Raw genomic sequence first — 72,089 nt, 5'->3', positions numbered from 1 at the left:
CCTGCAGGCATAGATGCATGTTTTAAAAGAAACAAAATCTCCTGCCACCACTGAACTGACATTACAGCTCATATGTTGCATGAGAGCCGGTATGTAATGGGCTGGTTTTTGTAAGTGGCACAAGAAGAAATACTTCCAGTAAGGACAGGTTTTATTAAAATACTAAGAATGATCATACATGAAAAATTGTTGCCATCCACATTCCCTACCATAGTGCTGCTGCTAAAATAACTTTTCTGTAGCTCTGAAGTTTTACCAACATTTGGTGGATGTTAGTACGTGGTTATCCCAGCGCCAGTCCACGAGAGGGTGCTGAGAATCCACTCCTAATATTTCAGTGCATTTTCAGTTCATGCATGTTTACTTCTATTAGGGGAAGGTGCACAGACTTACAATGCAGCTGTCTCATCTGTGCAAATAAAATGTTTGTGATGCTATAAGATACACCATACATACACGCACTGAAATAGAAAAGGAGTACTAAAGCTGACAACTGCTGTTACGACTGATACGGACTTGTACTACAATGAGCAGGCAGATGAAGTGTCCCATTTTAAATACATCACATGAATAATAGAACAGTGAAGTTGTCAGTCCTGATGAAGCAAAGTCTTGCATTTTATTTAAAAGATGTTTTCTAAGTCATGGCAGCTGCAAGTTCTGTTTCTGTGTTGCAGAACTACTGCCTTTTGTCTGAAGGCCGGGCGACCCAAGGCTGGGATCCAGGAGCTTGCTTTTCTCCTTCATTAGCCCTTCAAAACTGCTCTGTGAAGGCTTCCTGCATTTAACGAGATAGAGGATGCAGTTCAGGACTAATTCATTTAGGCACTCATCTTTTGTATTCTATTTGTAGTTACAGCTGGTTGTTAGGAGAGAAGGAGACTTGCAGCTTCTTCACAGTAGATTTTTCTAGTGACGGTGGTGAGCTGAATACAAGAGGTGCTTGCGTCGTCGTTTTACCTTATTGACCCTGCTGGCATTGCAGACTGTTAATGTGGTTTGGTACTTAATGGCCTTCAAGCTCCATGTTTCCAGGCATTTAATGTGGATTAATGATTCGGATGCTTCTTCTCAGAGAGAGGTAGCATTATCAGCCCTGTTTTTCAGATGAGGAAAAACCAGGAGTGGTTTGTGTGGGCGTTGAAGTATTTCATCTGCCCCAAGATCACTGTAAGATTAGGGCCTCGCAGCTAAAAATGACTTGCTCAGGGCTGTGCAGCATCTACTAATCCCCTGGCTCCCTTGCTCTGCTTTAATCATTTGTTTGCTTAGTGCAGTGTGATTTCAAGTGCAGCCTTAGGAGGTTTGACCGAGATACGGCAGATAAAGGCTCGGAGGCAGCAAATCCTTGGATACTTCGTAATTAAAGCCATGGTTTAAAAATATATATAGAAGGCCATAGGGCTTTGTTGTTGTTTTGAAGGCTGTCACAAAGTTGACCCACTTTTTTTTTCCTCAGCAGGGTTCTTATCTAGAATTTGAGCGCCCTGAAGATGCCTCTTCTGTGGACATGGGCACTGATCAGAGAACGAGAGCTGCCCTGTGTGAAGAGAAAGCCCTTTGACTGAGGGCCGATGGCTGGCTGTGGGCACGGCCCCAGCCTGTGTTGGCTCTGCCACTGCTCGCAGGACCTTCTCCTCTTCCTCAGGGCTGTGCTGAAGGGCAGCTGCAGAACACAAACAGCGAGCACTGGTTTATTGTAGTCTGCTCGGTAAGGCTGACGGGTCCTGCTCCAATAAAGTGACTGCATGCCTCACGTTAAGAGTATCTGAGAAACCAATTATTCACAACCCTAAGAATCAGCAAATAAATCAGGCTGCTGCGATGAATGGCATTGAGAGGGAGAGAGGCAAACAGCCCTCGTTGCAGCACTTGAAGATGACAGCTGAGAGGAAACACAACATATTTCTAGGAACCTTGGAGGTGACTGTGCTGCAGGTCTGCATGCACAATCTTACACTCCCCCCCAGGCAACAGCAAGGGCATTTACAAGGGATCGGCGCCCAAATCGCTGTCCCTGGATTGCTGTGGGTGTCTGCGCTGGGGAAGGTCAGGGCAGCTCCTGTGAGGAGGGCTGTGCTGCAGCCCCTCGGCCGCTCCCGCCTGTTTTCCCCTCCGCGCGGCGGCGCCCGCTCCTGACTGGCCGAGCCCACTCCTCAGGGCGGTGGGCGCCATTTTGGCCGCCCGCAGCCTCGGCACTGGGCGCACGTGTTCTCCTCGCTCCGCCCGCTTTCCTTGACGAGGGAGCGGCCGCTGGGGGCAGCACTTCGCCTGAGCGCCGCGGGACGCAGCCGTGAGGTGTTACGGTGAGGAAGGGCTGGGCTGGGCTGGCAGAGCTGGAGCGGATGGCCCTGGGGTGTGAAGGCCGGGCGGGGGCCGCCGCCGTGGGCCCTGGGCAGTGCTCGTCTCGTCGCGGTGGCTCTGCCCGGCGGCCTGCGGTTTTACCCTGCTGCTCGGCCTGGGCTCCGGTGGTGTTTTCTGTGTGAAATATGCAGTGCCAGCTGTTTTCCAGGCTACAGGTTTGCACGAGGGAGCAAACTTTGCCTGGGTTGGAGGTCTGCTGTGTGCCAGGAGTCACAGTGGAACTTCTGAAATAAAACCTGTGGTATTGAGTCTGTCTGTGTGACTGTCAGACCAAAGAAACTGTGCACAACTGTGGGTGTGGAAAAATGCTGTGCAGTTTTGTTTGCTCCTTTGTGCGTAGCTTGACATACCAGTCTTGTTCCGATCGAGCAAAAGCCAGTACAGCCATTTTAGTACTGCATGTGCACACCTCTGGTGTGCTAAAAGGTGTCACTTTTGTATTCTATCGCTGAAATTTTGTTGCTTTCAGATCTAATTTGCAGGATAACTTTCGTTTTCCTTGCAGAACTATCTTTACAAATAAGAAAATAACTCGTGCTGTCAGACAGAAAAGCGGAATGTGGTGTGGGGGGTCTGTTTGTTTTGTGGTTTCTGAGTGGCATTTATATCCTACTTTTCCTTCATCAAGAGAAAAGAGGAGGAAGGGTAACAAATGAATGCATATTTATTGTACCTCCTGTGTGATGTGAGCCAGCTGAGACAGGCTGACCTAGCTGTATGCCTACAGCAGTCTGTCATTCTGTCTCTCAGGTAGAGTGCTTCCATCCAAGTGATTGAAATGGCTTCTGAACTTCAGTCTGGTGGTTTTATTCTGCTCACAGAAGTAATGTGGTGGTCCCTGAGATGAACTTGGTGTCACATCTCCTTGAGCTATGGCCTTGCCCAAATCAACGGCCATCTCTTCCATTCCTCCCACCTCTATGTGAGGACTGAGCTGTCCAGCCATGCAGAGTTTCAAGAAGCTCACAGAAAAGCAAGCCAGAGGCCTCCCAGAATTAACATGATCAGAATTAGTAGAGTTTCTCTTAAGCAAAAGGTGTTTCTGCCATTCAGCTAAAGCTCATGTTTCTGGAACTGCACTGTGGAAAGAAAGCCACAAAACTTTTATGTGAAGGAACCGACAAGGCATGTGGAAAATGTGGTAAGATGACAATGAAGTCAGTCTCATTTGGACTGTGTGGCATTAGAGAGCACTGTTCCTAGGCATAGCGTGCAGAAGGATGGAGGTCTTGTGGAGGCATGTTAATGTTTTATGGTCTTGTGTAGAAAACTGGGCTAATGTATTATGTTGCGATGGGTCTTAGCAGCTCTTTTCTCAAGAGGACATCAGAAGTTTGTGGTTTTGGGTTTAACTGCATGTGTCTGGATGTTTGTAGTTAGTAGGTTGTCTTCTGTTAAGTTTTTTCATTTCATTATTTATGTCCTTGACTCAATTTTAGCTTCACAGAGATACTTCTTTCATGGTAGTTCAGGGCTGTGATTCTAACTGTAGTATGATGGGTTGTAGTCTTTGCCACTTCTTTTACAGGTCATTTCTTGTTATGTTTCTGTTTTGTATGAATCTGGCAGGGAAAATGCAACTCTTCTACTTACCTATCCCCACCTTTCTCTGTGCATAATACACAACAGCCAGCATTCAGCAAAATCTAGCAGTGCCCTCTATGTCAAGCAGCAGAATAAATAGTACAGTATATAGTATAGTATATAAAAGTAAGGTCAACTTTGATGTTAAATGTATATTTTCACCCTCTGGTATTATCTTGGTGCATACATTGCAAGATGTGTCAAAGAAGTCTCCAAAAGAGAAGGCAGGGAGAAATCTAGGAGGGACTACATCTTTGTCTTTCAATACAAAACAGTACTTCTGTCTATTTTAGCAGGGTACTCACCTCCACAGGTTTCACAGGTATATATTGACAATACGTTCAGTTTCCTTGTGATTTCCTTTGTGTTTGTCAAAGAGAGGAATCTCTTCAAGATCGGTCTCCTGTTGTTTTCGTATGCACTGCCCTTATTGTTGGGCTGTGACATTTATGTGAGGTCTGTAGATTATATGAGCAAAGCTGGAGGGGGGAGAGGAGGAGAAGTAGCGTTTCATCTTCCACAGCACCTTGACTCATCAAAGCAGGTCATCCCAAAATGAGTTAGGGCCAAGGTTGTGGGAAGCTGAACTCCTAATTTTCCTCTGTAGGTATGCTAATGTACAGATGTGCTGGCAGCAGGTTCCTTGTTCCACAGTGGAAGTCATCAGGTTGTCAACGGGGGTTTTGTGATTAGGTTACGAAGTGATGCTTCTGAGTGCTGGCTAGTCTTTTCTTCTTTTCTTTTTGCTTTAAGCCTTGCTCAACAGGAGAACATCCCATTTAGAATGCTGCCATGTTTGTATTTGTCATGGTGCCAGTCAGCCAAGCCATGTAGTCTGCCTCAATAAATAAAAGTATTCTCTCACAGGAGATCTTCTGTTTGGATCAATGCAGTGCCTTATATCCACTGCCAGCTTCCTGCTGCTTTCTTGGAGGCTGCTGCCTACATCCCTTTGCTGAAGGGAAAAATATTCCACTTGTGTCAGCCTCTGGCTGAAAACGAGGTACACTGCTCTGTTCTTTGCCTCTCCAAAAAGCTGAGAGCTTTTGACTCTCATTTTGAGGCAGTGTGTATTTGCATTCCCTGGGTTGTCTGGGCAACAGCTTATCAAAGAATTCTATTTAAAATAAGATTTTGTCAAAGCATCCGTAAAACTAAAAGGAATATCAGTACAATCATGCTTCTCAGAAATAGAGCTAGCCAGAACTGTACATTCTGGTGAATGGCTGCAAAATAATGAAGGACCATTTAATATTTTTTAATGTTCTTAACTTTATTTCTTTTTTTCCTTTGTATCTTTATAACACACCTGCAGACCCAGGATCTCCTTTCCTCTTCCCTCTGCCTCCCCTGCTCTGGATGGAAGCTCCAAGTATACAAACAAGCTCCTTGCCCAGAGCAGTGACAGGGAGCCATTTGTATTAGAGTGTCTGCTAGCAAAAGCCAGTTCTGCCCATGTTTAAAACATGAATAGAAGTATATTTTCTTCTCTCTCTTTTTTTTAAGGAGCAAGCAGGGTCCCAAACAGATCATTATGCATGCACTTGTAAATAATCACTACTTAAAGTAAAAGAAATTCTGTATTTTTCTCCTGACCTCAAACCAAAAGCAGAGCTGAATGGAACCTTCTGATTTGCTCTGTTTGGTCCCTTCCTGTGGTAAGCCTTAAACATAACATCTTTCTTCTCTTTTCAAATACAACAAACCACTGAAGGACAAAAACAGTTAGGTTTTTTCTTTTTGCATTCCACTGTGGTTTGTTGGAAGCTGCATTTGAACTTGGCAGGACTTGTGGTCGGAAACCTCCTTCTAATTGTCAGCCCTGGGAGCTCAGTCCAAGACCAGGGCTTTCTGTACTGGGTGGGGAGTCACTGCCCAGCACTTAACCAGGCTCAGCATTTGTTTCTGTCGGTGTACAATAAATGCTGCATTTACAACATGCGATTTGCTCTAGCATTGGGACAGACAGCTGCAGATTGGCGAGGCCAAGGATTTGCAGGGAGGTGGAAGCACGCACAGGGTCAGCTGTGGGCAGCAGGGATCTCAGCAGGGTAAGCGCCGATAGCCCGTGTGTGCCTCAGTTCTGAGAACAGGGGTCAATTAGTGAAGTAGCTGCAGCATGAAGTCCTTCTTATGTGCTTATTGTGAGTTACAAGACGTGTTCTGTTAAAAGTCTGAGTTTGAGGCAGCTATAAATAAGGAAAAGTGGCAGAGGGAAATTATAGAGTTTAAATACCTGTTTCATAACACTTCTAATTTAGGGCTGAGATAATGGACCAGGCTGCATACTGAGAATCAGTTTGTCTTGTGTGATACACCTTTCATTAGAAATATATTTAGCATAGTGCTTGGCACCATACTAGGCCTGGGATTTATTTATTTTTCTTCAATTGGTGTCTTGTAGACCTTGTGACAGCCTGTTCCCAGATGGCCCAGAGGTCTTAGCTGAGCTTTCCAGTAGCTGACAGTATTGCTGTTGACTTCAGGAGAATTTTTTAGTTGTAGAGAAAGATGAAGCTGGATTTTGCTGGGATTCAAATCTCTGGATTTGCATTTGGAAAGCATTTAGGAATCTGCTACATCCAAGCACAACCATTTTATAATATTATACCTTTATAATTTATATAATAGATTAGAAAAACTAATGAGGATATTAACTCTGGACCTGCTGTCGCAGGCCAGAGCATTTAAGCTAATTGAGAAGCTCTTAACTAGGGTACCTTATTGCCTTTGATGTGGAAAGCTTTCTTCTTCCCCCCTTCATGCCCTTCTCTTCCCACTCATTGCAGCAGGATCCATTCAGAGTACACTGCCGTTGGGTGATGTCAGGTTGCACGCTGCCGTGTTCTGGTGTTCCCTGCAGGGTGCCCATGCGGACCCTGCGGCTGCCTGCTCTGCCATGCGGTGCTGTGGCAGCAGTGGAAGTCGGTGCCTTTGTTTTTACTGCAGCTTTCAGAATCTTAACATTACAAGAGTCTTACTGTGGAATGGGGCAGCTCTTGCTATAGCTGCATCATGACCTCTGCTGTGTGAGTCATACTAGGCATTTGTGAGAATCACAGCTCACAGGCTAGATGTGAAGGTCTGCCTTTTCCCTCCCTCCATTTAAGAGGCTGTTGCCATTCTTTCTATGTGCAGATCTGTTTCTCTGGCATAACTCTGCAATGACTTACTAATTGTCTTCCATTTTGTATCGTTAAGGTGGAAGGATTTATATCAATTACTTGCTATTATGGTGTTCCATGTGTGTCTCTGTGAGGCTGATTCCATTTTGGCTGGTTTGAGAGTGGTCAGAGATATCAATATTCAGTACACTAATGATCGTGTGGCATTCAGGGAACACATTAAGGTCTGCACTGAGCTCATCAGATTGACGCATCTCGTTGCTGTGATTTGGAAGAGTAAAACATTTGCAGATAGGAGTGGGACATAAAAGGCTTCAGGCTGCTTTTGACACATTCTGTTGACTTGAGGAGTTTCAGCAGAGCTTTGCAAAACTGATGCAATCTAAGTGATGGTCATGAGAAGCTTTTACCAGATAGGTTTGATGTGGCTCAGTGTCCTTGTTGTAGAAGCTGGAGGTTTTCTGTTTGAGTTGTTCTGGGCTTGCTTTCAGCTAGCTGGATTTCTGTTGTGGTGTGTGGGTTCTGTGGGCGAGTTGGGTTCCTCTGAATCTGTAGATTTCTGCCAGGTTTCTGATGCAACAAATGGCCTGGGGAGTCCAGGTCATTTTTAACCTGGAAGGTGGCCTTTGAAGCCTGATGTGTGTAAGCTGCTACTGGCTGCTGAGTAGGAAGCCCTGTGTTGTTTTGCTCAAGGATGCACAGCAATGACTTCTTTATTTTTTCATCTTTCCCACTGCATGTGTTATGAAGGGACCTTGGGAATTCCTCTGAAATTATTAGAACAAGACTTTAATGCATGGTCTGAAACTTGATGTGAATGAGACGACTGGACCTCTGCCATGAAGCTAATGTGAAGATACATTCTAGAGCTGGTTTTTGATACCTTTCATGCTAACAGCTCTGGAGTACTTCCAAAATAAAAATCGCTGCCTGGAACTTATTATGGGTTTAGAATAAAGAAATGAATGAAAATAGCAATGAAGCATGCAACCACCGCTCCAGCCTTAGATTGATAGGGATTACAAGTTTCTCTTCCTTACTGCAAATTGCTTTGCCTGTTTGGGATCTTGAAAGTGGGTTGTGTAATCTAAATTTGAAATTCCTGTTCTTGAAGTACTGCCCAACCTGTCTGTGCACTTTCGCATGCTTATGTTGAGTAGGGAACTTCTGCTTTGGCCGTGTGAATAGATCACTTTAAAAGCACATGTAGGAAAAGGAAAAAAAAAAAAAAAAAAAAAAAAAAAAAGAATTTGAACAGCAGTGAATTTTTTTCAGGTTATTATTGTTCTGGAGACTTAGTAACAGCCCAGCCATGTATAGTTGTATTCAAGTACTAGAACTGCTACCTTTTGGAACTGCAGCAGGTGTCTTGTGTGAATTCCCAAATAAAGGCAGCAAAAATAAAAAAATCAGTTTCAGTTTTCTGTATTGTGACATTGTGCCCAATATGATGCTGAGGTCTGTTCAAAGCGATGCAAGTCTGTGACAGGGATACTCAACCAGTGCATTTGTAACAAAAAAGTGAATGAAGTTCACTTGAACCTTACTGATTTGCACAAAGTTTGGGGGACTTGACGTTGTTTAAAATGTTTTGAAAAAGATGAGGTGCTCTGAAACATGACACACAGCAGTGGAAATCACTTGATCTGTGAAGCTGTAGGCTTTTATTGCAGTGTTTAAAGATAAGGGGCGTTCTGAAACACGTGTTTCCTGGCACTTCAGGGGGTTTTGGAGTCGTTCTTCCAGACACCAATGGTTCACATGAGAAGGGAAAGGGAGACCTTGCAGAGCTGGAAACTGCAGGCGGTGTTGGAGATGGCGTTCTGTGTGGGAGCTGGGGAAGGTGGAGAGTCAGCACGGGAACATTTCCAGAGCAACAGAGCAAAGGTGCTGTTCTCTAGGAATTGTGCAATTTACAGATGAATATTGACAGACAGAATGCTGAAAACTGGTATGTTAATAGGGAGGTATAGGGAAATGTCCAGTTATGTGATGTTTTCCATTATCATATTATAATTTAAAGCACACGGGAAGGCTGGAGCACTTCTGTTAATCTCATCTTTTGAGATTACTTGTTATTTTGTTGATGGCTCTCAGTCCGGAGGAACCATTTTATGTGACCACATAGTGCTGGGAACTGTAAAAGGGCAGCGATGTGCTCTTCTGACCCAGAGACTGCGGGAGACGGAAAGAGGAGGGTGCAGGATGGGACTCGGCTGCCTTCATCCATTTGTTGGCTTCGAAGGCGGGGAAGGCATCCGGCATTGTGAGAGGTGATGGCATTGGTGGGCACTGAGATGTGTAGGCTGAGGACAGCTTGAAATGTTCTGCAGTCATAGATGTTCCTCAGACTTTTGTGGAAGGAAAGAAAGGGGATGAATGTAACGCTTAGATTCAACGTTACAGATTCTGCGATCCATCTGCCTTCAAATTCTTTTTCTTCTATCTCAGTTGCCAGTAATGCATGTTTCTTCCCATGCACATCTGGTGGCTGTGAGGAGCAGTTGTTAAATCTCCCATTAGGTGAAGTAGGAGAATTGGGGTGGTTGTTTTCCTAAAGCAAGCCTTGTTTACTGATTTCACGGATGGCCACATGGAGCCTATCCTAAATGTCAGGGGAAAAAAGTATGGGGGAAAAAGTATGAAGGGCTTAAAAACCTAGGAGGTGGTAAATAGGAAATATGGATTAGTCATAAACAACAGTAGAAGGTAACAGCATGTGTTTTGAAAGGCCATGAAAATGTACATGAGCAACTTGAATTTGCATCAACAGAGGAGGAGAATTAGTACAGCAAAGTATTAAATCTCCAAAGAAAAGGACTTGAAGAATACCGGTTCAGCAGAATTCTGAGCAGAAATTTCACTGGGTCGGGAGGCTTGTGTTTTAATGGATGCTTTGCCAAGAGAATCTGTATGATAGCCAAAGAGGCAGATGGCATTTTAGTTCTAGGGCTGGCTAAGAGGCAGCTGTGGGCAGCAGGTCGTAAGAACTACATTAAACTCATGGGGCAGGGAGAACAGGAAGAAGGACCCACGCTTTTCTGTTCTTGTTCTTTGCAAAGGGTCTAGAAAATATTATGAACTCTCAGGAATGATTGTTTTTTACCTTATGGTTCTGCAGTATCTAACACAAGGGAACCCACTCTTGAGGGGCTGACACTATAGTTCAGACTCAGACAGTGGAAAGACAAATCAGGTATTGCAGAAGAGCCACATACTATGCATCCACCGCTGGAAACTGTCCAGGTGGAATGGTGGTAGCAACAGCATGCAGTCAGCTCTACAACAGTGGAGGAAGCAGCAGAGATGTGTCCAACATCCTATCTCCCAGAGGGAGTGGTTCTTTCCTTAGCTGATAGCAGGAGATGTGTGCGTTGTGCTCTTCCTTAACTGCTAACATTTCACTAATTTTTTTTCCTCCTTTCTACTTGTGGAGAAAATAAATTCTTCATGGTGGGTTTCACTATCATCTTTTGTAAAAGACTGGGGACTATTCAAAAAGGCTGAATCACCGAAATGGATCATCTTCCCTTGACGTTCTTCTGTGAAATCTATGGACGTATGTGTGTTGTGTTCTTCTTCTTCTGTTTTTAAAGTAGTTTTGACTGTACAGTATACAGATCAAACCTGCTTTCAGTTCAGGGACTGGGAAACTGTTGAGATACCAAGGTGCTGCCCAGAGAGGCTGTGATGCCCCGTCCATCCCTGGAGGTGTGCAAGGCCGGGTTGGATGGGGCCCTGGGCAGCCTGGGCTGCTATGAAATGTGGAGGTTGGTGGCCCTGCCTGTGGCAAGTTGGAGCTTCATGATCCTCGAGGTCCCTTCCAACCCTGGCCGTTCTGTGATGCACAGCTGCATAATAAACTGTTGTTGCGTTCATCTATTAAATGCTAGCAGAGTGCAATGCAGTATGAATATCCCAAACTGAAGGTGTGGACTTGGGATGAGGCGCAGAGTTCTGCAGCCTGCAGCAGGTGAAGTGCATGCTTGTGTGAACGCTGCAGGCCTTGAAACTGAGCAGGGTTTCTGTGCAGGGAGGTGTGTAAGCAGTAGAAGCCAGGCTGTTGAATTCAAAGCACTCGGATCTCTCAGCCTTTATTGTCTGCAGACTCACTAAAATGGGCACAACGCAATGGGGCTGCACTTGATCGTCCAATGAGACAGCAGGCAAGTGTTTAATTAAGGAGCTACATCTTAAGAGTGAAACTTTTGTTAGTGATATCAGACCCTGCACCACAAAACCAGAAGAAGGGGACTGCAAAGAAACATTTGAGCCTTGAAATTTTATTATCTTGTCTGCATCAACCAGTAATTCCTTTCAGCACCAATAAAAGACAAAAAAAACCTCTCCCTGTTGTTCAAAATACCTTGTTCTTACCAGGTCAAAGGTTGTGGTTTTCTTACAGGCAAAGAAACCAATGAAAATATTTAATTTTTTATTTTTTAATACATTTATAACAAAATGTCAGAAGGTGTGTGCTTACCATATAAAAACGTTAGGTCCCAGAAGGATACAATACCGAAAAAATTATTGAAATAAAAAAAGGTTGTTATTCTTACAGGATTCTAAACCTCAGCAATAATACAAGATTTTAAAATCATCGAGATTGTATTTAAAACAAGATGGCATGGAAAAACGAGACCTTCAGTAAGAATTTGAACCTCATAATAATGAATGGTAAAATTGGGAGTTTTTCAAAGTGCTCAAAATTGTAGGTATTTCTGTTCTCATCCTGCGGTGCCAGGAGGAGGTGAAAATGCTTCATTTCTGAGCTGATGATATGTGCTGACACCGATGTGATCTGAGGGTAGCTCAGAGACCAAACTGGAGACAGTCAGATCTGCTTCATCTGGACCACCAAACAAAGGCTATTTAAAAAATAAAATTAAAAATAATGGATTTGTAAGTTCCTTAAACCCTACTGTCTTATCCAGCAAGCAGGACTGAGCTCTAGCCTGACTAGCTGAGAGTGCTTCTGGGACAAAGCCTTGTAATGATTCTTGCACAAGACAAGTCCACTCCTTAGACAAGATGGCTTCCTCCAGAGTTTCTCCAAGCTGGCCATACCTCAGAAGGCTGCAGGCTCCCCTCGGAGCCATTGTGTCACAGTTTGTTAAGCTGCTTTGGACTGCTTCAATTAAGCATCCAGTTGGCAATGACAATAGAGCTAGCTGGCCACTACTGTAATTATTTGGTAAACACTTTCTCACGTAGCATGAAGCATTACGACCCTCGCCTCAGTGGCTGAGCTGTGGTGGAAAGCAGGTGGCTCATGTGTCCCTTTCAGGCCGCCAAGCAGTGCACAAAGGAACTGGCTCTGAACGTGCCTGAGAAGCTACATACTGTTCTCTGTAGGTTGTGTTCCTAAAGTGATCTAAAGGTACTGACTTTATAAGGACCTGACATCCTTGAATCTTCTGGAAGTTCATAGTTTTCAGCTGTCCTCATTTGTGTCTTTTGTTCACTTGTTCTAGAACTGCTATTGTGAAATGCAAATTGAACATGAGAAACAGAAGATGTTATCTAGCTTTTATAAAAACAGATGACACATCATCTACAGTAGCCATGTTGAGTGGCAGTTATTAAACCAAGAATAGCATTATCACCCACTTCTTGATGATATCTGAAACTCCTGTACAAAGTGGGGTAAGCAACAGTAGATTAAGCTTAACTCAAATTTCTTATTAATAACATCCTACTAATAAATTGTCGTGCCGTCCTTCAGCAAAGTAGGATTGACATCTAAAAAAGCTATCCAGGGTTCAATTTCCTGGGAATGCTCTGCCCTTTTTTATTTTTTATGTGAATATGCTGTTACGTAATAACAAGGCTTGTCTAAGGCTTGTCATGATTGATATCCTGCCAGGACTGACATTGTCGGAACGGTTCTTTGTGAGACAGGGTATGGAAGAGTAGTAGTAGTGTAGCTGAACTGTTTTCTACCCAGGATGTTGCTCTTCTGGAAAAGAAAGTTTCTGTACAGTTTACCGGTACATATGCTCTCTGACTTCTGCAAGATTATCAAGGCATCAGAAGGCACAGGATCAATGCAAAAAAAGCAAGGAGCATCTGTACAGTGGTGCCACACAGCTGTACCTCCCAGCATCAGTCTCTTGCAAAGGTAGATCCTTAAGACAGTAAATTAGTTAAGAACTACTTAGACTGGTTAAATGTGTGTGCACTGTTTAAAGAGAATGCTTTACATCTATCCATGTACTGATCACTGAAAAGCTAAGAACATCAAAATCTAAAACAGTTTACTTTGAATTTGAAAAAATATTTCTCAACATATTTCAAAAAGTTGACAAAAGTGCCTCATTTTTGGTCAGCACAAAGCTGTTGAACTAATTTTGAAGTAATTTAGACAAAGTTGGTTTTACTGTAAATAATGAAAGATTGTTTGGCAGTAGTTTATGACTATGTCCCACACAGTGTCAAATTCAGCTCCTGCGACTGACACTTAGCGAAATGGATATCAAATTGTAATTTACATTGTTAGGAAAGCTATTAAAAATACCATACCTTATATTTAATCTCACTACTGAGAAATAGCTGCTGGACAGCACACAAATTGCTACTGATACTGTTTGTATTTTTTTTTTCTTTTTTAAAAAGGTTCATAAAATACAAGCAAGGTAGAAAATAGGATTAAAAGCATTATTTCAGGTACAAGTCTTTCTGAATTGGATGGAAAGATAAGAAACCAGAAAAACACATTGCACTTACGTGCACCCTCTGTATAAAGAGAAACGTACAAAGTGGGAAACTGGTGGTGCACTGGGACAGTACACTAAAGTCTCTGATGCTGTAAACTTGAATTCCTAATTTTATCAAAAGGGGGAATTGAGTCTGGATCCATTTTTTGAGTCCCCATGGGTTACTTTGCATGGTTTGGCACAGTACACTTGCAAGAGGCAGTCTCTGCTGAAGGGAGGCCAGGACTGGGAATGAGGCGTAGGACACGTCAATAGTAGAGGGGCCCTGGGAGAGCGTGAGCAGGGGCCTACAGCCTCCTGGGAATGAGCCAATGCTGTCTGAGCAGTACTTCCGTGACTACGAAGAGTCTGCAACTTGCAAAATCAGGCTGATCTAAATATAAGTTCAGTTGTTTACTGTAGTTAATTAAGCCAGTACAAAAGGCTCTGCAGACTAGGATTTCTAATTTAAGTCTAATTTCTTTTGATTTAGCTCAAGCTGATTCCTAGCAGGTATAAACTAAACCATAACAAGATCATCAGGAGTTTGTGGCCAGCATAACTGAAAGAAGAGTTTATTTAATGGAGTTAGTATTAGACTAATTCTCCTCAACATGGGGAACTTGCAATATAGAAGTAAGACCTCAAATATTGGAGAGGAATTAAGCAGAAGAAACTAAGTATTGGCTAAAACACAAGGGGTTTCATTTTTCTATCAACACAAACCCTTTTGAATTGAAATCTCTATGGACCTGACTCTCTCAGCTTTTTTTTTTTTTGCTTTTTTTTTTTTTTTTTTTTAATTAAATTAAAGTTATAGAGTCTGAGTAGGTCAGGTCATTGGAATAAGATGGCAAACTGGGGGCAGCCCCACATTTAAGGAGCTGCAGTGGGAAGAATATATGAATTTTACTGTAAAACCCCTACTGGAAGTCTGCGAGTGTGTAACAAATGGGCTGTGTCTCACAGACTGCTTCTAGGCTCAGCTCAAAGGCAGTCATTGCTGAATGCTGAGTCACAGTTCAGTTCTCTAGCTACTCTGTAGCTACCTGTGCTGTGCTTTCCCTTCAAGTGTACTGATTCCTTTGGAGAATGAAGTCAATCCTGCCTTATTGGTTAAACACTGTTCTATACTTTCCCCCAGAACGTCATTTACGTTAACTCTATATCTAACATGCATTTTACAAGCTATTTCCCATTTACTCTTCCTAGCTAAGGCAGAATGTTGGCTCTGGTGTTCCCAATGGTACTGCAGGAATCTATTCACTCTACTGTAATACATACATCATCCCAAACCATAATTCAGAACTGCCCCACGTGGATAAGAGAAAAAAAACATTACAGGGGAACCGTATTTCTTCTTAAGGGAATGACTTGCGGTTAGAAAAGCAAAGGCCCAATTCTGGAGTCATTATTCAGACAAAACGCTTAACAGTTCCAGTGGCAACGCAGCTGGAAGAAGGGTGATAAAATGTCTTAATGTCTTAATTCTACTTTTCGTTACAAATATCCTTAAAAGAGAGAGGATAATATTGGTTTTCAAATAGAACAGAGTTTTCCTTTGTTTGCTTTAATATCTTTCTGTAATAATGGAAGGGTTTGCTAGTCCCAGAATGCCTTGTTTTGGCTGGTATCTGATTTTTGAGTTAACTTCCATTCTGATATTCCCCATGGTATCTTACTATTTTATCTCAGAGTGGCATGCAGTGCGGGCGCATGCTACTGATGCAAGCACGCTACTACAACTTCAACAGGCTAAAGAAAAGAAAAAAAGCTTTAGCTTCTTAGTTATACAAAGAAATTAAGCAAAAAACCATTGAGCAGCACTAACCCACAGACTAATTACAAACTAAATTGTGCTATATATTAGTATAAAAACATGTTTTAGTAAGAATGGCACTGGTTCAGAAGGAGTTAGGACTTCCATCTTAGTTCCATTCGGTCCACAGTGAAAACATTGTAGTACAGGCCTGCCCTGTTGCCTGAGCAACTTGTGACAGTGGCTTTTGGCCACAGCCTTCAATTTCTTCCCTTTTTTTATACTCCATTGTTGGTACGTTCTGGGGAGTAGCCTGGGTCAGGTCTGGTCATTTTTCCTAACGTGGCACCAGAATAGTTCATTCCAATCTTGTGATATTTTCTTAATATCATTAACATTTCCTTCTTCTAATCTCTCCAAGCTGGTAAGTTTTAAGGGTCATCTTCTCCTGTAGACACCATGAGACGCATTGCTACTGGTAGGTGATCTGTCAAGCCTGCTAGCTGGGTAATAAAGCTGAACTCTTCTACTTCCTGCAGGTGGAAATAAAAGTAAGAAAGGAAATTTGAAAATTTATCTGCTATATCGTGCACTAAGATGCATCTTTTAGCCACTCTTTGGCTTACTTTTGGCTGCTTTACGGTATTAGTAGATGTATGGGACTAGTCTGGCATTGGCTGGAACTGATGGTAAATCAGTGCTCTGTCGCACACGGCACGTCAGTGATGCAGTTAACCAGGAGCACCGCTTAGGCTACAGCTGTACCCTTTTCTTTCTGCTTATAGTAAACCACTGTTATTCCCAATAGGCTTATCTATAATGCTGTGGTAGGTAATCCTTACCTGCAAGGAAATGTCTCTTGGAAGGGCAGGTTGTACTGCCGTGGGCATGGCGTACAGCTGAAAGGCTGACTTTGTTAGGCTGAGATTCTAAGCTTCATGCGAACATGAGGTGGTCAGGACCCTGCTCCTTGTGTATCAGTTCCAGCCTTTGTCCTAGCAAAGTGTTGTACAATCAAATTAAATTTCTGTATGAAAGACTGCTTGCTTCCCAGCTTCTGAAAGCTGAATATTAACAATCTTAATGTTCTCTTAACCCAATTCAGCTGTCCCCTCCTGTAGGCTAGCTACTAACTTCGCCAGTACTCTGAAATGGCTTGCAGAAAGCAGAGAGATGCAGCTCTGCAGGAGCTTTTTGGCCAGCGTAAACTAGCATGTCCTAAGGGGAAGCAGCCCGTAGCCTCTTCATGGCCACGTATTTCTTTATGCGGTCAGCATGAATCTTATCAGAGGCATAATCTGGGTCAAATCCATTCAAATGTTGGCTTGACACGCTGATTGTGTGAATGGAAGATGGGTTTATCATACAGATGCACTGTGGGCATTTTTGCATTTGAAATGGAAAGCCTTAAAAAAAGTTAGCTGCTCAGCAGCCGTGCCTGTGGAGTGTGCAGATGGATGGAGTTATCATCTGCTGAGCTATGCTGAATTGCTTGATTACCTGCTCTTCTGGTAATTGTGATGGGTTATACAGAATAAGTGTGAACAAGTTTGTCATTTTCATCCTGGAGTTCTGTTTAAGGCAAGGTCCCCTGTGAGGGAGCAGACAGTGCACTGCAGGTTCTCATTCTAGTTACTCCACGTCAGCTCCTGCATTTGTATCACAGACTTGTAAATTTTCATAAGCATAATAAAAGCACATCCAGACACTTTAAAAGATTAAAGAATATTCAGATTGTTGGTAGGGGAAGCATCAGCCAGAACATTTTGTCTGGCAAAAGTTTACGGAATGGAAACAAGGTTTACTGTTCATTTTGGAGGGCAGCATATGGTCAAGTGTTCCTACAGCTCCATCTAAAATGTATCTAGTAGGCTTACAAACTCAGTACTTGCATTAATGTAGAAGATACCAAAGCACTGTGTTTTTCTGGGAATGTAAGCTGGGACTCAGGCTGAAGGGGCTGCAGCGCCATCCAGACAAGTCTGTTGTGTGAGCTGTGGCTCTTCTTTGTTAACTGTGAAACTCACCACTTTCCATTCCAGGTAGAGACCTTCTTCTGTATAAAGCATGTAGTCAATCCTCCTGCCGTTTCCTTTCAATGATGCCTTCCTCCCCTTCTGACTGGAACCATGGTTCTTGCTGGTGGGATAGACTAAGTATCCTTTCCTTCCGTCTTCACTTTCCAGCACCCTGTTTCATTGGAAAAAATAAAATTACATTCAATGTTGGCTCATCCTGTGCCTTTGTGCATTACGCTGGATTCTCTCCAACTCCCCAGTAAGGGCAATGCTTGTCCAAAAGAACTGTTAAACGTGCAGCATGAAGAACAATTTCTTCCAGAATTTTTCAATGTGAGGTTGCACCACTGCTAACGGTGCTCTTACAGCCTTGTTTGGCAGCACTGATGCTGTGCGCTGGTCCTGCAGACCTACTCTTGTAGCCAGGAGAACAAAAAGCGTAGAGGAAAACCTTGCTGACCTGCTCTCTGTAGTGCAATGCAACCCACAGTTGATTTCCAGCACTGCTGAATCCAGCAGAAAGGAGATGATTTGCAGATAACCTTACAGCACAGCTAAGGACTTTTGATACTCTCAATTCTGTGTTCCTCTGTTTGAAGGAAGACAGCCACGTTTACACATGGATGAGCGGCATGGTTTTCAGGAGCTGGCATTTGGGCATGCAGTAGTTGGTTTTGAGCAATCCTCTGCATCAAGTTAATGTGTCTTGAACCCTGAGCTTACTTTACTACCAAGTAATAGGTGTTTGATTCCTGAATGTGACACTATTTTCATTTCCCTCATCTTGCACAGAGATTACACAGCCCCAGGCCATGCATTAAACAGTCAAAATGAAGAATTACTTCTCCAGGTACAAGTCTTGTATTTGGGCAGATAAGTTGCACATTTCCCATTAAAAAATTTAGTTTGGGTTCTTAAACCTTAACAGTGTATTTTATACAGAAGGTTATTAAGGCCCTGAGTAACTTGATTTGACTTTGAAGTCAGCCCTGCTTTGAATGTGTTTTTTGGGCTAGATAGCCCACAAAGGTTCCCGTTACTCTTCTACAACAATTCTGTGTTGCTAAGCTATTATGTATTGTTTTACTGCAAACTTGCTTTACAATCTTGTGTTCTATTTAGAAGATCTACCACGGTGCCTCTACAGACAACAGGTGATTGTGCATGTCAATGCAGGAGCTGCAGTTGCAGGATAGCACTCAGTTAATGTAACAAGTACAGTGCTAGCTGTTTTGCATGGTTACTGCATGCAGAGAGGGACAGACTAGGTGGCGTTTTTTTCTGTCTGGCTCAAAATACAGAAGCAAATGTTTTTCAGTCACCTCCCTGAAAATCGTTTTCCTTTACTACTTACCTGCCAAAATCTTAGCATGAGGCTCTGTGGTTTCCATTGTAGAATCACAGAATTGCTCAGGTTGGAAAAGACATCAATGATCACCGAATTCAGCCACAACCTAACCAGAACTCTAACAGTCCTCCACTAAGCCACGTCCCTAAGCACCACCTCCAGACGGTTTTTAAGCACATCCGGGATGGTGACTCATCCACCTCCCTGGGCAGCCCGCTGCAGTGCTTAACAACCCTTAATGTAGAGAAGCTTTTCCTGATATCTAAACCTCCCCTGGTGCAACTTGAGGCCATTTCCTCTCATCACCTGTGACCAATAAGAAGAGACCAGCCCTGCTCTGCTGTAAGCACCTTGCAGGTATTGGAAGAGAGCAGTAAGTCTCCCCTCAGCCTCCTTTTCCCCAGACTGAACAGCCCCAGTTCCTTCAGTTGCTCCTTGTAGGGCACATTCTCCAAGCCCTTCAAAAGCCCTGTTGCCCTTCTTTGTATCTGCTCCAGAGCCGATTGCACCATTAAGCTACATCAAAGTGCTGCAAGAGAAACACTGCGCCTGAGCTTGGGTTCTGGCAGGTACAAAGCCTTTAATTTCACCTTGGAAGAACATAAAGTGCTTTTGATCACCCAGTTTAGAATACTCGACTTTGGATAATTTTTATGGGTTTGGGAGATTTTTTATGTGAATATACAGAATGAAAAAAAAAAAAACCCAAGAGACAATGACTAGATCTTCACAACATGTTTCTGTGTTTGAGATTTAAATGGTTTCTCTGTCAAATTGTCTCTTTCAAGTCTCTGGCTGGTCAGAGAGGGGACAAAGTACTTGGTACAGTTGATTAGGTCTCATTAATGTTACAGTCAGTAAGACTGGGTCAGTTGAGATCTGCAAGTACTTCATGTGCGTCCAGAAGATAAAAGTGGCAAAGCTACAGTCATATAGTTAGCTACTTAGTCAGACATTTTCTAACTCCCTTTGGACTTAGCGAAGCATTGGAGATTCCTTCAGTTTACAGTAACCAGTTTACATAAAAGTAAGCTTCCTTTTATGTACTGTGCAAGTTTAGACTGTCATCTAATAACTGGTATGAAATTAGCTTACTCTCTGCAACCCATTTGCAAGCTGATTTTAGAGAACTACTGCAAATGATTGAATACCTGAAAGCAATCTCTTTGATGAAACTGACCTCTTCCAAAAATTGTATTTATATTTGGCAAAGCCAATTAAGAAACAAAGTAGAAGAAACTGCTGATTAGTGCTGCAGTATCATCCACAAAAACTTGCATGCATTAATTTAAAAGATGGATTTGTTTTAGTGTCAGTTCTGTCTTTGTGAGTGTGAACACAGGGCAACTGGGCAAGGAGGAGAAATATTATTTTTCAGATACCTGCAGAGAACAAATTGCAAGAGGGGGTGCTTCTACTTTTGATTAAAACTTCTGTCACTTTATTCGTAAGGGTTTGCTGTCTCTCCCTACAAGAAACAGGGACAAGTACCAAAGATCAGGTTATGAGATTCTAACAGGTAAGGTGAACAGAACTAATGACTGCTGCAAAACTAAATCTGATTTATTTATTTTCAGAATAGTTGCCTTAATTTTTAGGCAAGATAACAAGTAATTGGGCCTTTTTTTCCTTTAAACATCTCCTATCCCAATTAATCCATAAGTGTGAAAGTTCTGTCAGGCATTGCTGTGTTGCTAGTTTGTAGTACTGCCTGCAGCTGCTTTGAGCAGAGGAGCATGAGGAGCAGCAGAGGTAAGGCAGCCGTAAGCTTACTCCTCAAGGGACCACCTCCCATTCAGCTGAGAAGCCACTGAAACTTTTTCTGGTGTTCCTGCCAGTAGGCTGGAGCCACTGGTGGCAGCGGAGTCAAGAAAAATTTCCTTTTAAATCACTGTTTGTTTTTTTTTTTAAGCTGTGTTGTGCTCTTCTGTTCTGGACTGTGTTTAGGGTTTCAGAGGTTAAAATGGCCTCGTTCCAGTCCTAGCTTTAATGCCAATGTTGCGATAGAAGATCAGCTGTTTGCGTTTCATGAAGCCTCTGAGCAGAAGCTTGTGCAGCTTCTAGCACTGCAGTAGGGCCTCAGATCATTACGCCCAGCTTATTAGTTGTTCTATAATTATAAATGCCTTACTCATTATTTGTACCAAGTAGGTTCTCCAGTTCCAGTGTTCCACGTATGCTGCACTTAACGTTAAGTAGAGACTTAAGAACTAGGTTGTTCTGCTTTCATTGTCTAATTAGCTTGCTAACGCAAACTACTTAATTTTATTTATAAACTACAACAGACTGCTGACGTAGAAATAATTCTCTGCATAGCTTACGTTGCCAATTGAAATGTCTGTTTTAAATATCTGTAAAGCTTGATCAAAGTTTATTACTGAAAAATTGTAAGAATGGTTCAGTTTCAGGCCATAACCTGTTTTGCTGAGTATCTGAATGCTATCCGTTAGCTGGAAGGGGCTCCACAGCTTCAGTGCTGGCAATAACACTCCATAGTCTCTAAGTAATTCATTTAAATGTTTGGAAAGACACTTTAAAAATGCTTCCAACGTTTTTAAGGCTGGCTTTCATTAATGACTTTGAATTTAGCTGCATTTATTGGTAATTTCTACAACTGCAATTACCAGTACCTCGCAGGGATGAGAGGACAGGCTGTCTTGGCCTCTTGCAGAAGCAACTGTTTCTCTAATATCAAAGCACATCTACATAATTTACACATTCAGATCCTCATTATCCTGCAGATGTGCATAAGAAGCTACTGCTTTTCTCATAGGTTTAAAAGAATTATCATATATTGAAGAAAACTGAATGCCACTTTTAGTAGTCAGAAAGTCTTAACGTATGTTCTGTTACCAGAATTCAAGAATGTTTTCCAGTTATCTCATGCTGAAGTCTGTATACACACTTAGGTAGTACAAGTAACGTTCTCAATCTCTGTGGGTCATCTAATGGCTATTTGTCTATCATTTGGATACGTCAGTGGAATTTAATTACAAGTAACTTTTAAGGGAATAAAGCAAAATATCCCCAAATTAATTTGGTGACAGATTGGCTCAAAAGGCTGCTTGAAAACACAGATTTTATTTTTTATTTTTTAAAGAGCTCCAAGCCTGCTTTTGGAACCATAAAATAGAATGTTACTCCCACATACAGATTTGCATTTGCAAACTTGATTGTAGAGGCCAAATTACCTTTTACTTACCCAAAATCCTGTACTAAATTCATGTTTTTTAACATGTAAATAGAAATGTCCAGAAATTTTGCAGGTTTTTGAATGTGTAAAATAGGACTGAGTGTAAGGAATCCTTATCTTTTGAATATAAATGAAACCAAGACCTTAGAAAGGCAATAACAATATACAATAGATGTACGTTCAAAACTGATAAGAGGAAAACTTGGGGTGGCCTTCACCTGAGCGTCCATCGATACCATGCACTGCACTTCTGAATAAAAGCACCGAGGTAAATTGTGCCTGTGGGCTGCACCATTTCCTCTGCATGCACTAATTGAAGAATCTGCACACTTATTCATTCAGATATCTTAACTTCAGTATATTCTCATATCAAAATGCTAGGACATCTTCTGTAGTTAGTCATGGTGATAATACACTTTGTCCATGACACTGGCTATGAAGGCAGAGAAGGTGCACAAAGGCTGAGCACATCATTAACTGCGGCTCTAAAGTGTACAAAGCTAATTAATTTCTTTCCACTGGCATATTACTCAGCATAGGTAATTCATATTCATAATATTAATGCATAGGTAATCAAAAAGTTCAGCTTAGGGCTCTTACAAATTAAGAGGGTTTCTGTATGTGGTGGAACTCCTCTAACACAAAACAAGTACTGTACTCTTCCAAAGCAGTGCTGTACTAGCATTTCTGAAAGACAGTCAGTTACATTCCTAGTTATGTCTGATGTTTTTGTTTTTAATAGATTCCTCTCTCTATGTTTGTGAGCTTGCTGAGTGAGCTTACTGAGATTTGCAAGCTTTCTAGTTAATGGGTTGTTTCAAACCTTACAATATTTTTTTTTCTTTTTAAATTTATTTGAGGAAAATTACATTTCACTTTTGTTTCTGTCCTTTACAGTGCCACTGCCATGGAACTGACTGCCTGTAGAGAGATCTTCAGACAAGCTGCCTGCATGCCCTTTTCGGCAGTGCTCAGAGTTCCTCCTCCTAGGGACCTGTTCAGGTAGGACTAACTCTAGAAACAAAACACACTGACAGCAGTTGCTCTCATCTTTTCACCCACTGAAGCCAATTCAATCTGGCTTTGAGAAGGAGCTGTTTTCCTTCCCTTTCTTCCCTCTACCCCAAGACTTCCATAGTTAAAAATATATATATATATATATATATATGTATTTTACGGTCCAAAAACACCACAATTTATGAAATGTTAAATAGCAAGCAATGAACTGGCTTTGTAAAGAATTGTTTAGAATATGTGGGAGAACCAGGAGTTACGTACTTCTGTAGGTTGTCTGGAGTGAACACTTCTTCATCATATAATCCTTCAGGATCCAGCAAGGTACCTGTGGACAGAAAGGGAAATGTGACTGTCCCAGCACGTGCCCTGGTACTTGCCTCTCAAAAAGCATCTGAGGACAGTGTATGTGGCAGGGATGGGGGACAACTCTGTTCTGATTTGAAAACGCTGTTTATATTCACTTCTGTGTTACACAAGTAGTATCCATAGCAGTTATTACAGAGGCTGCATCTCACGCCAGACTAAATGATGCTTTCAGTCTGAGAGATTATTTTTAGAACAGACGTAATAATACACTTTGTAACAGTGAGGATGACAATACTTAGTACTTTCTCTTTTGCTGTCTCCCTCCATACGTTATTCTTTCCACTTTACCTACAGCACAGTGCTTAGCTAAGTCTCTTCTGTTTTCCCGGTAGGCCTTCCAATCAAAACTTGAACTTTACTCTTACCTGTTGCTGTCTCCTGTTCCTTACTAATTTTTGCCTTAATTTTTTTTCTTGTATCCTATTTTCAAACCAGATGCACAAGAAATTAGCAAAAGATAATTGGTTCTAATGACGAGGAACTGGCCTGTTCGTTACTTACACTCTAGATGAGCCTTTGCTTAGTCTTTAAAAGCAACTTCTCTCTCTAAACCTTTCAAAATATTGTCTGCGCCTTTCGAGTTTAAAGGGCAGAGAAACTTCTTTTCTGTTACAACAGAGTAAAACCACATCAATAAGTAGTCCCAAATTCTTATATTTAGCATCTTCACAGTTGTAATTGCTCCTATAGGAAAAGAAGCTGTTTGTTCACTGAAAACTGTACTGAGCTCATCTGAGTTTCAGCATGCTTGAGTATCTGAGTTCTGTGAAATCTTATATAAGGTGAACCCTACAAGTTCCTAACATTGCTGAATTACTAGTACATCCTCACAATGTTTCTGTAACACCAGACTGAACTCTAATCAAAAGGTGCACCTTTTCACTGCATACAGAAAACACAGGAACAATAATTTGGCTCTCTTTGCAAAGTGATCTAGATATTATTTAAAAAGTAGAGTAAGGGTAGGAAGGCATTCAAGTGGCTTGATGCATAAGCTCTAGATTGGACTCGTTTGACATGTCTATTTCCTTCTAAATTAAAATTCAACAAAACATTGTTAAGATTTACAGAATACATGCTGCTGCCTTTGAGATAAATTCCTTGCAAATATTTGGTCTTAGTCAAACAGTTACTGCCAGTTAGCTGTACTGCCTGCTGCTGATAGGTGTTCTGTGAGTGACAGACAAGAGCTGATACACTGATGGCGAGAGAATATCTTACCTATTGCCCATGGTTTATCCTCCCCTGGACCAATTCGACATGGGTCTTTGTAGTGTGTAAACAGAGAATGCTGTTGCTCCAGCTTGTCCTCTGCAGGGAAAGAAGCACAAGAAAAGGGACATCAGCTGTGTATTGTAAGCCTGTGGACAATTGTTTATATGTTCTACTGCAAAATAAAAGGTAAGCCTTCCTTCCTATTCAGATTACGTGCATTTTCTAGAGAACTGGTTGAACTAGTTTGGCAGTTTTACTGCACAGCAATATCCTGTCTTAACCAGAAATTCCAACAAATGCTGCTAATTAATGTCTGTTTTCCTACCAAGTCTATCTACAAAAGATAGTATTTATTAGTTTCTAAACTGAAGGTTTCCTGACACATTGCCTTACTCTGCTGTTCATGTTTGCACTGTATATGCTTATACTCATAGAAGACTTTTGTTGAGATCAGATGATGCAGAGATTTGGACTGACTTCATAATGGCGCTGTAGGTGGCTGCTGGGGATTTATATATACACCTCAGTAAATCTGGAGATGAAAGTTAGTGCTGTGCTTGCTTCAGAAGAATTGACTGAATGTGTTTCAAGCTGTAATAGATAAGACAAAGGACAGACAATTGATAATTCACTTGAGATATCATCTGAAGCATTAAAGACGTTCTAAATATAATCATCACAATTTCTCAGCTTTCAAATTAATCTCTTGTTAATTGCTACTCTGTTTCTTGCGTTTAAAGCCCAAGAGTGCATCAAGCTCCTAGGATCACTAAATTTAACAGTAGCCCTAGAAAAATACATACATTACAATTTCAGAAGCTCAGTATAAATATAAGTGAGTTGTAGTTCTGTGCGCCCTATCACTATAACATAGTGATCATTGTACATAGGAGCAAGTACAATCAGAACTTGAAAATACCAGCTGCTGCAATTCCAGTTTTGTCAAATAGCAAAGAAACTGGCAGTAGGTCCCAATTACTTCCTTTCTCGAAGCATTTCCACCTTTTACAAGCTTAAAATCCTTCTCTGGAGATGTTCAAGACCTGCCTGGATGCCTAACTGTGCGACCTGGTGTAGGGAGCTGCTTTGGCAGGGGCATTGGACTCGATGAGCTCTGGAGGTCCCTTCCAACCCCTACAATTCTGTGATTCTGTGTAAAATTTCTAAGCAACACAGAGTCTTCTCTTGGGATTGGTGGAATATTCACCTGCATTTGGAGCTGCTGCTGCTACCACTGACTATTGGCAAGACTACAGAGTATGAAAGTAGGCATGAGAATGGACCCCTAAAGTCAGAAAATTTTTAATTGTGAGCTGTGCATATTTAGAGACAAGGCAGCTTACACACCATAGGAATCAAATTGGTTCTCCATTTGCAAAATAGTGTTCTTGCCTGATATAGGAGCTGTTAACCTCTCCCTGTTAAGGAGGAAGCACAACACCGGAGGCGGTGTGGAGTACAGTAATACTGAGTGTCCACAGCACTTTCTCATTTTGACATTAAGAGTGATTAACACAGCTGATGGTCTTTCAGCGAATGCATCCACCCCAGCTGATGAGCCTCACTACATGATTCCAGCTTTTTCCCCAACATCTAATCAGCTCTCTACATTCAAAATTACTTCACAGTTGCAAGGAGACTGTGAAAGGATATCTTGGAGCCTGGGCAGAGGATTGAAGGACTGACCTCCTAAAAACTTGTCAGGTGTGCAATGCAGCAAATTGTTCTTTCAGTCTGAACAGCCAATTGGCTTGTTGGTTTCTTTCATTTTTCTGGAAGAGTCTAGAATGTAGTCTGTGCAATTGCTTATTTCCTTGGGCTTTCCCTTGTGATATCAAATGGCTGCAAACTTCAAAAATAAGACAGGCTAAAATTTTGCCTGGATCAGTTTGCCACTGTGGCACTGATAGAAGTCAGAGCTGATGAGACAAACTTGGACTCATCTGACTGGAATGGTTTTTTATGATAAACTAAAAGGTTAAAAACAATCAAACTGTACACTGGTGAGACAAACCTGACAGGAAGGTGTTTCAAGTAAGTGAGAATTCTCTATTTGTGATATCGTTCCCCATAGCTAGGAGGGAGAACTTAGTTTCAGAATATTTGTCAAAAGAATAAGGTTATTTGTGAACCCGGAGGTCTATGAAAACTGTGCTGTAAATACATCTAAGAATAGAAGCTTGATATTCACTGCAACAACGTTAATTATTTGCTGTATCAATCTGTGGCGTGGGAAAGAACACCAAAAACAACCCATACCCAGAATTACAGAAAGCTGATTATAGAAGGCAGAAAAACCCAGCAGTTCAGTTGCTGCAATCCTAATGAATGTCCTTAAAACAATGAGTAATGTAAAATGGACAAGAATACATGCCAACTTTAAAACACTGCATTAATCTTGCTTAGTGCATAAGGAAGCGAAGCAATCTACAAATAACAAATAGCCAGCTTAATTTCACTTCCCAGACCAAGTGAATTTTAAAGGAGAACAGAGTATGAATAAGTTACAGATAACAAAAACATTCTTATAAGCTATGTTTTAATTGTGTCTTTATTATTAGTTGCAACATTTACAACTGTATTTGCAAAAACAAATAGTTGTGTTTTCTTTTGCCTTAAAAAGACAAGTCACAAAGGCACTAATTTTGCTTTGTACTTCAAGGTATTGGTTAGAGTACCAGAACTTCTCAGTCAGAGGATGCTGAGCACACACATTACCTCACAGCTTCACCCACGTCTTTCTCTTCATGCTATATGGCCCCACATGCAGACTATCACAGTCTGACTGGGCAGGATCCCCTTTGGTATGCAGAAGATAGTTTATTTCCTTGAAGGATGTATTTGCCTTCAGCCGTTGCATCCATCCAAGAATACTGCAGCTGGAACTGCAGTCAAACAGAAGTAGCTGTGCCTATTTGTATCCCCCAGCTCCTGTCTCCCTTCACTGGGACTGCTCCAGTTACCTCTGCAGCCTTCTCTTGAAGCAGTGTGCCTAGCTGAAGACTGTTACTGACTGAATTTCCTCCTTTTTTCCCAACTCCTGCTACCTTCGTATTGTCCTGAAAAATTTGGTTTCACTGCAGCATTCTGTTTACTTTCTGCTTACTGTTCGTTTCCACTACCCATAATGGATTCGGAGTTGGAACACCTCCTCCGGCCGTTCTGAGTTTATTTCAGATCAGATAGTTGTGATTAAATTACTTTTTGTACCGATGAGCTAGAAATGAACAGTAAGGCTGTTTTGGGTTGGTGGTCTCTTCTCAATTAATTGTTTCTCTGACTTTGCTAAAATCTTCCATTACAAGTATCTGATACAAGCCATGAGATGAGAGAATGGTACCTATTTTTATGATCTGACAATGCCTATTTTGCTTTATTTTGTTGTAAATTATTGGAGTAGTTGTTCCTCTCTGTCCCAATTACCTAGGCTTTTTATGAAGACTACAGAATTCACATGTGATGATGATCACATATTCACCTGCTAATCTACAAACTCAATAGTCTGAAGAGGTTGTTCAGATATGTTGTTGATGCCCCATTGCTGGAGCCACCCAAGGTCAGACTGGATGGGGCTCTGAGCACATGATCGAGCCGTATTTCAAAGAATCATAGAATGGCCTGGGTTGAAAAGGACCACAGTGATTATCCAGTTTCAACCCCCCTCCTACGTGCAGGGCTGCCAACCACCAGACCAAGCTGCCCAGAGCCACATCCAGCCTGGATGTGTATATGTCTTTTTTCACTGCAGGGAGCTGGACCAGAGGGCCTGTAGGAGTCCCTTCCTTCTCACACAATTTTATTTTTCTAATTGCTGAATCCCCAATTGAAAGCTGAAGCTTGAGCTTACCTGTACTCTGCACCCTGTAACACAGTGCACAGATGAAATCTCTATGACTGAACACCCCTTCACCTACCTGGCTTATGCTCTTATCTCAGTACTTCAGTTCTGGCCCAGTCATGCAGCTGGCCTTGCAGCCGTCAGCTCTGCTGATCCACATGCCGGCTGCAAACCAGTAGTTCATTGCCACTGCATAAAGCAAGGAACTCTGCTGGATGCATGAACTGTACCAAGAGGGAAGCAGAGATGATATAGCACCACTCTGTTGGCTGTATAACTGTTAACAGTATACTATCTATGTTTGAAAAGGCTGCTGTCTGTAAATTCACCAGCCATTAATTACGGTTCTCTGGTGTTCGTTTTTCCAGTGCCCCCTGCTTCCAAATATAGAAGAAAACATTTAAAATTCTTTGTTTTTCAACTCGCAATAAAAACAATTTCAACTCAAATAAAAGCCATGGAAGGTACACAGCCATCCATTAATTTTTTCCAAGATCGATTTAGTGATGTTGAGTTCTCTATGGGGCATTAATCTCTTGCATCTGTGTACATGCACAATCAAAAGGCTATTAATTGCAAGATTTTTTGTAGCACGCACCCCTTTTATTAATAACTGAAATTATATGATGTGTTTTAGCACATTTACCTCACACAAGTAACATCAAACAACTAGATTCTTCTCACTGTTGCTACTGCAACAAGTTGCAAATTGCTGCCCTTTGTGCCTTAAAAACCATCATGTTTAATAACTTGGCAGAATTTGCGTGAGCTGCTGTTCTTGGCTCATGACAAGACTTACCTTAAGATGTTTCTTAAGCCTTCCCTTGCACACGCCAGTCACTAATTAGTACACTGCTGTAACCCACAAAATGAATGTATCAAGAACTCTGCTATCCCATGTTGGATTAGGCACACGCAAGGAAAAGGCAAAGCTTATCTTACCAGAGGAGCAGTTATCGAAGTTGAGATCTCCGCAAATTACATCAAAAGCCACCAGCTCCTCTGGATTGGCTGTGCTGGAGGAGGAGGTAGATTTTCTGAATTCAGACAGCCAATCTTGAAGCATATCCAGTTGCTCACATCGAACAGTAGTGTCTCCTGCAAAGGAAAAAAGAAATGTCAAGAAATAAGGCCTTTCTTTTAGCGTGACATTCAGAACATTGCATGCCTGTGGTGCATCCAGCAAAATCACTAGGGCCATTGCTATGGCCCAGCAGACAGAGCAGAGCATGGTCAGAATCTTACCTGTTTCACTTAGAGGATATTGAGATTAAAGCAAACTAGGAAGAGAAAAATGACGTACAGCAATTCCGATCTCATTTTCTCTACTATCCATCAAACATAATCCCTTCAGCAGGGCAGACAGAGGCAACAAAATTAAAGGAGCGCCTTCTCTTTAAAATAAGGAAAGAACCCCACCAAACTTAGCACGTGCATCACTGAGCCTAGACAAGGCCATTTTAAGCCTCAGATTTATGAGAGGTGTAAGTGGTATGCTAGCCTTGCAGGGCCTTGTCTGCAATAAAAGGAATTTCACCTATACAATTAGGTGTATTCAAAATTCTTACATAGAATAACAACAGATGAAAATCCAGCCTTCGGTTATGAAACACTGCACATATGAATTTGTGTAGGGAAATGTCTTAGTTACGTGGTTTCAACCAGCTTTTTCTGTAGGATACCTGATACAGTATGAGCAGACAGAAGTCACAAGAATCTTTACAAACACTTCAGTAGAAGTCAAATTTCTGAAATAGTACTAACGGGTGAACAACTTCTGTAGTTGTTTAAGCGTGGACACATTTTTGTAATTAATAATATGGTGATATTATTTGCTATGCTATTGTTAGACATCTTGAGAAAAAAAGGTGTGAAATTAAAAAATGGCATGGATAATAGCATACTCATTACATAAGGCTTAGCCCAGAATGGAGTTCGTTAGGAACCGTGACTTGATGATGTAAATATCTTCTTCTGGAATCATAATAGGCACTCCTGAAGAAACAGGAAGACAGGACACCTGTGCTGCAGGAAACTGACCAACAATCATGTTCCTGGCCACAAGTGGAAGATGATATGATACGCTAAATTAATGATTGGGAATTCAGAATAAATATCACCCTTTGGCCAAGTCTGGGCAGCATGATCTTTCTCTGCTTTCTAAATTTAAAAAATGAAAAATTTAACTTTCAAATGTTACTAGGATTTATACGTCAACATTCAATTTACTCATACAGTAGTAATCCATCCAAGGAAGGGTTCTGTTTATGTTCAAGTAAGAATTACTAAGCTGAAAGTATTTTTTCATATTTCTAAAAGTCTATGTAGAACATGTGTACCTCAGGTAGGCTGTACTTCAGAAATGAATAGTCAGATCCTTTTCACTGGCTGCAGGGAAGTTATCTTATGACTACGAGTGCTGAAGTTGTGCCCCTGTGTTTATAAGCGACATGGATGATTGGTTGCCAAATGCTCTTTGTTTGTGAAACTGACACAAACCAGCTCTTTTAATTATGGCAACTACCTACCCTTAATTTCAAGCACATTAGGTGACAAAGTCTAAGAAAGAATTAATCACTGTAACCATTTTAAGAGAATCAGTGAAAGCTTTATAGGGGGAAAGAAGTAGGAAGAGACACATTCTAGGAATAATTGTTTACTATATTACCTTTCCTTTCCTTTTGTTTTCACTGTATGTGTCATGAAGTTACAACTTTGCTTGTTTCAGATATGAAATGATGTCGATTCAGGACATCTCTTCAAATAGATTTGTTTTCAAATTCCACAATCATAAGCAAAAACAGTGAGCCCAAAGTCACTTGTTCTTATTAGAATTTTCTTTTAACCTACAGACCATTAACCAAAATGATTCTACTTTGCTAGCCTGTGATGGCTGTTAAAATGTTGTAGTCACAATTAGGAACATCAGTTATGTATGTCCAGAGCCACTTTTAATGGTGATTCACTGTGGAGATCGTGAGTATTTAAGTCTGCATCCTCACAGCTTGTTAATCAGTCATCTGAGCTTGCCACCTGCACTTTACAGGCTTTTAAAATGTGAACTCTGCAACATGCTGTAACTGCATTAGCACACAGATTTCAGTCACCAGACCTTCATTCTCCTAACACAGTTAACCTGGGAGTGGTTGAACTTTCCAGAATACTGGGGGCAGGCTCTGTTAAAGTGATAGTTAAATGCAAACAGAATCAAAAACTTTCCACCAAGTGTGGTTTGATACAATCCTGAATAAATACATGAAATATTGAAAAGAACATGACCAGGAAAAGAGACCTTCAAGTAGGTTCTGACAGTGACTCATCTCTTCAGGCTGTTAATTCAAACAACAAATAATCTTGATTTTTTTTCCTTCTAATCTTCAGGTATTCCCAACAAATCTGTAGCAGATGGGCTGTAATACACAAGCTCATACAAGAGCTTTTTGGAACTATTCCCTGACCTACAGTTTCTAGTACTTGTACATAACGTTCAGATAATACCCTAATCACACTGCTTGACACAAATCCAGTCCACTGAATTCTTGGAAAACCCCCTTGCTACCACAGTGCACATTCAGTGCAGAAGTGCACTTGACATATTTGCTGATCGTACATACCAGTATACTACAGAGCATAAGAAAACCCAACAGTTAAGATGTATTTAGACAAAAGCACAAGAAGTAGGTCACATGGAACAAATACAGCCCACAGCAGGTGATAGCGACTAACTACAAACAGAGCGCGTGACTAACGTTTGCATTCTGCTTAACTAAAGATGCAGCTTCAGGGAAAGGAAGAAGTTGCAAGGGCCTTTTGGTAACCATCTAGTCCATGGGCTCTGCCCAAGCATGCTCATATATAGGCCCCTCACAACTGTCCAGCTGGGCTTGCAGTGTCTCTGTGGATGGAGACTCCCCAGCCTCTGGGCAGCTTGCTCCAGTGCTCAGTCACCTTCACTATAAAGGAGTTTTGCTTTGTTTAAATGCTCTTTCTTGCATTCGAGTTTGTGCTCATTGCCTCTTGTTCTGTTACTAGGTACGACCAAGGAGAGCCTGCCTTTGTCTTCCTTACACCTCACATCAGCCATTCATGCACATTAATTAAAGATCCCTCCAGAGCCATCTCTCTCATAGAGAAGCTTATTCACACTCACAGACCCTCCTTTTGCATCACCTGCATCTTTCTATCCTAGCTTATCTCTAAGGAGAGAGAGATAACCTCTTCTGGCCTGCCTTGCAACTACTAGCTTGGTGTGTAATGACAAGACTACAGTAACTTATCTTGTTCTACACAAAGTCCTGATTTTATATTACTTGGCTGTCTAAGCGCTGTCTAATTGATCCCTGAATTGTCAGAATCCTGTTTGCATTTTCTGGAAGTATTTATCTGGCATATTTTTACTTAGGATGAGTGATCAGATAATACAGCCACTACCAATGAGGGCATAAAACTATGACAACAACCTGAAACAGAACACAGCAAAGTCACTTACTAAACATAAAACCCACTTAATAGACACAAAGAGGCAAAATTCTCCAAAACAGGAAACTATTGAGAAAAACATAGAAGAAAAACATGCAAAAACATTTCAGGAAGACGTTGTGAAAGACAACAGGCAGCATGCACCATCATTACTAAAAAAGCGTTAGCTGCACAGTGACGTACATCTCCCTTGTTAACAACCACGAGCCTCGGAGCAGCACCGTACGCCGGAAAACCACAGAAGAAAGCACTGCAGCTCTAGAAATAGAGCAAGTTCAGAACCTGTGACAGTCTGCTATCTCCGTTTCTCCCCTCTCTGACATCTCTGGTTCTCCCCACTAGAGGTCATGGAAGCAATTGCACTTAAGCACATGAAGTGAAGTGTGTGCAATGAAGTGAGCTACAGCTCTGTTACCAACAAAAAAATCCCCTAAACGCAACTTGAATATAACTGTTTTCTGAGATTAGCATTAAACTTGTTGTCTGCCTTCCTGTAGCTACACAGCAGGTGCTGTTCATATCTGGGTGCAAAACTTCCTAGTGAGACTGAGTCTTAACAGCTCCCAGTGATCTGTAGCATTGGAGATGAAGGTAACTGACCTGGTTGGACACCGAAGTAGAGGAGAAGCCAAGCCTGAGTCCAGAACAGTCATTGAAAAAAAACAACACTTCAGAGCCTGCCTGCTGCTGCACTGAAACAGCATTGGTTAATATTAACAGAAGGCACTAGGAAATATCTCCCCAGTATGACATTCCACTTTCCTTCTTCCAGCCTTCCCCTGTAATTAAACGTTCAGATAGAATCACTGATCTGATTGACTGCCACCAGTGATTAACCAGAGAATACAGATTTGTGCTAATTGCTCTGCACCCTTTTCCTCAGTAACTGGGCTGGAAAACTGCAAGTATTCGTGTGGTGAGTGGTTCCTGCAGTCAGCATTTCCCAGTTCTTTGCTAGTTCCCTTCAGCTTCAGATTTCATGGAAGGATGAAAGGGTATTATGAGAAATCACAGCTAGCATAAACAAATACTTCACCTTCGTTCGTTGTAGGATAATCATAGCTGCCCATTTCATTCACGTCTGAAATGATTATGTGAAATCTGGCTTTAGTTTGAACTGCAAAAGGAGGTGCCAAAGGAGGACTGCTTTGTCCTCCTCAGAAAGCTGTAAGGAGCACTAGGGAGAATTAACAAAGCAGCTGATAGCCCAGCCAGGGACTGGAAATGGGAAGATTGCAAGTGCAAGCTTTTAAAAACAGTTCTCAGCAGTGATCAGTGCTGGAAAAGATGAGCAAAAAAAGAAAATGTAAGATGTGAAGTGTAATCAAAGGGAGTATGGATTCCAAGTTACAACCAAAGGACCCACCCAGTTTAGCCATGAGACAGGCTATGCCATGCCTGGCTGTGAGATGAACTAAGCTGCCCTGCGTAATCTATCCAAGCCAGACGGAGCTGGGGAAAGCAAACACAACAACAACAAAAAAACACCAAAACAGCAACAGCAACGAAAGAACCTTGTTGTTCTGCTCATTTAGACTGCAGTTAGGTAAGGTCCCCAGTCAAGTACAGCGCAGCCTGTAACAGCTGATAGTGTAAATGAGAGGAAAGGCAAGGGTACACTGACATGGTATGCATAAACTAGCTTTGCTGCTTCGGAAATGTATATAGAATCACTGCCTAAGGATGCTTAACACCAGAGACATTGTTGATCGCAAGCCATGATTTCAAACACTGAGAGATCTCTCACGCTCGAGTTGAGTTCTGCTTAAGCTACATATGGATTGGTAAAGCCAGTTCTGGAAAGGTCTGAGTTGCCAGCACATGCCAAAGACTGGATTTGCAATAAATGCAAAAAAGAAGCATGTCTGAGTTTATGAGAGAGCATCCAGCGCATATTATCTGCACCTGGGCTGCAATAGCTTGAGGCTCCCTCCGTTCAGTCTCTTGGTAGGACGTCTGAAAGGCATGACTCAAAGGGACTTGGGAAGTAGGTAGATTCTAGGCAGCAAAATCTTCCCAGAACATTAAACACTAACTGAAAAACATAGAAAAACCATGTAAAGTTAACAGCCCCCTGGAAAATAACATTCTAGACTCGTTAAGGACCCCCTCAATTGTCACTGAAATGCAGCTATTTCCAGAGCAGAAATGGAAAAGCTCCTTTGTAACAACATTCAGGAATAGGTACGGAATTGAGAGGTTAGATTAATCTACATCTAATTCTAAAGCTTTAGTGAAAAAGGTGAAAGTCAGCTCTGAACAAATTGTAATTGCTTGGAACAGGGTTTAGCTAGCACATCTCTTAGGAAAAAAAAAACATTAGTTCTTCTCTGACCATGAACAGTTGCATCCCTTCATTTTATACTCATGTAAGTACCACAACTGTCAAGCACAAGTTTGTGTATCCTAGAGGGGAAGCTAAATTGCACCCAGTCGTGTGACAAGATGATTTAAATGGTTAACCTTTTAAGCAGTACTTCTTGTTACAGATAACACATCTTTACACAGTTGAACCTGAGGGTTTTTTTGACATTTTTTTTAAATGTGTGAAATGTCTTGAATCAGATGATACATGTTGAAGTGCAGCTCTGCCAAACTGTTATGAACTTTAGTTTTCTATTTCATTACATAAACTAATATGATTTATCAAAGGACATTTAGACTCTTAGATCCTTGTCTGTTCTATCTGAACGTTGCTTGAGCCAGATAAGCATAAAAATACAAAGCAAGAACATAAATAGGAAAATGTAAAATTACTTTTTTTTTTTTTTTTTTTTTGATTTAGAGAAGCTTTAGACTGACTTAGTAAAAAAGAATGTTAACTTCCCAATACATACATATTTTTTTCTCTCCCATTCCTATTTAGTATTTTAGTGATGTCATAATGTGGTTATAGCTAAGAAAACATGCAAAAAGAAACTGGACTAAAACCAGAGGCTTATAACATAAACAATAGCAGCAACAATCCTCAGCTCTACAACAGCAATCTCACCATGCATTACCATAATTCCAGAGTTAGAAATAGAAAATTGAACAACAGTACACTGTTAAAACGTGTTTGAAAAATTCATGAATCTTCTTTAAAACTCTCCGTCTCTCTAACGCACTGGGAATGGTGGCTGTCTGTCTGGCTAACCTGGACATACCGTAGAGCACAGATTCAAAGTTCTGCTGTTCACGTTGCATTTCTGCCTTGTCTCAACCTGCAGCATACATTCTGTCTTCAGCTAGTCCAGGAGGGCTGCCTGGTGCTCTGCAGCACTCACTCAGGAGCCCAAGAATCACATTGAGTAAAACTAAGTGTTTGCATTCCTCCCTTTGCACAAAGCAAAGGCTTTTAGATTTGACTGTTACTTCATTACTACACCTGTTGTAAAGTCTGGAACTAATAGTTTTGATGCTAAGATCGGAGAGAGACGTGGAATATTTTCCATAGACATTTAATTAACAAGTGTTCAGACCAACAGCTAAAATGGAGAAACTTCACTTCAAAACATATGTGTAAGAACAGTAAAAACGAAATGGAACTACCAGAAGTTACTAACTTTTCCTGCTCTCTCTTCCTGGAGTTGGTTTGTAAAATGGAGATAAGGTCACTGTCTAGTTCTGCCTACTGACAGGAGGAGAGCCAAGTGTTGAGTGCTATCATCAGAAAGGTTTGCGATGGTTAAGGAGGAAACAAGCCCAGCCACAACCTGATGACCTACATGAAATTCCAGGCTGCTTATTATGAGCAGTGGAACCCACATATCTCACAGTCAGACATATGATATTAAAGAACATCTCGTTCTTTTTTGTTAATTCAGTGAGGATTCTTAACAAATCCTTCCAAACCCCACTTAAGTGTTGTGGCATCTTATCCTTATGAATCTTAGAAAATGCTGTTTCACAGAATGAAGGAGACATAATGTGCTGGTTCATGCTGTAACGAATATAACAGTGGGATTCCTTCTGAAACACATCTAAGAAAAATTTTCAACAATAGTGTTAACTTGCTAGCTGTTTATGTTTGAAATTGGCAGGTAAAAACAGGGAATTTAGGCTTCTTTCAACCTCTGATTTCTGCTTGCATAACTTTCGTTTGTACACTGGTAGCCACCATATGGGTTCATAAATGCAACTAATGGTGACAGTAATGCATTTGCTGAAATAATGGTATTTGGTCAAGAGAGCAAAGGGAAGAAGAGTTCTCAAGGGATTTTTTACAGTGCTTATCTTATCTAAGTAATACTTAATTACTCCAAGAAAGAAATGCAAAGATTTTGTGAAGTATTTGTCTACTTTCCTTTCTTCGCTCTTTCACCATTGTCCTCAATGCACACTGCTCTTTGTGGAAAACACTGGATGAGCAATGCTGGCAGCTTTTGCACAGTGCCACCGCTAGCATAGAAAAGAGACAAATTGTGAGAAGCAAATTAGGACAGTACCTGCAATAGCTTGCAAGTGAGTGCAGGAAATGTATCCCACAATTCTTTGGTCCTGAGGTGTACTTCCCACTTGCACCTGAAAGGAAAGGAAGAGACAAAAGGTCATCCATGGAGGAGCTCATACAGCTCCACTACCAACTGCAGTGGTGCAGTGCTCATACATGACACCGGCCTTTTTCTCCATTTTTTCCACCTAGTTTGCTTTGGGAACACACAAACCCCTCGGGAACACCTGATCGTCACACTTGGCATTACTGAGGTCCCATTTTGCATCTAACACACACACTCCTTCTTCATCACTGCTTAAAAAAAAAAAAAAAAAAAAGCCACCATCACACACAGTTTTGTCAGTTTACTCACACAGTTTTGTCAGTTTACTCGGACAGCTGAAAAAACAAGAAAACTAAGAACCATCTGATAATTGTATAACTGGAAAGCTGGCTTTGAAGCAAGTGAATTTAGAAGTCATTTGTACTTACCAATGCCTTGGTAACTTTCAGTGTTTGGCTCAGCTAGAAAAGCATGCAATAAACATCTTGCATTATTCTGTCCTCAAGTCTGTTTCATCCTCATTTAGACAGGATGAATATTGATGGTGCTCCTAGTGCTGTTTCCACAGTTAACCTCCTTCACAGAGGCTGAAGGCAGAGGAAGATGAGGAAGTACATCAGCGTTGGATTTACCTCTAAGCCAGAGGATTCTGTTAAACTCACAAGAAAGTAGCAAGATCTCAAGGAATGCAGAGATCCGCTGGTGGCTGTCACTGAGTACTGCAGGAGTTTGGCTGCAGAACTCTTCCTCCAGCAGGCTGCCTTGGTCTGAACCTGTCACAGTGTCAGAGGTGAATTAGAAGGAGGATCATTCCAATTTCTTGCACTGTGTATATGGTTTCAAGAAAACACTGGGAAACAACTGTGTAAGTCTTCCACTATTCAGGGCAGGCAGGTGTATGGATACTGCTTTCCAAACTTAGTAACTCAGAATCAGATTTTGATGTCAGCATCAAAAACTGTCATAAAGTCTACTGGTTTGCAATTTTGCAATGACTCCTGCAGCAAAGAATTGTGCATGATACATCTTCCATTGTTACCTAACATAACCACACTGAAAACACTGCATGTAAAGTTTGTCTCAGAGCAAGAATGTGCTTTTTAGGATCCTCTCAGTGCATAACGCAGATGGAATTGTTTTCCAGAAAAGCATAAAAGATTTAAGTCTAAAAGCTGAATGTGCAAATAGAAGTTCTAGTCATTTGAGAAAGTCAACTCAAATTGGCTTTAGAATTTCCTGTGCAGCCTTAATGGAGTGCTTCATAAGACCTTGTACTCTTAAACGAATTTATATGTAGCACCACACAGCCATTAATCAGAAATGAGGAATGCAGTGTCCCTGTACATGCGTATCTAAACTGAAACGGACTTGGGATCTGTAGCTCTCCAAGAATGACAAGAAATGGCCCAGACTGACTGCAGCTACCTGCAGGTGAGTGGGCACAGCACACCCTGCCAGGGGACAGCACCGCTTGGCTGTGCACGTGGTAGGAACAGAACGCACCTCTGGGGGAGATGGGAGAGGTGCTCTCATGAGCACTGTTCTAATTCAAGAACCAAACAAGAACAAAAAAATGAGCAGACATCAGCGTAATTCATTAACAGAATTAGAATTTCTTTGGAAAGTGCCAGAATGGAAGTATATCCAAAGCCACTCATCTCGCAGATTTCCCATTTCCCCAACTTCTTTGACTTGTGGGTTTTATTTTAAGTGGCAGCATTGATGTAAACAGCCAAGCAGAGTTGTTTTGAGTATAATCATAATGGAGGAAAATATAAATATGACAACTACTAAGAGAGAGAAAATAAATATTCTTGCAGCCTCTTAGTCAGTCCCCAGCTACAGGAAAAACATTAATACATTAAATATGGTTTGAAATAAAATAGTAATAAAAATCTGATTATTCAGTCTAGTTTGGTATTTCACAGATGAAAAAGGACAGTGAGGAAAACGACTTGACCTCCCAAATACTACAAGCCCTGTAATTTTGGGCAGAAACATTCCTTTGTGTGGCCAAGTGCTGTAGCTACATTTAGAATACTGCATTTTCAAGGCTATTTTATATTGCGGTGACTCTGCCCAACCACCTTCGTGGCAGCCCTGCAGGAAGAGAACACCCACTGCTCACTTCAGCCTGCAACGTGGATCCTGGCAGAAAGGTTCCACTTCCACCAAGCCAGGTCAGCGCTTGACAAGTAAAACGTACTTCTTCCTTCTTAGTGCAGAAGGCACTTCTAAATTCATATTTACATAGAAAATATGTGCAAGTGAATAAGCCAGAGTAGTTCATTCCTCATAAGCCTAAACATAGGTTGACTTCAATTGGTCTACATTAGTAGATCAGCGTCAGTAACAAATTCATTGATACACTTTTTTTTATAGGGAAGTATTCAGATATTGCATTTTTTAAGTCTTAGATGTCTTGTGCACCACTTTGCTACTTATACAGAAATTTATTGTAAAATATTACCTAAATCTAAGTTCCCAGCTTTCTAAAATAGGTCAGCCATTACAAGAGGGAAAAGCCATATGTGCTATACTGTTAAACTCTCAGTTATCTTGAGGTTTAGTAGCATCTCCTGCGTAATTTCTGAGTCGACAAAACCTTTTCAATATTATTACACTGAAATATGCAAAATTCTTAATTCTAATTCTTACTACATTTGCAAAGGCTAAGTAATCAAACTACTCAAACTTCTGGAAAAGTAAAAGCTCGAGGTGCATTCTGACCTATTCTCTTCGCTGCTGGTGCGGGAAGAAGCTCTCTGCAGATGAGGAGGAGGCATTTTTCCCTTAAAAAAAACCTACTAACTCTGCTGTGGTTGTATTTGTGCCTGGAAATCAAAATGCCAGTTTCCACTGTAACATATTTACATTAATTCCCTGCCCGTGAATTAAATAAGTAAGTGCAAAAACCGACAGCTCTAGATTTTTCTTGTTAGTCACAGGAGACTGACATCAAGTACTTCTCATTAAAAGATTCCTTACCACTTTATGCCACAGAGCTTTAGTAGAATACACTGGAGGAACCATGCTGACACTGTCATGTACAGTGCAAAGTTGTGTAAATTCCTATTGCTGTGTATTGAAAGCTTCTCCAACACAAAGTACTACTGTGTCCTCCAAGTGGATGGGGAGCAGGTAACAAATAGTGTTTGTGAAAGAAATCACGTTAGCAAGGCTGCACTGGAAGGATTCTTGTTGACAAATTTCTCAAGTAGCAACAGTTGAAATTTTACAACTAGAGTGAATGAAATAAAAGAATGTTTACTTCCAGGTATTTGATGGTTTGCTAACACAGCAATGGCAGATCTGAAGCTATTTGTTAAGCTGGTACTGAAATGCCCCCACTGTTTAGGTAGCATTTCCCTGTTCCTTTGTTTGCATATCTATTGAGACTCAGATAGGATTGAGCTGTTTTGCACTACTGGGACAGATGTGTATAAATGTAAACTGTTCAAGACCATACTTGTCGTGTTTACAGCTTTGTATACTTCTTATACTGATATGATAAACATATACTGAATGATAAACATGAAATGTGCAAGATTTTCCAGGTAGCTCAGTAATCCCCATGACAGCAAGTAATGTTATTTCATTCACTCTAGTTCATTCTTTTATGCTTAAAAATTGAAGCTGTAGTATTCAGGAAAAAATCACACTCAATTAAAGATTCAAACAAGATTCTTAAACACTGTCCAGTAATGTGTAGACAAAAACAGTTTGTTAAGAGGGAAGCAACCTTTTGTGACATTTTGTATAAGCTTCACATCACCTAGAGGTACATAGCCATTCTAAGACAAGTAGGCAATTTCTCAACTGCTGTGTGTACCCTTTAATACAAAGGGTTTACATACATACATGTTTAAAGAATATGCCATTGCTTTTTCTGTCACGGGAAGGAAAACCAGGCGTGCAAACCAGAAAAGAACTAAGATTTTGGCAAACTGGAGAAAGAGCTGGAGAGCTCAGCAGCCCACAGTCAGCATGCAGCCAAAAAACCCAAAGGTAACTTCTCAGGGAGATGGGCTGTTACACAGAGCAGCTGTAGCTTTCGCCATTACGATTCAATTACATCTTGGTCTGTAGATGAATCACACCATTCATTTTATCTGAGAATTTGACAATTAAATTGTCACTTTTGTTACTAGAATAAATGTGAATTGTAGTACTGATTGCTTCTCTATCTTGTGAAGAAGGCATGCCTCCAAAGTGTACAGTTCTATGGCAGACAAGTCTGTGGTCATGACACGAACCAAGTAACAATGTTCTTATTAGGAGCTAAAACTAGTCAGGCTGAAAGCACACCTGCATGTTCCATAGGAAAAAAACCTCTCCTTTGAAGCAAACTCACGAGGAGCATCTTCTGTGCAGGGGCCAGAAGTTAGTTCATCAGAACACCACAGACAATAGGACCAGGGGACACAAACAGACTTTACAGCAGATGTGACAGTGACATGCTCCCACAGAAACACTATTCTTGCCATACTAGCCAATATTAGTAGCATTAAAAATACGTGAGAAGTTTAACGAATTACTGCAGATAAAGCAACTGTGTGCACACAGGAGCAGTGTCTCTGCACGCTCCTGGTTCAGGCCTGGTTTGATGCTCTGAGACAGCCGGGTAGCAGCACACAGCTGTACCTCCCATTTCAGCTGCTAGGAGAACGTCGTAAGACCTCCTGTGTAAATACAGTGAGTAAACAGTAGCATTAAGGAAGAAAAAAAGAAAGAGATAATACAGCTTTCTTCTTTCAACTTTTAGTCTCTGAGATTGTAAAAGTTCCTCATAGACTTTTTTTCTCCCTTCACCTCCATTTTAACTATTTTCCAAGACTCAGAGGAAAGTCAGCACCAAGCTGGCATACTGAGTCAAACTGCCCTAATTCCCCCTCCTGTTCAGAGATGTTGCCAAGGAAAACTTGCAGCTACTTATACTTCAAACATTCCTGTCCCACAGAGGTGATTTAGATTGGAAGTAACTTGCAGAAAAGATGTACTTTATTCCTGCACCTTGCCCTCTTTGTTGTAGTTATTTTTGGTGAGCAGAGCCATTGCAAAACCATGCATTCCGTATTAGCACATTGACAACTCTGCTTTTTGCCTTCAGGGATATGTAGTGACTTCTAAAGAAGATATATTAGTTAAATTATTAATATATGATTATCAATATATTTAAGCATATTAAATAACTTTTTAAAAGGTTTTACATGTTAGAGATGAGCACAAAATTCTGTTTGGTGCTTTGCAGTTCTTTCTACCCACAGTAGTGCTTGATCATTTCATTCTGTTTTTTTGTAGCTGTTATGTGACAACAATTGCTGCTCTAGCAGCTGAGAGAATTAGCTATTTGGCAAAGCTTCATTAAGTTTATTTTTGAGGGAAAGTGGCTGTAAATTGGTGCCACGAATGAAGGGCTCTTTCTCTTCTGAAAGGGATAAAGCCTACAGCTCACTCTCTCCAACCTGCATTTCATCCTCCACAAAAGTTTTAGCACGTCCCTACTAATGAAGGAGAAAAAGGTCATGATTAATAGCTTAAATTATATCAAGGTGAAGTAAACATGGTAAAGTATCATGGGTAGAGTTACCTCTTTACTTTAAAAAAAGAAAACCATGAAAAACCTCTCAGCAAGTTTATTGGACTCTGTCCAATTCTTACATTAACATTTTAAAGCAAAAACTGAACATGTGGAAGATGTTTAGGTTACCCTCCTAAGTTAAATGGGGTGGCTTTACAGTTAGCTAAACAAATTCATGAGCAGCACTAGACATTTCTTTTAACATCCTGGGGTAACTTGAACACGGGACAACTGATCAAGGAGAAGAAAATCTGAAATCTCCAGATCTCCTATTGGCCTCAACAGCCATCCTGCTTTTCTGTGTAATCCTTAAGGTTATATAGGCTGTGCAGCTGCGTAGCATAAGTTAGCCCTTCATAACCATCCACAGCACAGGAAAGCTGTTAAGAGAACGTGAAGAAAGCTTAAATGACCCAAGCAGAATTTACATGCATCAGTAAAATACAAAAGAATCAGGGAGGGTAATTCAGGGAACCTCCTTTTATCATAAATCGCAGATGCTTGGGAAGTAGCAAGTGAATTCTGCTTGGAAGCAGTTGTGCAGTCAGAGCTCCTTTTACTGTCTGTTAAAACCATATCACCTCTTTTGAGAGCAAGGCTAGGTTTGCACATGAAGCAAAGGTTGCTAGGTTTCCTTTAAAACAAAGAATAATAACATGTTCTCTGCACAGTTACTGTAATTCCTGTGAACAGCAGTAATTTTCAGAGAATTTGAAAACTAAATCTGCTAATAAGCTTAGGAATTAATATTAATTAAACACAAGTTCTTTCAGAAATTGTGCAAAACCCACAAGACTTACAATTTTTCCCTTTTGATTCCAACAGTCTATTATTCAAACTACCCACATAAGACTGTGCTTTTGCTTTTGCTTTGTTATAATACTGTGCCTTAAGTCAGAATTCTTATTTCTGCTAAAACCAGCGCTCTTGACAGATGCCAAAGAAGCGAACAGCCTCCTCCCAAATTACAGTATGCAGAACAGCCATTATTCCATATTCTTCCACATCTCCCAGTCTCAGTAGGAACAAAACCACTCCAAAACCTCTTCTCATTTAATAACCATCTTGAAAACCTCTCTCTTGTTGACCTCTCTGACCCAACTATGCATGTACATATCTTGCACAGTTTAGATGTGCGTTAGTTACAGCAATTACAATTTAAGGCTAGGGAAGAGGAAAGATTTGTCTGGAGAAGTTTGATTAGATGGGTACATCTGGAAAAACCTGGACAGACTCTCCAATCCAGGTGCTCAACAGGTGAGGTGAATTTTCTGCTTTTATTACACTAGAGCCCCAAACTTGCACAGCATCCCTGAAAGCAATATCACTAAGGATATTGCTGCATACTGCCAGTACTGTCTCAAGATGAATGTTAAGACCTTGAAACCTTCTAGTAATTTACAAACTGGTGCTCTCATAATACATTTAAACTTGATTTGACTGCAATGTCATAATCCAATTTCTGCAAGGGATGGGTATTTTTAAACTCCCTTTAAATTCATCAGAAATACTGAGAATTAAAATTATGTAGTGTCAAACCAACAGCTGCAGAAAACCGAGTCTGCTGCAACACGCTATATATAGTTTCATGCAACCTCGTTTAGAATCCCCAGCCCAGGACAGCATCTGTGTCACTCACACGTCTTTCCTCTATCTGTAGCAGAGCAGCCGTTGGAGAAGTGAGAGCTGTAAGACCTACAGAGCTCAAGGGTTCTTTTCTTAGGCTTTGTAAATTAACGCGAAGTGCAGCACTAGAACACAGAGTCACAGTGGAGACTCCCACGAGTCCTGCCTGTCAAGGTATGGAAATGGATTGGCTGATTTATGTATTTGCTGACTTCTCCTCTGAGCCTTCAGCAGCAAGTATGAATAGTGGTTCAACACTTCAGACACAAAATTGTCACTTGGGTGCAAGTTATGTTTCCACCTTATTATACACTATTTTTTTTTCTCTGACTGTGTTCCTTCTACGTCCCACTGAAAACCTCTTATACTGGACACAGAAACACTGCCAGAGTTTGAAGAGATCAAAGTGTTGGATATAAATTAGTCTGCCACTAATGCAGAAAACAGGCTTTACACAATAGTTGCTCACAACCGTGTCATCCTGCTGCCTTCATCTGGCCTGGAGAACATCAGCCTATCCAGATGGAAAAAAACAGCCTGTGATCTCTGTCAGGAATGTGCTAGCAACAGCACCTTTTGTGGCAGGTGTCTTTTGGAAGAGAACAGACCAAGACTAGTGGGATTCCTTTGCACAGGTCTTCAGATATCTCTTAGGTAGCATGAAGTCATTAGCCTGTAATCTGCTTCCTTGTCTGTTTGGATTGTTGCTGTTGTGACACCCCAGTTGTTAAAACCAGATTCAGATCACCTGAACTTCCTGGGCCATAGCTTCTCCTTCTGTTTAGCAGATAGTGACCTGTCTATATTGTGCACTTAGGGACATATGAATGAAAGCAGTACATAAGAGCCAATCATTATTGTAGCTCCTAATAATAACCCTTGAGCTGGATAAGTCTCTCAGGTAAAATAATTCTGTGTGACTAAGCAAATCTTTCAAATCCTTCCAAATCTCAACCTGAACTTTACAATCCAGATGATAAAGGCAGAGAAGAAAAGATGGGGGCAATGGATAATTTCCTATTCACTGGAAACAGAACCTGTTCCAAAAGCAAAAAATGTACAAGACACAGACCCCTGACAGCAGGTTATCTGCTACGTGACACAACTCTGCCAGAACAGTGTTGCCTTTCCATTCAAAATAATTCCATTTGCATTAAAAGTTTGGTTCTGAGACCTTTTATTTATCTCAACAGTTAGATCTGTAGCAAGGAGAAAAACAGCACTCACTAAATGATAATCAACCATTCCCTCCTCTGAACATTCCTCTGAATTTAGTTGTTGGGTCTTCTCTGGGGTTCTGAAAGATTTCAATGAAGGTTTCACCCTCCCAGTAAGTGGAAACAAGGTGATTTTATCTGTATTTTCAGAATGTTCAAGTCTCCCCTCATTTCCTTTTCACACTTCTTTAAGCAGCATAGAAAGCAACTGGTCCTTGACTCAGAGATGGCAGCTATGCAAGAACAAGCTTCTAGAGTATACTACAGAAACAGTACTCAAATAACACATTTCCTAGTCCAGAAATAGGAGCACTGTGCTTTCCACCAGGATTATAAGTGTAAAGAATTTGCACGGGTCAGAGACAATTAACACCATGCCACTACTGAGCGCGAGGCATATTGGTGTATTTTTGCAAGGCTGTATTGCTATCCTCGAAACCACACCAAGATAAACTCTAATGTAGATTAGATTACAGCACATGCGTAGAAGGTAATGCACGAGCTGTCCTTGGCCAGTAAAAGAAGTATCTAAAAGCAGTGACAAAAGCTGTCTGTTTAGAACAGCAAAGTACTGGCCAGAAGGACCCCGTGCTTCTCCACCCTCACTGTATGATGGTGGTTTGCATGCTGATGTCCCACTGTAAGACCTGAAAAATTCTGAAGTGAAGGAATTGATTCTCAGTGACTTCAAAAACAAGCCAGGATTTTTGCTTACTGTAGCTTTTGTCTCAGGACTCCACATGCATGCAGTCAGATTAAGCTCTACATCAAGAACAACCTTCAAACCAATTTTGTTTCAAAGCTAAAATAGATCATTCTTACTTTCTTTTCTTTTTTGGTCAAAGAAGGAACTGACTGCTCATACAGTGTACAATTCAGAAAAAGCCACTTCATATCAGGACACATTCAGCTCGCAATTAGAAGTATTTTATGTATAAGATGCAGTAACTCAGAATGACACAGACCCAAGGTAAAACAGTCTCTTAGTTGGGACAGAATTTTGTGATATTTAAGAGATAGTAGTCATCATTGAATCTTCATATTAATTGGTCCCTATTCCCTGCTTAACTGTAACATTATTTAACAACTTGAATCCCTAATTAAGTTCATCATCCCAGTGGAATTTTTAAAAGAGGCTTAATTCTCTGCAAAAGAAACGGAGACATTGCTGTGTGCCTAGCAGGGCAACAAATCATTGACTCAGCAACAGGCAGCTGAAGGCAGATTGTTTTTAATCTCTTTATCCGTAATATGTGCATATGCTGAAGGACAGTCTTTCTTACCCTGGTGTATGGCACAACACACGTGTTTTTTGCACACAACACTTCATGATGAAAGAATAAACTTCATCTGGTTATAAAAAGAGTACAGTACAGATCATTTAGATCCAACTTTTTGGAAAACCTGTATTCAGATACAAACAGGCTTTTGTTTATGCCACGTACTATTATCAAAGAATACAAGAGCTAATACTTGCTTTTTTATGCGACTCACATTAACACGTAACGCATGGCCTAGCATCTGGCAGTAATGCCTGCTGTGCTGTACTTGTGTTATGACATTTAGAACAAGTGCATTTTGTTGATGAGGTTTTTGCAAAAAGAAACTGAAATTCCACAAAAATTACTTCAAATTTTGGTACTTAAAATTATACTCTGGTCTTACCTCCCCCATTATTCCATGCACGTCCAACACTTCAACATTTTATCTAGGCCACAAAACTTACAAATCAGTTGTATCAGGTAATCTAGACCTGAAAATTGCTTTCTGCAAACAGAAACGACTGAGAGAAAATAGCATAACTCGTCACATGTGTGGAGTCAATATTTATGGCTTCAAAAAAAAAAAGCTCTTACCTTGAGAAACAAGGCTCCCTTGGAAGCCAAGGAGTCCGTTCCTCTTCCATTGGGATAACAGTGATAGGCAGCATCCATAACAGGATAGCGGCTGGCAAAAAGCAGACCACTGTTCACAAACTTAAAGCTACAGCAGGCATGGCAACCGTAGACCCCAACATCATAGACAATGTATTCAAAATAGTGATGAAGCTGCTCTTTCAATTTCTCTGCAGCTCTTTTGTCAAACACTTCCTGCAAACACAGAAAGTCCAAGTTGGCAGGAAAGAAAGCAGAGATCTCATGATCAAAGGTCTCATCCATATGTTTCTTTTTCCGTACTGAAGTCTTCTTCATGATTGAAGCTTTATAGAGGAGCTTGTTGTTAACAGTGCTTTGGTCCACTGTCCCATCTCCAACACGAACCTTAACTAGTGACTCTCTTGAGGCAGAGTAGCTGTCTAAACTGCCAGAATCTCCATCCTTCTGTTTGTGGTTAGGCGTTTTTGAGACCTCTGTGTCGCCTTCCAGCGAGTGTTCTGCTGTGCCGCTAGCATTAGCCTGGCCATTGACAATGTCTGTTTCTATGTCTGACATGTGGCCGTTGTCCTCTCCATTTATGCGGACAATGCAAGTATTTTCCTCTCCTTCATTTGGCTCTCCAGATCCAGCTTTATCATCCCTACCATCCTCACTGTTGTTGGAGCCAGAATTGTCTCCTTTGTACTCCATTGATGTTGTCCTTTTCATGCCGGCGTTAACAGTGCGGTTAGTGCTGTCTCCACCCTGGGGGGACACCAGGCTGCTGAAACTCGCTGCACTTATGGATGTGTTGGTAGGAGAATCTATATATATCTTGATCTGTGGTCTGCTTGCCCCATTTCGGATCCTCCGGCCAATCTCTTTAGCCCTAGCCTGTGTGTTGAAAACATTATTAAATCTCGCCAGAGAATCTGGCAGCAGGCAAACATTGGCACTGCCAAAGCAAAAGCTTTTCCCATTCCCTGCAGCCTTCCACTCACTGAGCAGCGCGGCTCCGTTGGCATGGCTCTTGTCTTTTAGCCTGGAGTAGATATATGGCCTTCTGGCTGACTGGAGAGGGGACCATAACAAGAAGCCTATCAGAGCAAAAGGAAGAGAGGCCACCAGCAGCGCCAGGTAGATGGGAGTGGTGATAATGATGCAGAGTGCATGGAAATAGCATGGATCATCTGCTCTTTGACGTTTTTCATAGGTAGTTGGAACGAAAGAGGCCACAAGCCTATCTGCAAACCAGTAACATGGGAAAATTAGGCCCCAGGAAAAGGAATGCAGAACTGACAGAAAGCTGTTGGGAAATGGGGAAGTATATAAAACCATTGCAACTTAGTTATGACAACAATTCAGGGCCTACTACATGGTGTCACTGTGTCAAGCATCCATAGCAACACTGGGAGAGGTTTGGGGAACAAAAGGTCCAGTCAGAAGTTTGTTTTTTCCAGTAAGAGTCAATAACAAAACTGTAAGAGCACCATTTCACTGTGTTGGAGTAGAAAGAAAAGAAGGCCACGGTTTCTGTTTGGCTTTTTGTCATCTGTATTTGTCAAAGCATGTCATTGCTCACTGCACGCTGCCATAACGAAATGCTCCAGAGACAAAAAGAAAATCTGTAAGAACAAGAGACATAATACATATGTAACAGTTACTAAAAGTTTAAAGCAAATTTTCTCATACTGGTATCCCTTACAGTCTAAATTATTTCCCTTTTTTATTTAATTTAGAATTTCCAGCAGTCAGTCACAGACCATGGATGTAGAGCAACTCCAACCACGAGAGACTGGTGTTTCTGTAAATTATGAGAGATGCTCTGAAAGTAATGCTTCCTGTATTATTATATTGGCCCAGGATGCCAGAGGCAGATATTGGTACTTCAGTAGAAGTTGAACCTTCCCACCAGTACTCTTTTACACTTTGCCACCATGAGACAGATGGCACAGAGGGGCAGTACGATAAAATGGCATCTGATGTAAAAACACACACGAAGTAACAGTGAGGAGCTGAATTCCTCAGTGCAGAAAAAATGACACCACTGACATTTCATTGATGCTCGCTAAACATTCCTGGGAGCGAACGGTGGATGTGAGCACAGCAAGGCAGTGGGTGGTGCATTTCAGCAGGGGCAACAGCAACAGTGGCCACCTCTGATGGTGCACACTTTTAGGCTCTTGTTCATTGCTGGCAAAAATGAACAGCTACTGGCAGTAACTATTTTGTAAAGTCGTGTCTTGTGGTTGAGACTCTGCTCTATCACACAGTGTTACTGTGCTCACTGTATCTGTTGTGGTTTCCATGGACATAAATAGGAGGCATTACTTTTGGAGTGACCTATGTATTTCAGTACACTGATCACGCACAGGACTCATGCTGTCATAGAGGACATAGATTTCTACTCCAAATCTAAGCCTTAAATTGAAATATATACTTTGGAGTGTCTTTCATCCACTCACGTTAATATTCATTTATTGATATCAGCTGCCTTCAAATCCTTACCAGCAGTGTGGAGCAGCTGTCTCTGGGCAGCTCGTGTTTCATCACTGAAGTTAAGCTTACATAAATTGCCAGAGTTCTCGGGGAAAAAATGCATTCAAGAGCAAAAGCTACAACTGCTATGAAATGGTTTGCTTTGCTGCACTTCACAACAAAATGGTTTGACTGAATTGTAACACTTCATACAATTGAGTATGGTTTAAAATGTTTAACATTCAGCATAGTAAAAGCAGTCAAACTACTTTGCTTTAATACCTAGGTATTGTACTCTCACTGTATGTTTAGAACTACAGTTCAGCATTACAGTTAGTCCACAAAAAATGGAACAGGATTGCCTATAGACTTCTTACATATTCTGCGTATCCGCTATTTGGTGCATGCTTAAGCAAAACTTAAACTATCATAGTTCATGGCATTGTTTTTAAATTCCAGTTTCCAGCTTTGAATAAAACAACACTGACTGCGTATATAAAACTAAAACAACAAAACCAAACAAAAAACAAAAAACCAAGCAGTTGCACTTATTTCCTCTGAAGATAGAGAATGTCTTTCAGGCACTATCATACCAGGTGCAATATTTGCAATATTCACAAATGCCATCACTAACCAAAGACACTGAAATGTTGGGGGCCTTGTAAAGGAAGCTCAGCAGTATAACAGTACATATAAGCTGTATATGGAAGTCACTGAAATAACCTTAATGATTGTAGCAGGGGTTTTGATAACGTGAAATTTAAATGTTTCTTTACTAAACACGTAACCATGTGAATCAAACTTCATGAAGCTTGACAGTGCCATCACCAGTTAGCAGTGTCACTCTCCTCAAACAGAGCTGTGACAGTATCCAATAAGGGCAGCAAGAAAAGGAAAGAATGGAAACACGAAATCAAAGCAGCTCGATCACTTATCAAACACACTGCAGAAGCACAAAAGAAAGTGAGGAAGTTAAGAAAGGCACTTTTATAATGAACTGTTCTCTTCGACAGCAGTGACCAGTGAAGGCAGAATTCCCATTTATCGAGAATAAAACTTAGCATGCACTGAATGAAAACCATGCACCGAATAAGAAAGTAGGAGAATGAATACTGAACCGTGCTTTAAAACTCTTCTTCAGTTTTGACATCTTGGAGTGATAAAAATTCCAAGAAAATGTTTATTAGCATAAGTTCAGTTAAAATCTGGGGCTTTCAGAGAGCCAGATTCAGGAAAATGGTTTGATGCGTACTTTAAATACGCTGCAGGGCACATGGAGACAGATGGACATTTCTATTTCTAGCCAGTGGCAAATAAATCAGTGATAGAACAAAGAGGATACAGTGTTACAAAGCAGTGCTGCCTCAGTATCTGAATAAAAACGCAATTCCTCTGCTTTCTGTCACCTTTTAGATTTCCGTTCCTTCAAACCAAGCCCTCGCAACGATTTGTGTTCCTGCCAGCACGTTTTTCTTGTGCTACACATGCAGTACCAGACTGCCTACCAGTGTGCTGTACGGGTCAGCAGGGATAGATAACGCGTTCAGATACGCAGCTTAGCTAACTCTCTTTTTACCACACACATTTGTGTTCAATGATGATAAGAAAATCCTTCCTCCAGCCCTGCTGAAAAGGAATTTAGACTGATCACCGTCTGAGCACATCAGATTTGCAGCCATTCATTTTTGGTAGGCACAATGGATAAGAAAGGATTTTAATAAAGAAATAGCTGAAGATGAGTTGATTTTGCAGAAATTTCTTCTGTGAAAGGCAGCCCTGGGAAAAGCAGTAAGTGTTAATCTGAACAATACAGTTAGGTGGTGGCAGGGGCTCGTAACACAGACTGAAGGCAGGAATCAGCTCACAACAGCTCACAATCTGCTAACAACAGGCAGGTGGGCTTGTTTACTAGGACACATGGCCCTGTGTGTTTTGCCCTGATGTATTATCCAGATGGAAATTGCAAAAGTTGGATTAAAGAAGATTTTTCTTCTTAATGCTTAGCTTAGCATAATTTTCACAATCTTATACACGTTTTGAGTTGAAATAAAAAAGTGACTAATCAAATGCCAAGTAACAAATGCTTGGCATTTACTACTTAGCAAAGGCATTTTAGAGTGTTGATAATAAGGAGAAGCCTAGCGGATTCATTTTTGTTTATGACTCTTCAGTAGGACTCCTCAAAAGAGATTCTGGCATCTACAAATCACATGTTAAAAATAACTTCAACCCTGTGCAATTATGTAATTACTATTACACAAGAAAAACTGTAAGAGACTGTAAAGAAGTTATTCTCTTGTACTGCTCAGAAAGCTTTCTAAAACCCCCAATGACTTACATAATCACTGCACACACAAGAGGGTTTTCTTCTCCACAGCAGTCCCAAGGATACAGAGAACACTGCTGGCTGGGGTACGTGAAGAGAGGATGGACTGCCAACCTCACATTCCAACTTGCAAACAGATGACCTTTATGGTCAGAAGCACAGTTGGGTTGCAGACTGTAATGTCAACTTGACCTTTGCTGTTTTAAAATCACATGCCAGGGAAAAAAAGCAGAACTACAACAGATTCATAACGATCTGCCTAATGACATTTCCTGTAGATAAATATTTTCTGAAGTACACAATGACAGGGTGTTACAGCTCCTAGGGAAACATGACATCAAGTGACACTTTGTAGAGCAGTCAACACCTGTGTGGTGATGAGATGCAGGAAAAATCAAGCCAAAGTACCGCATGCAGGTTCCGTTATGGACTGCAGCATCAATAAATTACACCATCAACAGCTGTCCAGAAAACCATAGAGCCATCAGCCAGAATGGCCTCAGAAGAACAGTTATTCGTGAACATACTAAATCTAACTACAGACATACTATGTATCAGTTAAAAAAAGGAAGAAAATTAATGTAAGTAGGAATGCTTTCAATTGACAGGATTACACAGCAAGTGCCATAAAGCAAATCGATTAAAACTGAAAGCTGTTTTAAAAAAACATTTAGCAAGAATGTAATTTCTTGTCAGCACTAAGGATTAAATGATGGTTCAAGGCTGCATGGCAACTCTTACCACTCCTGTGCCTTACACGAGGATGGCACTTTTGGAAATCATGGCAGATCTGCTGGGCACTTCTTGTCCAGGTGCTGGCCCAGCTGTAGTGCAGAGGCAGCAGGGATGCACGCCATCCACTTTATGCTATGAATCCTAATTGCATTTTCCCAACAAATGGTACAGCACCACAAAAAGTCTGGCACCAGAGCACATTTTAAAACCGATATTTGGAGAAAAAGGAGGAGGGAATGGTGATGGGAGGGAATGAGGAATGGAGGAGAGGATGTCCTTTAGTTAATTCTTCAGTATTGCAGATAAAGACATTGGCACATCAGGACCCTGATTAAAAAGCAGCCTTCTTGGAAGTAAAATGGTATTCTGATTAATAAATCTTATAGATGAAGGAAATTGCCGAGTTTGCCACAGCTTTGTCGCAGACTCGCTGGCACAGATGAACAGGAACTGAGTTTCCTACTTGTTTCTTAGCTGCAAAACCATATGCTTGCTGGTGCCTTAAGGCAACCCAAAGAGACGAGAGAGAATCATAAGAAATATGTCTTATCATCTCTGCAAGGTCTTGAAGGGTGGGGGAAATGCACCTCGTGACTCAGCTGCACCTTGGAAAACATGACGTCAGTAACGTTTCTCCTAATGCAGTGGTTCGGATGGAACCCAAAGCTGAAGTGCCTAATTCCTCCTGATGGTGGATATTACTTGGTAATCCAATGCTTTATTCATAGGGGCTTGAGGGATTAAGGGAGAATTTAAAATACTGCAGTGAGACAGATATTTTTTCATATGCTACAAAGAGGTAAAACACAGCCTCACTTAGTTGTTTTTATTATATTCTAAGTGTTTGAAGACTAAAAAAAGACCTTAATTTTTTTTTTATGGTGCCACTATAGAACATCTCAACTGCAGTGATAACAAGATATCAGGTACAAAGGTTTCAAAGATTTTTATGATTATAATTATGCCCAGAAGTGCACTAGAGACATCACAGATCAAAAGAGATGTTCCTAACTCCAACATAGCTTGCAAACTAAATAAAGGACAATAAAAGTTGTCAAATAATAGAGAAGGAGAAGGAAAACAAAGGTTGTAGTAATAAGGTTAGGCAGTCTAGAAATGGTCAGAAACTTTTTAACTTCCTTTTTCTCAGAAAACCAAATTACACTTTTGAACTCAGACAACTCAGATTTCTTCAAATTCACTATTGACACCTCAGCAGTTTTTACAAATGTGTATAAAACACTGCAGGAACACAGCGAAATGAAATTGTGAAGTGACTGACTGATGTGGGAAGTTCCCCAGTGGGTACTGGGTTTATTCATATTGACATAAATTCCTTACAGCTTGCTTTTCTTGAATCCTGACAATCGCTTGGACTTCAGTAAGGAGCACATCTCTAAAACTGGATTTCAGAAAAACAGTTCTTGAGAACGTGTTAAATTTTTTCTTAGTTTCATTTCACTACTGCCAGCTGGTTATCATTTGAAGTAGAGAAACACAGCTTACAGTAGTGCAACTGCTACACCATATGAAATTGCAAGAGTTAACATTTGGAAGTGAGAATAGGCAAGATAAGGATCTGTGTGCTTGTTCCCTTTTCCATATCTCTTCAGAAACACAATACAAGGATACGGAAGAGAAAAGCAGAACTCCCACACAGCTTGAAGGGAACAGACCAAATCAGGAAAGTGAGAGAAGGGTGGCAGTGGGTCGCTTTTATGAGCGTGGCAAACGGGCTCTTGTTCACTGATGGCCAAAATGCCAAGCTAGTGGTGGTGACTGTTGAAAAGTAGTGTTTTGTAGCTGAGAATTTGCTCAATCAAGTAGTGTTATTGTACTCTTTGTTTTAGCATCCATCGAAATAAGAGGCATTGCTTTTGGAGCAGCCAATGTAATAATAATAGAAGTTTTTCAGACGCTTGGGTTGAGTGCTCAAAAGGAGCCCGTGAACTATTGATGTCCCCCTCTGAATGAACAGAACATTCACGTTTCAGCAGACAAGAAGCTGCTAATCACAGCCCTGGTAGTTTAAGGTACCCCAACAAGGCCTGCGAAGCACTGACATCAACAGCTCGTGGGCTCCCATGTTCCAGCCTGCCTGACAGGCTCTGAACCAGCAGTGCAGATACAGCTGTGACAGCTGCACCCCTGTGTAGGTCTGTGGGAGGGAACAGCCCTCCTTATTCAAAACAAGCTGGCCGTGGCTGCCCTCCTGCTAGTGACCTCAGCAGAGAAACCAGGCTTCACACTGCCATAGCATCCCATAAACCTCCTTGCTCAAAATGCAGGTTTCTCTACCGCAGAGCTGAAAAGCTGCTTGTGATCAGACTGCTCAGCGTGCTCTGCGCTTTACATTCATGTGGCACGGCAGCAGATTCTCTTCTCCAAAAGCAAATCGTGGCAAGATGGCAGTCCCAGATCACATTTTCCCTGGCCAAGATGAATACCCACACACTTCTGCTATGCAAGTTAAATAGAATTAGCGTTTAAACTTTATATTAAAATATAAAGACAATTATATCCATGTATGGAAACACATCAAAGATACCTAAACAAATATAACTGACTGAAAACATTGAAAACATTTTTCTCCCTTTTCTCTTTCAAAATGGATGGAAAATTGGAACCAGTTCTTGCAGAAAACAACTAGCTTTTATATTCCTGAGAGCAACTTGGATCCCACCCTGACACAACAGATGTTACTTGCTGAAAACTTACTTTTGGAGTCAAAACTGCTGATGGGATGCATCTTATCTTCTAAGCACAGAGGACTTTTTTTTTTCTTTACATACATAAACTGCAATGAATGTACAATCAGTGTGCAGCTTTTCTGAGGGATCCCAGCAGGCCTGACCCAAACCTCACCTGCCAATTCTAAAACACACTCCCAAAACTTAGTGCATTCTCTGACTCGAATGTGCCAGACCTGAACACGAACTTGCTTGGGTGCTACATGGGATTGCTGTCCCAGGGTATTTTGTTCCACCCCATTGCAGAGGCAAGGGCTCATCTAAGAATCCTAACTCTGGAAACTTCTGTCAGTTATTTGGATTTCGGTGCCAACAGAAGCAGACTGTGTTTCTGTAGTATCTTAGAAGAGCCAGTTGCACAGAAGCACCTGGTTGCCCCTAAAACTCCTATGGCCATGCAATCCAAGTAACACAGTAACTAGCTGCAGCGCAGGAAGCAAGGACGTTACTTGAAACATAGGTTTAAGTGCATCATTTTAGTAACTCTCTAAGGGCTTGATAATATATTTACATACACACATATCCTATATATAAGTCCTAAACCAGCAAAACTGTATTTTCTCATACAGGAGACAATCATCTATTTCAAAATTATTAATTCTTATTTATGGCCTAGGAACTGGGAATCCACTGGAAATGGAATCAATAGCAAATCCTCTTACGGCTTAAAATAACAGCAAACATTTCTACAGCTTGAAGCTTTCCGGAAGGCTTTGCTATCAGGCAAGAAGTAGTCAAATAAATTCATCTGACCACTCGGTGATCTCACTTAGTACCTGCAAAACTAAACACTCCCTTTTCTGAGCCCTTATTTGGTGTACTTCAGTAGTGAGACAACTGCAGCATGCAAGCATGTGGAGCTGTGACACCAAGCTCTGTTTATACAGTAGAAATGGAATGGGCTCTATTTACAAAATCACCTTTTGGTGTGCTTTAGCCTCATTTTTTATAAGAGCTGGCATAATTCAATAATGGCTAAATAAATCTGATCTTTGGAGATAGTTTGTTTAATGGATCTTAGAGAGATGGAACAATATTAGCTTTGGGTGTCCAAGAAACAATTGAAGATAACATTTTTCCTGCTCATCTTTCACCTTCTAAAACCCACAGAGGCCTTACTGCAGCCATGTCTGGCCCATTAATCGCCAGGGGGGTACGTGCTGCCTCGAAAATGAAAAGCTGTTCTTTCTCAAACAGCACTTCAAGCCTTCAGGCTTCTGGTGAGTCCAGTATGGCTCGTCAGATAGAATTATAACGTCATCAATTCTCCCCAGAGTGTGTATTTTTGTACTGTTGAAGTAATTCTCACCAGCTGGCAAATAAGTTACTTTAGCCTACAGTAAAAGCCCAACACAAATTCCTGCCAGTAAATCTCTGTTCTTAAAAAAAAGAAGAAAAAAAAAAAGCTCACCTAGAATTCTCACAATTATACACAAAGGAAATTAGAATACAACACAAGTTAAGACACAGGCATCCCTATGAAGAAAAATTAGTTATGTGTATTTGTTCATGTTCTACATAAGGAGAATTCCAAATCACAGCATTTGTATCTTAAGCAGATTTCTATGGACAGCCTGAGATTAGATTCCTCAAGCACTGCTTCCCTGCTGTGCTGACAGTTGTGCTTCCTGCAGATCCACAGACATCTACTTGGATGGCGCCCCGTGAAAGAAGCGGCATTACTCAAACCTGAATATATACGTTCTGAACTGTCCTCCAAGCACCTGCTAGCTGCTCCTCTGATGAAAGTGCAGGAATGCCATACGAGAATTAAAACTCAGTAGAATTTCAAGCTTAAATAGTTCTGAGATGCATAACAACAAAAACAACAATAACAAAAGCCACTAGAGTGTTAAATAGCAATTGGCGTTCCCAAAAAAGAGAAGAAAAACCAAGCAAACAACACAAAACCACGCTCTACATTTGATTTTTTAAAATGTGCTCCAAATTCAATGAAAAATATAATTTATTTCTAAGTCCATTTCACTGTCAGACACTGTTAGACGAATGTATCGCAGGGCTTTTGTTTCTTCCTACAGAACAAGAAATAGAAGCAGGTAGCAGTTCCTGACTTTTCTTTAAAACACTGCACCCAATCAGTTTGTACTTCATCTGAGAGAACGCCTTCGTTTGTTGCCATCTTTACATGAGGTATGGGTGGATTTTGCTCGGATATGACAAAGCTTTTCATTTCTCAAGTACATGAATCCAATATTTAAAGCCACAAGATCTGTTTGGCGATTTGTATTAAAACCACTCCGAGGCACAGAGAAAATTTTGGACAGGTTCGTTCCCTGTTCCAGCTGTGAAACACAGAATTAACAGCAGTGCAGACCTGTTACCACTCTTCGTTTTCTGCACTGGAGTCATCGTCTGTTATTCTGGATTCTTTTCAAAGAACAGTAAGTTTTACCTAATAAGCAGCATGCCAAGAATCCACTCAGTATCCAACTATGCAACTCTGCTTCTATACGTTTCCAGATACGCCGTGCAGCATCTTTTTAATGTTATTTGTCAGCAAAATAGTACTCCTGGAACAAAAATTCTAGACTCTTAAGAATGCAAAACAGAAGGACTGCTATGTGTTTTCCAGTCATCCAAAACTTATTTCACTTTTTTTTTTAAGCATTGGCTTATTCAGAAAACACTGATCCTTCCTCTGCCTTCAGAGACATCCTGACAAACCAGGAAACGTGCTCGGCATGTTCCAGCCACCTTTCTGTCACAGCACAGGAAGCAGCGTTCAGTCACAAAACATCCTTTCAAGTCTACAAACACTGATATTTTCTCACCCTCTGCACTAAATTGCCTAAAACTCTCCTTGTTTCTGCTGGTAGAACAGACCTCAGCTCAGGCCAGGGTGCTTCCAGCTTTCCAGATTCCACGTCTTGAGATGCCTGCTCCACACGCACACATGCTATTGTGCCTAGTCAGTGGGAACCTGGTAGAACAAAGTGAAGTTTCCACCTCTTCTACCTCTAAATAAGATATGAGCATAAGACAGTAGAAAAATTTCACAATATTTTAATGGAAAACACGGTGAACAAGTAGAAATGAGCAGCTACTGTTCGGTTATGCATGGTTTACCATTCCAGGGGCTTTTAATATTTTTCCTTTTTAAAAGAAAGAAAACCCAACAAAATAGTAACCTCAATGCTTTTTTTTTTTTTTTTTTTTTCTTTCTTTTTTTTTTCTTCCCTTCTGTTCTTAAATGCAGTTGTGAAGACCAGGACCATCTACAGGTACTTTACTTCATGCCTCCCCGCCTCCATTTTTTTAATGACTCTTGCAACAACAATGAAATACCAAGTTTTCCACACCGCAATGAGCAACAGAAACAGAGTAACTTATTTGAATATTTAAAAGGAATCCCTGCAGTACCCTGGCACCATCACCAGCAGATGATGCGCACTACATGTTTCTCTCAGCCATTAGCAGACCAATTTGTTTAAATATTTAGTATGCTGTCTGAAATTTCTAATGAGTCAAACTATCATCAGTCTTTTCATTGTGCCTGAAAGTAAAATGTTTAATTGAAATAACTGTTACTTAAACTGCCAGAGGCTGCGTGCATGAACACACAATATTTCCAGGCTGTATGGGTACTAGAATACCAGGCAAGTCTGAAGAAGACAATTTTTGAGAATGGGAAGCTTTGACTCCTAAGTAGGCCTGGGCTCAGCCCATAAACAACTTGACCTCACTATTACACCTAGGATGCACAGCAAGCATCCAGAATTCTCCCTGCTGCTTTCACTCAGTCCACTAAGCTTCACTGTTTCACTGTTTCACCTATTTAACAAGAGTGCGAGACCACAAATAAATACTGCTATTCTAGTCTGTAAATACTGCTATTCTAGTGGGGGGGGAGGGAAGGGGCAAACAAACAACACATGAGCATATTAAAATTTGGTCAAAGTATGGTCAGTAAAACAAACAAACAATAATAGATATTTCTTTTTCACCCACCAGAGTTCTGAGGCAGTTACACACAGAATGGGTGTACCTCCATTTACTTGACATAATTTGTTTTTGACAGTCTCTGTACAGTTAGTTCCACCACCACAACTTAAACAGAGCTTTGGTTTTGTAATCATGCATCAATATAACTGTCAAGTTTGTTCCATTTCCTGGAGCACATGTACAGCCTGTTACTTGCAAAAACCACCTTCAGATATGCACAATTCCTATACACATTAATTAGGGTTATAAATGTGCCAAAAAGTATATCATTTTAACAGTATATTCTGTTAGTATGGATGCCTAAAGCTGAAAATGCCTTTGCTTCACCATCCAAACTGAGGCAAAAAGTCTTATCCTGCCATTAAGTAAAGCTCATTTTGTGCTGTGATTCACTTCACAATCCAGTATTTAAAGAGCCATTCTGTTCATCAGAAATACACCGTCTTCCTAGAAAAACAGGCTTTCATATGTGCAGCGATGCCATGTTGGAAGTGAAGCTCTTTCAGCACTGAAATGGAATAGTCTCGTGAAGATGCGCATTACTTCTTTCACGCAGCTGGACAGCTGCCAAAGAGAAGGTGCAGCTCACGGGATGCCACGTGTCGGACTCTTAGCATCTCTGTGGCTGTGGGTTACCCCACGCTGCCACAGACCAAAAGTGGAGAGTCTGTGCTTTGAACAACACAGCTTCAGTGTAGCAGGGTAGCAACTACCATAATCTGAGGGACAGCATGATCTTTATTAGCTGTCAGTTGTATTACTACCTCTGCAAGCTGCCCCTTGCCCTTGCTACAATTTGCAGGCTGTGCAATTACTTGAACATCACTAGTGGAGATGCCACTTGCTTGTTGGCATGGCTCATACACCTGATTCGCCCTTAATATGGCTACTCTCAGAGATAAATTGTGCTTGTGAAGGTAATGCATACTGGGGAAGTAACAGAGCTGCGTTAGAATATTATTTATAACATTCTGATGATTATGTACCCCAAATTTTATAAGATTTGAAGCGATACTGAAGGAACAGACTGTTAGTGTCTTACATAATTCACCCTTGAATAGTTTCTTAAAACAGCATCCCTAGGATGCCTGCTTTTGAAGTTCAATGAGGTATACATAAAGAGAGTAATAATTATAATGGGGGTGTGTAATGAGCTTCACCATCAATGGGAGTCAAAGTACAGCAGATTTTTTATCTCAGGTAATTATTGCTATGTGCAGTAAATGCACCAGCAGAAGTGATGAAATTCAGGTTTTGGATTACTTGTGACAGAAATTCACAAAAGAGAACTTCCATTTGTGTAAGTCTCAGACAGGTGTTAGGCTGATAAATTGAGGACCAAGAGACTACAGCTTTGTACACTGACAGAGGTGTACAGCAGAGCACAGGAAGCAGAACTTCAAATTCCAGTGTGCCTTGGCTGCACATCAATTCCATAGATGCAACTGGTTTCTTGCTGTTTGACAAACTTTCCATTCAGCTTACAGTAATACGGTCTAAAGAAATAGCTTCCTTACCTGTGTATAGCTGACTGCTATCACAGAGATACCACAGACCAGCACGATCCACAGCCTACACGGTTACCTGAGGTGGATGACCTTTCCGAGGGAAGAGAAGGCATCAACCTGCGAGCCACGTTCAGTCACTCTTGAGCTGAATGTCCAGAAGAACCAGGAAGTTCCTGGAGCCCCGTGGCCAGAACAAGCAGGAAGCGTGCAGCGCATTTTGCTGTAAGCGCTGCCAGACCCACCAGGGCCAGGGCCACTGAGTTTGCACAGTGTGCTGATTACGAGCTTCTTTCTGGTTGAAAGGATTATTAATGTGCTTTGATGGGAAGAACAACGGGGAAAACTCCTAAGGCTGGCACATGAAAGATTGAGACATCCTATCTTGTCAAGGACAAGAAATCCTCTTGCTAAAAAAGAAAATAAGAAAAAAAAAGTTTTCCACTGTTTTGTTGTTGTTCTATGCTGTTTTTCTCAGTGACAGTCTTTGTGTATCTCAGACAGTCTTATACATTCAAATTCAAATAAGTCATGTTGTGACTGAGATCACACCAAAATGACTAAGTTGTTATCCTGAATTACCTGAGAACTGCCATTGACTCCAGCAAGGCAACAGGCCCAAGCAGACAAGCAGACCAGGCTTGGCCGCTCACTCGGCTGATACTACAGCTCGACTTCCAGGTTAAGAGAAGTTAAGCAAACAGCTCAACACAGGGCAGTTTGAGAATTCCTGCCAGCGTGAAGCTGCTGTTCATTTTTGAAGTCATCTGTTAGTTGTTTAAGTGCAGTTTACCAATTTCTTTTTATTACTACACAGGATCTTACGTACTGCAACATTATCTGGAAACAACCAGAACAGCAACAAACAAAAGCACTAATTCTGTGTCTGCTGATATTTCTCAGATGCCAATTAAGTGCCTCCTTTTACCAGGTTCTTCTCCCAATTGCAAACACTCTTAACAAACAAGTTTTGGGGAAATCGTTGCTTTTATTATCCATATTGATCAGTAAAAGCAAATGTGTTCATTATGCTGTTCATTATGGTTAGGCCTTCGTAAACTGTTGGCATTTATCAGCTACATTACAGCTACTTGCTGTACTTGAGTAACACTCCTATTTGTATGTTGCATTTACACAACAACTGTGCACTGGGAACTGTTAAATATTTACTGTAACTCAGGATCCATGTTTTAAAGTCCTTCAGTGAATCCAGCATCAGTGGCTCTTGGTTACAGATGTACACAGCTCATCTGCAGCCAATAATTCAGCCAAGTCTAAACCTTTTTAATAGAATCATAGAATGGCCTGGGTTGGCAAAGACAACAGTGATCATCTATTTCCAACCCCCTGCTGTGTGCAGGGTCACCAACCACCAGACCAGTAGAACACTTCTCAAACTGTAGCTGTGCCTTGGTAGAGGGGAAAAAAAAGATGAGAAACCCCAAAATTTGTATTGCTCAAACAGCACAGCCTCTTATTACCTTACAGGCCAGAATTCAACCCCAAACGTTTCTCTAATGCATTGCTGTCAGGGGAATGTTTGGAAAGCTGATCTAACAGAGGGCTCTAAGGGCTTTGTAGAGAGAAGTTTCTATTAGAAGAAAAAAATCCCAAATACAACAAACAAACACATTCAGAAAACTCGTTTTGATGTCTGCTACACAAGAACATCTGCAACTTTCCAGCAGGGCTCAGAACAACTTTTTTCTGTAATCTTGGGGTAGATTATCTTACAGAAACATGCTTAAAAACACAGATTAAAAACCTAATCTTAAAAACTCATCAGTACCACTACTGTACTTCTAAATAAATGTCAGAGTCAAGAATTTAAATAATGCTGTAAGCGTTCACTTTTATTACTGAACACAGAGGTGATGCTACCTGCAGATTATGTTAATAGCACAGCAGCTGAATGCCAGCTTCTGCCACCAGGACATGAGAGACTTGGCTGCGGGTGTCAAATGCCACAAATTCCTCCAGGGGAGATCTCATAGTACTGACACTTCTCCCTTAGTTTGATCACACTTCAAAGAAAGGCGTGTAAAAAATAACAGTGAAAAGGCTAACAGGGCAGCATGCAGAGAAGTTAAGCAGAATTCAATTAAGGCAGCTTGTACGTGACACCTGCAAGCTCAAACACAAGGAAGCATTGAGATAAATGACTCAATCCTCACTCGACTGGAGTTTTGAAGCATAGGGACAACTCACATGAATCTGAAGTAAATATTCACCTACAAAACCTTAGGCTTTAATATGAAGTACTGCAAATAGAGAGAAATAAAATGTCCTCAGCACAGCGCGTAGAAGTGTGATTGTATTCCATTGTGTAGAATGACCCATTCTTAAATTCCACCACTGCAGAAATCATCCACGTGGACCCTTGCTGACATTAACAGAGTCTCAGCGTCCAGGATCAACAGACTAATCTGAAGATTGGTCAGCCTTTTTGTACGGGTGCACCCATCGTTCTGGGAAGCTTCTGAGTGGGAAAGGAACACCTGAAAACAACTTCTGTATGCCTACCTTTAGCTCAAACAACCACCTGGCTGCACAAACCCCTGGCTGTATTTGGAGGGCGGAACGATGGCACACTTAAAATTGTGAAAGCTCAGAATGCCACTGATCAAGCTGTGCCAGTTTGTTCTGTAAGCCTAAGATTTCAGTGCCCAAAATTCTCTAGATAAAAGACACTTATTTTCAGAAAAGAATAATCTCTGGAGCAAGTCAGAGTGATCAACAAACCGTGCATACTTTCCTACCAACTGTACTGATAACTTGGTTATTTGGTATGTTAACGACTAACTCCTTATTATTATTATTTTTAATTCAGTTTTCTCTCCATGCTGCAGTATAAAGAGAAGGGAACTTTTCTTCAGCTAAATCTTTGCCTCCGTTTTACAAAACACACAACATTTCATGCTAAAAAAAGCATCAAACACCATTAAATAATTATTATGAAATACAAAAATCACATTCAAGGACAAGCTAACACAGGCTTCACACTGCAGCAAGTTTCCCAGCCAGGCAAACTCTCCCATGTCAAAACAGCACCGTCATCAGCATACACAGATACTCAAAAACAAAACACGTTCCTACTGTGAATACCCTCAGCCTCTCTCCATTTACCTATGAAAGAGCTGCTCTCTGTCTGAAGCAACACACTTGAGACTTTGCAGGAAGTACAACATGCAGGAACATTCATCAGCTGTAACTCTGGCAACCACAGGGAAAACAGTTGAGTAGGATTATTGGATATTGTGCCTCGTGAGGAGGCTGCAAGCTGATGAGGTTTAACTATTGTAATTTCAGTTTCACATGGTGAAGTTAGGACAGACTTAATTCAATGACAGAAGGCCTTATTTATGTACAGATAAGCTAGGTAATGCTCCCATCAAAGTAGCTAGAATAGAAGATGTGTGGCTTCACTTTCTGTTTTGTTTCACAGTACAAATCTGTTGGCCCTGGCTTACTGATTTACTGGCTATCAGCCCTGTTAGTTCCTCTCTCTCTCTCCTTATGGTCTCTAACAGAAGAATTCTTTTAATCACTCCTATTTCTTCATATTTCAGGGAGTATGCCTATTACTACTGTTTCACCACAGAAATTCCCAAAATTATAACAAAAGACAGCCGTTCCCACAGTAGGAAACACGAATCTTACAGGGTTCCCCCTCACCATCACTTTTTTTCCAGTTTCCCTCTCATGCAGGCAGGCATCTAAGTACTGCTGGCACATCTTTTCTCCATCCGTTTCTAGTTATTCAGCATATTAGAGCTTTTAAGGTAGCACTTCTACCTCCTCCTAGATTAAAAGCCATACCTTCAAGTCATGCTAAAATAAAGACAAATATTGGAGCAATGAATCAGAGGTACGTCTCATCACCACCTTTCATCTCAGCGGCAGTTGTAACAGCAGAATGAAAAACCGAATGAACTGTCAGGCCAGGACCAAAAGGACGACCTTTACAATATTCTAACACTGAGATTCTGAATAGCTCTCATTACATTTTTTAGAAGCATCTGTAAGAAAGACTTCATGACCCGAGAAAGGACCAAGGTGGCCAATACAGGACAAGGCATCAACTCATAACCTTCCAAACTTGCTTCGCTGTTTCCGACATCTCCGTATCACGTATGGTTCAAATGTAGATGCAGCCCTGTCTCTGTGCCACTGCTCAATGCAAGCAGCTGAGCCGGGTGATCCAGGAACTGCTGAGCAGCAGCAGGAGCTGGGCAGCAGCACAGCTGTGAAGTGCTGATCAAACAACTTCCCTTGCTGAGATCACTTAGTCTCTGGCCCTTTGTCTCACCCATTCACTCTGTAAGCCTTTAGGAAAGCAGTAACCATCTATCTTGGTGACTTTGATGAACAAAGTACTATTCATTATTTTAGATTTGCTGTTATTATAAGTTATATTCCAGACTGGTGACATTCAAAACTGATGCATTTTCATCAAGATAATTAATGTTTGTTGTATTATCACTCGAATAAATACATACAGTTGTGACTGGAGAACAACACTCAGCTGTGAAATAGTGCTCTTCATCCGCAGATCAGTGTAACGCAGCTGGGAATTCAGCTCTGCTGAACAGGTCATCAGCATGACTGGCATGTTAACACCTCAGCCAAGGAGCAACACTTAGAGGCATTCTTCTAAAGGTTAATGAAATGGCTCAATATGTACTTCAGCAGTGATTATTTCTAAGAAACTGGTTAAAGACAAACGGGCCTCACTTGAATTCTAATTCAAGTTACAATTCAATCTGAACAGTTAATATAGGTGTTGCCTGATTGTTAAGAATATATGCTTGTTCCTGTTGCATCCTGCTTAGTTTTGTTCAAATTAATTGCATATGGCGTTACTGATTAAATTCACTGAGAAAGAACAGAATGCTCATATATAATGACTAATCCCCTCTCAGCTTACTGACTCTAAGTTCAGCGTCACTACGCCAGTTCACATGCAGAATATGTGAAACGTGTGCTATCCTGGTTCATGGAGAAAGCTCGTCCCAATAGCCGCCCTAAGAATTCAGCATTACAGTCGTACACTGCTATTTACTTAACATTAATTTAGCCACACTCTAAAGGGTTTTTTTTGTTTGTTTGTTGGTTTTCTGCAGTATACATGCACATAGAGCCCAAATATCTATTTGGAAGCATTTGGTATTAACATATTTTTAATTAATATATTGCATTCACTGTAAAGTCTCCCACTGGAGTCCTCGAGGAATTAAAAACAGAGCACGTAGCATCAGTTCCAAAGATCTAAAAAACAAAATAAAAAACCAACCACCCATCCAGGCAGCCTATTAATAAAGCTTTACCTGAGCTACAGCTGCATAAAATTTAGAGAAGACTAAAGTTACCAGCTAAAAGTAAATAAACACATCTTTCTGAGGCACATGCCTTCCTCACCCCTTCAAGATAAACCAACTTCTTTCTCCTATAAGTATCACTGCAAACCTTTTGAAGACAACACTTGAAGTATTTGAAAGGGCACCAAAGCGAGCTAAATAACGTGTGGAAGGAACAGAAGGAGTCTGTGTACTTAACTCGCTTAAATACATTCATTTTAAGAATATATTTATGATAAACAGCCTATCTTGAATTCTAAATTTTCCATTACTCAAGCATGTACTGCTTGTAACAGTTCAGTTGATCAGACATCCTCATTGGGAATGCAGAGTTTTAGCCAACAGCAGATCAGAGCCCCATTTTGAGTCTTCCCTCCTGTTACTTAACTCTCCCAGTGCAGCTTTTATCCGTGCATTTCCACGGGCGGCTCATGTGTGAGCTGTTTAACTCCAAAGATGGAATCCATCCACCCGTTTTGCACAGGGGCAGATGATGACACTTATGCCAGGCGCTGATGACACTGGGACGACTCGGGGCAGGAGCTGGGACACTTGTCCAAGGATGATCTGGAGCACTGCAGAGCTTGTCTTCAAGAGGGAACTTCTGTACCATGCTACCCGTGCTCATGACTTTCCTCACCTAGGACGGCTGTATGAAGTGATAAGTGTGTAGGTGTGCGTGAACTTTCATTTATGTACCTGCATATGTTAACTTTGACTAGTAAAACTGTTAAGCTACTTTATAATTGTACAGATAATAGCTGTGGAAAAGAACTGGTGGTGGTATTTTTTGCACAGGTGTGCATTTTAATATCACCAGTCTATCTTTCTCTGTTGTATTGAATGTTCCAGTGAGTGATTTCTTGCATTCAGACAGTGGGAAAGTATTTTTACTTTATGATGCAAAATCTTCCTAAAACCAGCAGAAAATAATTAAAAATAATCACAGATAACACAAAATAAAATAAACCATCAGGAATTTATCTTCCGTGTGTAGAGATGCAAGGGAAAAAGGACCAGTGGAAGATGAAACTCCCTCCTGAGTAAATACCTTCTGGGGATGAATTCAATATAGAGCACATCCCTGTGGATTAAGAAACTCCAGATCCACGTAGCATATACTTATCTGTTCATTTTCTCCCAGACACGAAAAAAAAGATGCACTAACACAGAAACAAAAATGTAAGTCTTCTCAACACATTAAGGAACTGAAAAATTGCCTGCCCCTTTTATGGCTCTGAAAACTACTCCCACTAAAATCAACTTCAGTGCCACTCTAATGGGTGCTGATCTGCATACTGTTATGGTAACACATGCAGGTTTTTCTCAGAACAAAAGATGCTGCTTTTCCCAAATTAACTGCAATCAGCTCACTGAGGGTTGCTCACCACGCAGAGCTGCACTACTAGACTGTGCTCTCGTAACTGTCAGTCACCCATACTGCAGGTAATTTATAATGCAATGAAATGCTCCTCATAGTTCATGATGCTAAGAGCTGTGCTTTAGACAGCTGTTTTTCAATACCCTCTTAATCCCTTCCAAGCTAGTAGAAGGAATATATGCTGTCTGTGTGCCAAACCTGGGCCTTGTTTTTGCCTTAGGAAACGTAGCTGGTATCAAGGCTCAGTCTTCTGAATTCCATGTGTTTGCTTTTCTTTTCCCTCAACAATTTCTGTAGAATTTCAGTAACTTCATTTTCTTTTTAATTAGAAGTATTTTCTACTTGCAGGCTTTGGGAAGCTCTGTATCTTTGTGTTTGGTGAGCAAGGGTACATTAAAAAAAAAAAATACTCCGTGGGACTTTGTGCAGCAGCTCTGTTTCTCTCTGTCGCTTGTAATCGTGAGGGCTTTGTATTTGATAACCCAGATGGTCCCTTCTAGTCTTACATTCCTTGCAAAGGACACGAAGTACTGTGAACTGATGCCACATGGTACAGAAAAAACAGTTTTTTATTTTTAATATCGCACAGTTATTGTTCAATTATTGAAGTTATTGATTATATATATTATATATATATCAATATATAATATATATATAATCAATATATATTATATATATATTGATTATATTGAGTTATTGTTCAAGTTTTAGGCTTATTAGTGTAGTTTCAATAAATGAAAAACAATTTTCAAATGAATTTTGTGTTAAGAATGTAAGCTCTGAAATCAGAAAATTAAGCTAGTTCTAACAGACAGCAGAGCTACGAATGCAGCTCTCCTTCCCCAGACCTGCAGCAGAATATGACTGCTGAAAATAAATGCAATCCTGAAAATACAGGAAAGAAACATCTGGCATAATAATGCTAAAATAGTTACTGACTTATTTTTCTATAGAAGTGAATGTTTCACAAATATAAGAAAAGCAACCCGCTGTCACTGATCTACACGCTATCCTGAAAGGTTCATGTTAACAAGCATAGTCAGGTTCTGACCTCACAGGAACCCTTTACATGCATGCAGCATAAACAAACAGCAAAACTGATTTTCAAAATGGCAAAAGGGAATGGCAGGCCCAACATTAGTACTTGCTCCTGCGCATATTTCAGTTGTGCGTGTTGTTAGGTCTCAAGACTAGCAAGTACTTTCAGATAGATGGCCCTGACCACTGTAACACCGTTCACATACATCTGTCAGCAAAACATAATTAACTTCTATAGGACACAAGCCAACAGGGCATAGAAATTAGGAATAAACTAATCAGGAAACATCATCAAATGCAGTTTGCAATGAAAGTGAAGATGCCGACAGGAAAATGGAATACATTACTATTTATGTAACAATGAGGAACCAAACACTACTGCCTGTTAGGCACCTCCTTCAGAACACACGGCTCACCTCATCCTGCTCAGACAGACAGAATCACAGAATTGTAGGGGTTGGAAGGGAGCTCCAGAGCTCATCCAGTCCAACCCCCTGCCAAAGCAGTTCCCTACAGCAGGTTGCACAAGTCAGTGTCCAGGCAGGTCTTGAACATCTCCAGAGAAGGAGACTCCAGCACCCCCCTGGGCAGCCTGTCCCAGTGCTCCGTCACCTCACCTGAAGTTCAAGTGCACGTTTGTGCAGAACTTCCTCTGCTGCAGTTTCTGGCCATTTCCCCTTGTCCTGTCTCCACACGCTGCTGCAAACAGTCCGGCCTCACCACTCTGCCCCCACACCTGCGGTATTTATAGACCTCTATAGACTTCTAGATCAGCTACCAAACATTCATTATGGCTTCCTTATTGCTACGGATGTGTTTCAGAAAGCACGATTTGTTTGTAAGCATGTTGCTATTAGATGAGAAATGCTTGTCCTGAAATTGTAAAAACAGTATGAAGCCTTACCAGAGACTTTCCTATTGAAAAGCCTTTCTAAGCCACCTTTGTTTTCACATGAGGGATTTTTTAAAAGCCACAAAGAACAGTTTGGTACTCCTATACATTTAAAAATGTCTTTGACAGAAGCCACCAGGGAATTCATTCAGTGTTACAGCTCTTTTTCCATCGCTACAAATCAGGGCTTTGTTTCTCTTCTACAAAAACAGCAACACAGATTTATGCAGTTTCTCAGATTTGAGAATGAAATCTGAACCTCCTTACATAGAAAGATCAGAGGTGGGATTTTCTGATCTCCATCCCGCCTTGCAGGATTCAGAGACCTTAATGCACTGCCAGTTATCAGCAACAGTAACAACCCGTCTCACCTGTCCAGATGTAGTCTTGCTGAACTAGGTCAGCTTAAGAGAAATAATCAAAAAGAACGAGAAAAATTCTCCAGGAGTCTCTGTAATAAATGGTAGCAAAGGTGAAAATGCAGCCCATGGCCAACTCCAACTTTGCACCAATAAGAGAATTGTTGGCAAACTTACATGGGGAAAAGGTAATGGGCTGTCACACCCACAGTGAGCAGCTGCTTTGCAGTAACGATTACTTATTGTTTGGATCACTTTCCCTCCCCATGTTTGCTCACTAACGAACTGCCTGATGTGAAATTCAGTAACTGGGCCAGGATGGGATTTACAAGACAATAATTTGGTTGTCTTCCTATAACTCAGTAACTAAAACAATCAATATCACCCCAGACTTTGAAATGCTGTTGTTATATAAGCCACTGAAAATAATTACCAAAAAAAACCCACAACTGTTTCAACAACTTCTGCAAACCAAACAAAGATATGGGTGAAGCATTCATCATAAAACAGAAATGAACATTTTATATAGCCTGAACTATTAGACATGAATTTCTTTTCAAGGTTTAACATCCCCTTTGGATTGAAACCAAATATAATGTACAACAAATCCACTTTCAGTGTCAGCCTTTGAAAACTGACCCAATTCACTCTTCAATGTTCCTACTGAGTTGGAGATATTTTACACTAATCATCTGCATAAAAACCTCTATCCATGCTGACCAGCCATCACTTGCCTACAGAACTATGTTAAGTGAGACCACTTTCAAAATTGTTTGCTGAAATCAGTTTCTGGAGTCAAAAGTGAATGCTCACTGGGAGCAAGGAGTATAACTACTGCTAACACATGCAACTACCATGTGATACAAATATAAACAGCAAGCACGACCAGGAGGTTATTCTGAATCTCAGGAGGCCAGGAAGCTTTAACAGAGGCAGGAGAAGCAACCTTTTAAAATTACTGTATATATATATTATATGTTAATATTATATATATATGCGCAGATATAAGGAAAAGAGTAGGCTAGTCTGCTTTTCATGTGTGCACATAAAAGTCACAGAAGTAGGTTTTTACCTTTTACATGGAATATATGACTGATGTAACATTTACATTCACGCACCATTTTTGCAACCTTTCCATTTGCAGACCCCCTAAAACAATTTAAAAGGCTGCTCCAGGAAGGTGCTTCTCCCTTTCCGATTTTGATTTAAGCCTGCTGAAGCAACCCTTTTACATAGCTTATTCTGTGGTTCGAATCTACAGCCAGAAGTAAAGATTACTTTTCAAGTGGGAGTCTAAGAAAAAGAAATGCATTTTGCTCAACCGTTAGGAAAAGCATACTGAGGATTCTGTAGAGAAAACCACATCTATCAAACCAGTATTTAATCTGCAGTAATAGGAGACTAAATATTCCAAACACATGAATGTTTTTAAATAGGTAATGGGTATTCTGGCTGCAGTGCAGATCAGCTTTCATTCAGATGAGAGTGTGAACTATTCCTCAAATTTATGCTTTATTAAAATGAAGTTTGCACAGAATTAATAATT

General features: G+C 40.9%; 1 protein-coding gene across 1 annotated transcript; it reads right to left on the bottom strand.

The window, feature by feature from the left end:
* Window positions 1–15,958: 15,958 nt before the first annotated feature.
* SMPD3 (sphingomyelin phosphodiesterase 3) lies at window positions 15,959–49,097 on the bottom strand (the record flags this gene model as incomplete). The annotated part of the gene is made up of 7 exons (XM_079541318.1): window positions 15,959–16,060; window positions 17,555–17,717; window positions 23,365–23,428; window positions 24,691–24,780; window positions 29,465–29,620; window positions 37,429–37,504; window positions 47,760–49,097. The coding sequence occupies 7 exons, from the start codon at window positions 49,095–49,097 to the stop codon at window positions 15,959–15,961; spliced, it is 1,989 nt and encodes a 662-aa protein (XP_079397444.1).
* Between the last annotated feature and the right edge of the window lie 22,992 nt (window positions 49,098–72,089).

This window comes from Tetrao urogallus (genome assembly GCF_951394365.1).
Source record: "Tetrao urogallus genome assembly, chromosome: 12".
Lineage (NCBI taxonomy): Eukaryota > Metazoa > Chordata > Aves > Galliformes > Phasianidae > Tetrao > Tetrao urogallus.
The sequence above is the reverse complement of the archived record's forward strand: the minus strand, read 5'-3'. Positions and strand labels throughout refer to the sequence as shown.